This window comes from Bos indicus, chromosome X (genome assembly GCF_029378745.1).
Source record: "Bos indicus isolate NIAB-ARS_2022 breed Sahiwal x Tharparkar chromosome X, NIAB-ARS_B.indTharparkar_mat_pri_1.0, whole genome shotgun sequence".
Lineage (NCBI taxonomy): Eukaryota > Metazoa > Chordata > Mammalia > Artiodactyla > Bovidae > Bos > Bos indicus.
In genome coordinates this window covers 97,618,926-97,691,014 of record NC_091789.1, presented here as the reverse complement: position 1 = coordinate 97,691,014, position 72,089 = coordinate 97,618,926, and the positions used below count along the sequence as shown (strand labels likewise).

At 44.0% G+C, this 72,089-nt stretch overlaps 5 pseudogenes; all 5 read right to left on the bottom strand.

Annotated features, from left to right (window-relative positions):
* Positions 1-1,116, bottom strand: part of LOC139181550 (germ cell-less protein-like 1 pseudogene) — a 1,658-nt pseudogene extending 542 nt beyond the window's left edge.
* Positions 1,117-13,983: 12,867 nt separating this feature from the next.
* On the bottom strand, positions 13,984-17,417 carry LOC139181043 (germ cell-less protein-like 1 pseudogene; annotated as a pseudogene).
* A 14,400-nt stretch (positions 17,418-31,817) lies between these two features.
* Positions 31,818-33,729, bottom strand: LOC139180965 (germ cell-less protein-like 1 pseudogene; annotated as a pseudogene).
* Positions 33,730-46,598: 12,869 nt separating this feature from the next.
* Positions 46,599-50,033, bottom strand: LOC139180985 (germ cell-less protein-like 1 pseudogene; annotated as a pseudogene).
* A 12,882-nt stretch (positions 50,034-62,915) lies between these two features.
* On the bottom strand, positions 62,916-66,349 carry LOC139180956 (germ cell-less protein-like 1 pseudogene; annotated as a pseudogene).
* Positions 66,350-72,089: the final 5,740 nt, after the last annotated feature.

Genomic DNA, 72,089 nt, shown 5'->3' with positions numbered 1-72,089 from the left:
AGATCATGTAGGCAAGCCGCAGCTGCTGGAACGCTGGCACGAAGGCTCTGCCCTGCTCGGTCTCCAGGAAAGGGGTGCCCTCTGACTCCTGCCTGGACCTGGCAAACCACGAGTCGGCGTCAGGCAGTAGGTCTCTGCGGGGGCCTCTCCATGTCGGCTGCAGCTGCAGGAACATCCACTTTTTCAGCGTCGTGTACACATCCATCTCTACCTCCATCACGAAGAGCTCTGAAGAGGCAATGACCTCTTTCATGAGATCCAGGCTAACTTCTCTCAATAACTCCTCACTATGCTGGGTCATCAGGTTGTCCAGCAGCCACTGAAGACACATGGCCCTGATGTTCTGCAGTCCGTAGCTCTCAGCAGAGCAGTAGTAGCGGCACACGGTCTGATCACTGACCGTCTCCTTCATTATCTCTCCGCACTGCTGAATCAGCTTGTCCAGCTGCAGCATGCTGGCTGTGGCCAGCATGGGGACCACTCGACCGGGTGGGATGAGCACAGAGTTTCGGTACAGGGAACCTAAAGCCTCGTGCAGTGCCTCACGATCAATGTTCTCGTCAGGCATCTGCAACTCTACAGTATCCATGGTTGTCTCACGCCACGCACCACTGAACATGCTAGCAAAGTATCCTGACCGGCACAAGTAGACCTTGTGCAAGTTCCACTCCTTCCCCAAGGCACGGATCTGCACGTCACTCCCTTCTCCTCTCAGAAAAAGTGTCTTATAAACGGACTCTAAACGGTCTTTTGCTCGCTTCCTGTGAGGCGCTTTTGTGAGCTGCCCTTCTGGGCCTGTCTTCCGCTTGTGGCGCCCTTGGCTAGTGGTGGGTCTGGCCTCTTCGCTCTCCTCCCCTTCCTCTATCACTGCCACTGCTACCTCCTCGGCCTCCTCCTCCCCCTCAGGGGCACCTGGCTCCTCTGGGGCATGCCCCACTCTGTTCGAGGGCATCTGACTGTTGACTGCTCCCATGGCTTTTACCTCAGGGGTGCAGAGGGCAAGCTTCCTCACCAGACGCAGCCGCCACTGGCACTAGCTCAGCCCACGGTGTCGTTGGATACGGCTGATGTTTGTGACGTCATCTTGGACGCCACGCAAAGCCACACCCACGAGGCTTTCCCCTACCCCTCCCACTCCCCATCACAGGATCAGTGCACTCTGTACCAGGAATTCCACTCTGTGTATCTTTCCCTCCAGGGATGATTTCTCTGGGGCTCCCTTCGTAGGATACTGGTGGAACAGAGGACTTTGTGTATGAATTTTCCCCATGAATCTTAAGAACATCATTTCCTCTTCCCCATTTGACATAATTACTGATCACTCCTTTTTTTGGATAATTACGTCTTGGTTCCAGCTCTGTGCTCTATGCACCTTAATTTCTGTAATTATTTTCTTAGGTTATCCCATCATTTGCGGCTGTCAAAACATTTTCTGTGATAAAAGTGGCAATGTTTTCCCAGTCTTTGCTTTTGTCTCTATTTTAGACACCAGCTAAGCATGTAACAAACTTAAACACTGAAAGAAATGAGGAATGAATGAGATGGATTTTGATTTTTGAGGAAATTAATAATATTAAATACCGACAAGTGTTATATGCTAAACAAAGTATACGGTGTAGAGAGAGTGTGGACCTTTCAATGACAAGGAAAGTACAATGCAAGGGAAAAAACTTTGAAAACGGTAAGTCTCTCAGGTCATTTGACCTTGCCTAAGTAGAATGTTTGGGGCTTCCCAAACATTCCCAGTGGTAAACAATCCACCTGCCAATGCAGGAGACGCATGAGGCATGGGTTGGGAAGACTTCCTCGAGGAGGAAACGACAACCCACTCCAGTATTCATGCCTGAAAAATTCCATGAATAGCAGAGACTTGCAAACTCGTGTCCATGGGGTCGCAAAGATTCTGCCCTATTCAAATCATGTGAGTAGAATGTTTACACACTTTGAATAGGACAGGATAACCTTAAATCACATTTTAAATATTCTCTGTTAGATGGCTATAGAAAGTTGATAAGAAGGTCTATATAATGCTTCAGGTTGAGTGGTGCTTGGCATGAGAGAAACATGAATACTGACTCTAGAGTTGTGACAGCTAATGGTGAATGGTGAACAGTGCCGCCAGATTCATGGTCTCCGAAGGAGAAGATTTAACTCGGGACCAAAGACAGTCTCAGTCACTTGGAGCATTGTGTAGATTTTATCTAAAGTGAAAGTGACAGAAAAAGCTTCAGACATAGACGTCAGAAGGGAGCAGGAGAGAACCCACCTCACTACTTTAAGCAAGGCGTTATACACTTCTCAACTAGCTGCTGAGACTAGATAAAAGATACCTCAAGACTTCGAGAATTTTTCCAGACCCTTTCCTGTAACATACCTCCTGGGATGACATCAGCACGAGATTAGCCAGAAGGAACAGGTTAACCCAGAGCTACAGCTGTGGAAGTTTTTACCCAGACCTTCTCCCATAACATATATCCAAAGCTTAAAAAAAAAAAAAAAAAAGACATGTCCTTGAATAAGAGATACTGCTGCCTACGAGGCCTACATATCTATAGCAAAGAATGTGAAAAAGAAAGAATGTTTATCTCCTCCTTAAAGGGGCCTTAGGCTTTGACTCCTTATCAACCTGCCTAAGTTAACTCTCTCAGTTCCCCCTTTTTATTTTAGGAGAATATTGTTGCTGAGGGGAAAGGGGCAGAGAAATCTGTCAGTAACTGCTTCCTGCAGGTGAGGGGCACTGACCCTAAGCGGTTGAAGCAACATATTCTCCTTACCCTTTTACTTAGGGTTTCTGATCCAAGGGCCCCAAGTAGTAAATACACAGTTATATATGTAAGGAGCAAACAGCAAAAAACAGAATGATTACAATGATTGTAGTCAAGATAGTTTTTCACAAAGGAGAGCTTGTAAACCAAGATTGTATCTGTAACCATGGTGGAACATCAGGGGAGTCCATTTTGAAGAGTGGCCAGAATCTCTGCATCACTGTTACTTTGTCTGGGAAGCCACTGTATCCTTTAGAAAGAACAAACTAGATAAGTGGATTAAAAGGCAGAGACCAAATATCAGTAGATGAATTACTGTAATCAGCAGTCCAAGAATAACCTGCAAGAATCAGCTTACATTTGATAGTAACTTTGATCCTGGTCTGGGTAGAGTCAACACTTGGGCTGCCCTATTTATAAGAATGGAGCCATCTGGCATATTCATATACATTTTGAATGTAGGTATAAAAAACCCAGTTAGAAGTAGCTGAAAGAATGAAAACCTGAAATTTAACAGACAAAATAAATCTTATAATTTCTTTTCAGGTGAATGAGTCTATAACCCAGCGTAGACAGGTGCTTGAGGTAGCCAGTTGTCAAAGTTTGTCCAGGTAGGCCTTGGCTTCTTACTGTGGTATTACTGTAAAAGCCAAAATAGTTGTCCCCATTAACAACTTAGGTGCTTTTCTAGGTATGAGAAGATGCAAGAATTTGGGCTCAAGAAAATCTTTACCTGAAAATCTCTAACTATCCAAAGGCCTGTTTTGTCCATTTTTCCAGAACACAGAGCGAGTGCCTAATTTCTGATTTTCACCCTGAACTCCTTTCAGGGGACGTTGAAGGTCAGCAGCTGTAGTGTCCATGAGTTAATCTTTGTAGAGGCAGATAGCAAGTGCCAGTTGCCAGAGCAGGGCCCTTTTATGGCCATGAGTTTGACCATGGTTCGCAGAGCATTTCATTACCATCTTGTTCCATGGTGCTGGGAGGGTTCATTCGCAGGTCTGTCAAAGATCTCACTGATAGGCCACTCAGTGTGTTATTACTGGACTAGGCCCTGTGAGTAACAAAAGTCTCTGGACCACACCTGTCTTACTAGTCTCTTGGTCCAGGAAAATATTCTGTCTTGTTGCTTCTTATATACAGAGTCACACCATTATACTTATGGATTTCATATGGAGCTGCACACCATCATTATATCAGTGGCTCAGTCACACACTTGATAATGTAAGGAACAACACTTCTTGAAGCAGGCAGTATAGAAAACAATATCGTTAGAAGTAATAGTAGAATCATCAGTAAGAACTTCAATCAAGAACTTCTATTAAGTATAGCCCAGTGACATATCCATGTCATCTGATTTCGTTTGCTAAATGACTTTCAGATCAGATCAGATCAGATCCATCGCTCAGTCGTGTCCAGCTCTTTGCAACCCCATGAATCGCAGCACGCCAGGCCTCCCTGTCCATCACCAACTCCCGGAGTTCACCCAGACTCACGTCCATCGAGTCAGTGACGCCATCCAGCCATCTCATCCTCTGTCGTCCCCTTCTCCTCCTGCCCCCAATCCCTCCCAGCCTCAGAGTCTTTTCCAATGAGTCAACTCTTCGCATGAGGTGGCCAAAGTACTGGAGTTTCAGCTTTAGCATCATTCCTTCCAAAGAAATCCCAGGGCTGATCTCCTTCAGAATGGACTGGTTGGATCTCCTTGCAGTCCAAGGGACTCTCAAGAGGCTTCTCCAACACCACAGTTCAAAAGCATCAAGTCTTCGGCACTCAGCCTTCTTCACAGTCCAACTCTCACATCCATACATGACCACAGGAAAAACTATAGCCTTGACTAGACGAACCTCTGTTGGCAAAGTAGTGTCTCTGCTTTTGAATCTGCTATCTAGGTTGGTCATAGCTTTCCTGTCAAGGAGCAAGCGTCTTTTAGTTTCATGGCTTCAGTCACCATCTGTAGTGATTTTGGAGCCCAAAAAGATAAAGTCTGACACTGTTCCACTGTTTCCCCATCTATTTCCCATGAAGCGATGGGACCGGACGCCATGATCTTCGTTTTCTGAATGTTGAGCTTTAAGCCAACTTTTTCCACTCTCCACTTTCTCTTTCATCAAGAGGCTTTTTAGTTCCTCTTCACTGTCTGCCATAAGGGTGGTGTCATCTACATATCTGAGGTTATTGATATTTCTCCTGGCAATCTTGATTCCAGCTTGTGTTCTTCCAGTCCAGCGTTTCTCATGATGTACTCTGCATAGAAGGTAAATAAGCAGGGTGGCAATATACAGCCTTGACGTACTCCTTTTCATCTTTGGAACCAGTCTGTTGTTCCATGTCCAGTTCGAACTGTTGCTTCCTGACCTGCATACAGATTTCTCCAGAGGCAGGTCAGGTGGTCTGCTATTCCCATCTCTTTCAGAATTTTCCACAGTTTATTGTGATCCACACAGCTAAAGGCTTTGGCATAGTCAATAAAGCAGAAATAGATGTTTTTCTGGAACTCTCTTGCTTTTTCCATGATCCAGCGGATGTTGGCAATTTGATCTCTGGTTCCTCTGCCTTTTCTAAAACCAGCTTGAACATCTGGAAGTTCACGGTTTACGTATTGCTGAAGCCTGGCTTGGAGAGTGTTGAGCATGACTTTACTAGCATGTGAGATGAGTGCACTTGTGTGGTAGTTTGAGCATTCTTTGGCATTGTCTTTCTTTGGGATTGGAATGAAAACTGACCTTTTCCAGTCCTGTGGCCACTGCTGAGTTTTCCAAATCTGCTGGCATATTGAGCCCAGCACTTTCACAGCATCATCTTTCAGGATTTGAAATAGCTCCCCTGGAATTCCATCATCTCCACTAGCTTTGTTCATAGTGATGCTTTCTAAGGCCCACTTGACTTCACATTCCAGGATGTCTGGCTCTAGGTCAGTGATCACACCATCGTGATTATCTGGCTCGTGAAGATCTTTTTTGTACAGTTCTTCCGTGTATACTTGCCACCTCTCCTGAATATCTTCTGCTTCTGTTAGGCCCATACCATTTCTGTCCTTTCTCGAGCCCATCTTTGCATGAAATGTTCCCTTGGTATCTCTTGTTTTCTTGAAGAGATCTCTACTCTTTCCCATTCTGTTGTTTCCCTCTATTTCTTTGCATTGATCGCTGAGGAAGGCTTTCTTATCTCTTCTTGCTATTCTTTGGAACTCTGCATTCAGATGCTTATATCTTTCCTCTTCTCCTTTGCTTTTCCTTCTCTTCTTTTCACAGCTATTTGTAAGGCCTCCCCAGACAGCCATTTTGCTTTTTTGCATTTCTTTTCCATGGGGATGGTTTGATCCCTGTCTCCTGTACAATGTCACGAACCTCATTCCATAGTTCATCAGGCACTCTTATCTATCAGATCTAGGCCCTTAAATCTGTTTCTCACTTCCACTGTATAATCATAAGGGATTTGATTTAGGTCATACCTGAATGGCCTAGAGGTTTTCCCTACTTTCTTCAATTAAAGTCTGATTTTGGCAATAAGGAGTTCATGATCTGAGCCACCGTCAGCTCCTGGTCTTGTTTTTGCTGACTGTGTAGAGCTTCTCCATCTTTGGCTGCAAAGAATATAATCAGTCTGATTTTGGTGTGGACCATCTGTTGATGTCCATGTGTAGAGTCTTCTCTTGTGTTATTGGAAGAGGGTATTTGTTATGACCAGTGCATTTTCTTGGCAAAACTCTATTAGTCTTTGCCCTGCTTCATTCCGTATTCCAAGGCCAAATTTGCCTGTTACTCCAGGTGTTTCTTGATTTCCTACTTTTGCATTCAGTCCCCTATAATTAAAAGGACATCTTTTTTGGGTGTTAGTTCTAAAAGGCCTGGTAGGTCTTCGTAGAACCGTTCAGCTTCTTCAGCCTTACTGGTTGGGCCATAGACTTGGATTACTGTGATGTTGAATGGTTTGCCTTGGAAACGAACAGAGATCATTCTGTCGTTTTTGAGATTGCATCCAAGTACTGCATTTCAGACTCTTTTGTTGACCATGACGGCTACTCCATTTCTTCTGAGGGATTCCTGCCCACAGTAGCAGATATAATGGTCACCTGAGTTAAATTCACCCATTCCAGTCCATTTGAGTTCGCTGATTCCGAGAATGTCGACATTCACTCTTGCCATCTCTTGTTGGACTACGTCCAATTTGCCTTGATTCATGGACCTGACATTCCAGGTTCCTATGCAATATTGCTCTTTACAGCGTCGGACCTTGCTTCTATCACCAGTCACATCCACAGCTGGGTATTGTTTTTGCTTTGGCTCCATTCCTTCATTCTTTCTGGAGTTATTTCTCCACTGATCTCCAGTAGCATATTGGGCACCTACTGACCTGGGGAGTTCCTCTTTCAGTATCCTCTCCTTTTGCCTTTTCATACTGCTCATGGGGTTGTCAAGGCAAGAATACTGAAGTGGTTTGCCATTCCCTTCTCCAGTGGACCACATTCTGTCAGACCTCTCCACCATGACCCACCCGTCTTGGGTTGTCCTATGGGCATGGCTTAGTTTCATTGAGTTAGACAAGGCTGTTGTCCTAGTGTGATTAGATTGACTAGTTTTCTGTGAGTACAGTTTCAGTGTGTCTGCCCTCTGATGCCCTCTTGCACCACCTACCGTCTTACTTGGGCTTCTCTTACCTTGGGCGTGGGTTATCTCTTCACGGCTGCTCCAGCAAAGCCCAGCCGCCGTTCCTTACCTTGGACGAGGGGTATCTCCTCACCGCCGCCCTTCCTGACCTTCAACGTGGGATAGCTCCTCTAGGCCTCCTGCGCCCAGGCAGCCACGGCTCCTTGGATGTGGGGTCGGTCCTCCCGGCCGCCGCCCCTGGCCTCGGGCTTGGGATTGCTCCTCCCGGCCACCGCCCCTTACCTGAGACGCGGGGTAGCTCCTCTCGGCCATTCCTGCGCCCTGTCGGTGAGTCCCACTCAATCAAGAGTAGGCTCCATTATTGGAGCCACCCTGACCCTGAGAGTCAAATTTGCTCAAGATATTCCATTTGTTCATGATAGTCAGCCTGCTTTGTGAAACTGGTTGAAAGTGAAAGTCACTCCGTCGTGTTCGACTGTTTGCGACCCCATGGACTATACAGTCCGTGGAATTCTCCAGGCCACAATACTGGACTGGGTAGCCTTTCCCTTCTCCAGGGGATCTTCCCAACCCAGGGATCGAACCCAGGTCTCCTCCACCGCACGTGGATTCTTTACCAGCTGAGCCACACGAGGGAAGTTCTGCTAAATACATCACTTACCTTGAGGAACACAAAATCGGCTGTCTCTAGTTGTAACAAATGATGCTTATTCTCCTGATAGAGGCCGTGCCACAATGAGGTACTATTTGTTATGTAACATCTTATATAACACCCATATGGCATACGCTAACTTATCTTGTGTGTTCAGGATAATTGTTGAGACTCTGTGATATGTTAAACTAAACATTCCAGCAGATCTTGTTTCCCAGAATCGGGTGGGGGAGGGGGGAGGGGTTAGAGAGAGGGGATTATCCAGTAACAGTCAAACCAATTTCTTTTAAAAACTCACCAGGAAGGGCTTCTCTGGTGGCTCAGATGGTAAAGAATCTGCCTGCAATGCAGGAGACCCGGGTTCGGTCCCTGGGTCGGGAAGATCCCCTGGAGAAGGGAATGGCAACCCACTCCAGTATTCTTGCCTGAAGAATACCATGGACAGAGGAGCCTCCTGGGCTATAGTCCATGGGGTTGCAAAGAGTCAGACATGACTGAGCGACTCTCTCTCTCTCTCTCTTTCTCTCTCTCTCTCTCTCTCTCTCACACACACACACACACACACACACGAAGAATAACTGACTCCCTATTCATATAGGCTTTGTGACTTGCTATTCTCACATTAGGGAAAATCATAACTAGCAAGGGTGGTCCAAAACTTGTCTTTGATTCTAACAAAAGTCATGTGGTGCTCAAAGGTGAACCCAGCTGGATTCATTGCCTGGTTTTTATAATCCAAGCCCTTGACTTCAAGTCCTGTTGCAAGGACTAATAATCATTGTGTTTCGTTTGATTACTTGTTTTGCAGTTGGCCAATGCATCCTGTCTGGAGTCTTAAATGCTATTGCACAGCCCGTGTCACACCAGAGTATTCAATGATGCATTCTACTGCAAAAGGAGCAGGAGAGACCAATCCATGTCCTACTACAGACTACATTCTCTAAACAAATTCCTGATCATCAAACTCAGAGCAATGTTGATAATCTAGATAACATGGGTTAATGGCTTGTGGCCAGAAGGGGGTACTAAAAAATATCTCTTGACATCCAGGCTAGGACATGTTATTCTCCCATTAGACATTGAAAAAAATCTCAGGGAATGCCAACTTCAGGTGAGATCATGAGATCTTGTCACTCTGAGATCATGATAAAGTGAGACAAAACAAAGGCCACTTCATGATTTTTTTGTTCCTTAGCACAGACAAAAGCAAAATCACTGTACAAATCACCGTATATCCCTCTCCTAGCTAGTATGAGTGACTGCTAGTTTGGGGGTTTTGTTTTCCCCTTTGCTTTGTTTCTTTGTTTGTTTTCAGCAATTGTAGCTTTAACCTCACTCTAATCTATTCTCTCTATACAAAAGGTTTATTAAGATACTGTCATAGGAATTCCCTGTCTTCCTGACAGTATCCAATCCAGATCAGAGCTCTGCTTCTTTAAAAATTCACCCAAATCACCTAAAACAAGCCCACCTCTTTTCTTCTTAATTTTTTTTTTGAGGTGGTCCCTTTATTTAGTCTTTATTCAATTTGTTACCATATTGCTTCTGTTTTTTTTTGTTTGTTAGTTTGTTTGTTTTCTTTTATGTTTTGGTTTTTGGCCACAAGACATGTGGGACCTTAGTTTCCCCAACCAGGGAGCGAACCCACACCACCTACTTTGGAAGGCAAAGGCTCATCCACCGGACCAGCAGGGAAGTCCCAAGCCCAAATCTCTTAACATCCCTTTTCTATCACCCACGTACTTGTGTGGCCCACAGTTCCTTCACTGTGTATGTTCTCCTTCACTGCAAAGAATAATAAACTCAGATTGTTCAACTACAAATGTGTTCCTGCTGGTCTTAAGCTGGGAGGCATCGAAATATCATATCACGTTAAACCTGATGGCAAAGCAAAGCAGAAGACTCAAATGTATTTGATTTATGTATTTACGTATTTGTATCTAAATGTATTTACAATAACCCCACATGCTATTATTTCTAATGTAAGTTTCAGTTTACAAAGACATTTATTCTGTATCCTTTCAACCAGCGATTTCAAGGCCTAGCGACTGAGAAGAGGGCTAGTATACTGGTGGAGATACTAACAATATGAACAGTAAAAGACCAACCATCAAATACATTGAAAATAGATATTCATGATCGTGGAATGGGAGAAAGAAAGCAAAGGTTGAGTTTTGGACAATGAGTTTGAGATGATGGCCTGACCACCAGGTCAGATGCTGTATGGGCCACAGAAGATTAGACCCAAATTCTTCACATTCCAAAGCACAGGGTTCCAGAACAAACGGTTCCTTTGGGTGGCTACCAACCTTCCTCAAGCCCTGTCCCCAGCCTCCATAACATCTCGGTAAGCACAGTGAGACAAATAAGACCCTGATGAGACCCTGTAAATCCAAATGTGACCATTCTGTATGTCCGATTTTCTAACTCCTCCCCATCCCCACAAACATCACCCACCCCCACATAGGTTATCCAGGCGACCTATGTATTCAGAAGCAGAAAGAAATGTAAATTTTACTTGGAATGACTGATTATAGAACAGCACTATCTCACAGAATCCTCTGCGCTGATAGAGATGTTCCATATCTGCGCTGCGCACAGTATAGTAGCCACGGGTTTACATGTAGCCATTGAGCACTTCAAATGCTGCGAGTGAGACTGAGAGACTGAATTTTCCATTTTATTTAATTTTAATCCATTTAAATAATCACATACGACTAGGGGCTACCATCTTTAAGAATATACCTCTACAGCAAGTCTCCTCACCTGTGGTGGACCATACTCAGCCACTTGCCTTCACCCAAAACATGCTCTTCGTGACCGCTTGGATGATTTTAATTCACTTAGAGTCACCACTCTTCATAAAATCCCATGTACAGCAAACACGCTAATCAAAACCATCAGCTGCTTGTAAATTCCTATTTTTGCCATCACCATGTACTATTTTTATTTTTATTTTTTAAAATAATTGACAGACATCACCAATGTAATGCAGTGTGTTTATGTGATGAATACTGCTCAGAGAATTAAGGATCTTTTGGGTATTCAAATCTTACCTTGAATCTGCCCAGATAGTTTTTGTTCCTTCCACTGCATCTTATTACCCTGCTGGTCTTTAAACCAAGTTTGATAGTTGAAGTTTGCTACAATGTGGAGTGAAATTTATCCTTTGGTGTCTGATCTCAGAATCTAATCATAGCAACTGACATGGAAAACGTGTTCACAGACTAGACCAAACTTTCATCTGCACTGTTAGAACAAATCATTCCCGAAGACTGTTCATATATCAATTGGCTATTGTCTAAATAAATGAGGTAAATTTCAATTCTCTTACTACTAGAAAAAAAAATTGCCACCTTTCTTTAGAATGTCATGAATAGACAAATTTTACTTCTGAAACACAAGCACTTGAAGAAGTATAAGTTTCAGCTAACATCCTGGTTATTTTCTCCTTACCAGCATCAGTGTCTTTCTATTTATTTACTCAAATGAGGAAGGAATCTACATTTAGATTAAAATTGGTTGCCTGGACTATACGTTCTATTTTGTTCCTTTGTAGATCGCACCACCTTTGAGATTTCCAAGTGGTGGGGCAGACTGCTGGCTATAGGTCTGGATTCAAAGAAGAGGTCTGTGCATGGGCTATGAATTTGAGAGTCTATGACATATAGATGGTGCCTGGAGTCAAGCAAGTAAACCTTAGAACAGGGGGCAGATGACACACCCCTTTCAAGAGATTTATCTTGAATAAAGGGAAGGGCATCAAGGCCCAGGTAGCTGAGTGGACGAGGAAAGGGTGGAACCTCATGAGGGCTCATAAAATATAAATGTGTGTGTGTGTGTGTATGAATGTCTTAGAAGTCATGTTACTAGCTGAACAGGTGATGACATAAAAACCTTGGATTCTGCTTCAATCCACTTATTTCCATGTGTGTGTGTGTCTGTGTGTGTGTGTGTGCGTGTGTGTGTTTGCTGACCCCAATTCAAAAGTTTAAGTTTAATCGCATGATTAAACTGATGTGATGTGCTTATATAAAATAGGTGAATTTTGCTATTTTAACTCTCACCAGGCAGTTTCATGTCCAAATTCTGTGGCTGAGACTTGGCAAGTACCTTCCTGTAGACCTTGTGGCTGGACACTCCCTCTTCTTTTTATTTTCCTCTTAAAAAGTTGGTTTTCTTTTTCCAGCACATGATTTATCTTTCATCGAAATTTCAGTGTCATCTTTGTGCTGTTTATATATAGACCCTTTCCACAGTAGCATAATTTACACTGGTCTGCTGTCTGTGTCCATCCCACTTCCATCCCTGGGGCACTGCTTTCTCCTTCATAAGTCATTGTTTATTTAAGTCTCTTGTGTCTTTGCACACGAATGCTAAGCTTTATCTTCTTCCAGCATCTATCTCTAGGACACCACTGGAAGGGAAGATGACAGAAGAGGGTTTGTCTACCGAATTGTAATAACATTTCATTCCTGTCTCCTTAAGACAGGCAGAAGCAGAGATGGACTATCAAAAGATGCAACAGAACCAGATGTAGAAACAGCCAGAGACAGGACAGCCTGACAGAAAAACAGAGATAGCTGGTCAGGCAGGCTGAGAAAGCCCAACAGATGGACAGACTCAGAAATTGTACCTCCTCCGCAAAAGAGACAGCTAGAAAGGCATACACAGAAAGGGGCAGACAGAGACAGGTAGAAATAGATGGAGACAGAGACAGGGAGGCAGAGGAAGCCAGGCACAGACAGGGACAAACAGACACCCATTCAAACTAAGGCAAAGAATGATGGTTGCAGACAGAGACAGGGAGACAGGCAGAGGCTGATTGACACAGATAGAAAGACAGAGACAGACAGACTGAGAGACAGAGAAAGACAGACGCACACTGAAAGAGAGCCAACAGACATAGAGATAGTGATGGGGAGAGAGAGAGTCAGAGAGAAACAAGGTTGGGGGTGGGGAGAAAGACAGAGACAGATCGGGACAGAAAGGGAAAGACAAAGACAGACGGATGGAGAAAGAGACACAGAGAGATGCAGATACAGACGGATACAGAAGCACTGGAGAAATACAGAGACAGAGACAGAAACATAGAGACCCAGACACAAACAGATTGTCAGAAACAGAGAAACAGAAAGATAACGGACAGTAAGACAGAGACAGAGAGTGACGAAGATAGGCAGTCTGAGACAGAGACTGAGGAAGACAAAGACAGAGGTAGATAGAAATTAGACAGGGATGCAGACAGACATCATGGAGACAGAGATAGGGGATGACAGAGAGAGTGGCAGACATACAGAGAGGGAAAAACAGAGACAGGGATAAATCCTCATCATTGTCAAGGACCACGTGGTATCCCATAGGGGTACCATCTCCTTTAGTGTGGCGTTTACTTTGCTGTTATTTAGCTTGATGTTTTCCTGTAGCATTACCATGACTGTTCGTCGCCCTGCCTCCCCATCTCCCCATGCCTTTACGAAGAGGCTAACAAAATGAGTATCAACATGGGAAAAGGTTTCTTCCTCATCCTGAGCAGTCAAAAAGAAAAGAAAAAAAAAAGAGAGAGAAAAAATAGAGACAGGTATTGGATAAATTGCCCAAACTGGCAAATGGCAACAGTCAGGGTTTGTGAGAGTTTAAATGTTTAAATGAGTGTATTTCAGCTGTCACTGTTTGTACATTATTGAACATCTTTCTATTGTAAGCGGCAACAAGCAATTTAAGGATTTAAAGCTCGTTGGGTAGGAAAACAAAAGCAGATCTTTCAGTCAAGGTACACTTGTAGCTAAGTAGTCTCTGAATTTCCCAACTGAGGATACCTCTGTTTAGATGAAATGGCATCTTGGCATTCAGCTCAAGAACAAGTGATTTCAAATTGCTTAGAGAGTTTACATAAAGAAAGTGAAATTCTTACCGAAAAAAAAATAACAATAATTTTTACGTTTCAACTGAATCATGACTTACTCTTCTCCCCAGTTATTTTTAAACACAAATAAAATGAAGTCTATTGTTTGTAGTTGGTTAGGTATATGGAATATAAGGGAACACAAGAAAGGGTAGGGGGCTGCAAAATTAAGGGCAAACATCGAAGGATGCAACAGCAGCTTCCTGGTTGAACCATTTCATATAAGTAACTGTCACGTAAATATTACTCTAATCCTAGTATGTGGGTTTGGGATAAGGAAGCCTTTCAAATCTCCTTAAAGAGGAAAAGGAATGAATGAATGGATAAAGTCAAAAGTAATTTGTTCACTGATGGACAATGGATAAAATCTAATTGGGAAGAGAAACATAAACCACCAGTAAGGAAAATTCTGATTTCAACTAAGTAAAGCCTTAAATCTGGTGACTGTTTTTTTTTTTTTTTTAATTTAAATGTACATTTATTTATTTTAATTGGAGGCTAATTACTTTACAATATTGTATTGGTTTTGCCATACATCAACATGAATCTGCCAAACACCAATAGAGTATACTAGTTTTTTTTATTTGTTCATCTTGTATTAATTTATCACACTCTTTCCAAGCATGTATTTATTATTTATATGGATTCTTAAATAGAGTTTTCCATTCTTTGACCTCAAAATGACTCAATGGAGGGAATGGGATGGTGACAATTTGTAAGTTAACAGTAATCAGAAACTAACAAATTCAAATCGTGACTAGTGTGCTTCTCCTTTTGTGACAAAAACACTTTTTATCTTACCCTTTTGATTACTAGTGTGGACTTCTCGTGATCCCACTTCCAGATGCCAAATAATTCCCATTATAATTCAAAAGCGTTTCTTTCCAGAGGTTACCAGACCTGTTTTTAAGCGGGAAAGAGTCTTTCCACGTACAATTCCAACGTCAAATGTTTCTGAAGGGCAAAGGCCATCAGCGTGCTTAGAGAGTGCATTCTGGTGCATAAATAATTCGTGGCTGTATGCCACAGAAAAAGTCTGTCTAGTACCGAGATGTCCTCATAGCATCAATCTGCCGCCTTCCACTCCACCCCCAATATAGGGTTGTATAAGATTGGAGGCGTCTTTCTAGGGTTAAAATGCTAGGAAAGTCAAAATAAAGCCAAAGTAACATCAAGATACGATATGAAGTCAACTAACCTAAGAATGTTGAGGAACAACCAATAAAGAGAAGATCATCAGTGTAGCCTGGGTGCGTTCACAGAGTGAGAGATCATGGGAACCAAGTACTACACACTCAGTGGCAGGGAATGGGGAAAGGGAAGCAATCCAAAGGAAGCTAGCGGTAGTGGTGGTAATGAGTGGGGCAGAGTGGCTCTAAACACGCGAACTGAAAGAGAAACCAAACGGTTTCTTTAACATTCCTTTAATCAAGCTAAAGGAAATGCATATTTTAAAAGAGTTTCACCAGCAGTAGTAGAGTAGGTAGGTTCACAGGTTCTCTCTAAAGTCAACTGGTCTTTGACTTTGCAGAAATGATGGGAGGGGGCATTGATGGATGGTAAACCAGGAGGACAGGTTGCCACTTTAACAGCACAAATGAGGTCTAAAGGTGTTGGGGGAGCAGGGCTTTAACATTTCTCCTCTTCATAGGCTCAGGTAAACGATCTCAAGTATTATGAGCTACAGTTCAACAAAGACTCTGACAGAGGTGGGCCACCAGAGGTGGGCAAGTCCGGTTGGTCCCGCAGAAGGAGCTGGCATCTGGACAAAGCTGGTCGTCCCTGACCCCAGGAAAAGAGCTGCTCACCTCTCTGAGATTTTGTTTTCAGGAGTCCTCACTCAGGGAAACGCCCCTCTCTGGGGAGGTACAGGAAATTACAGGTCACATATATGGGGAAAACCACATCTTCGTTCTCCAGATTCACCACCTCTAGCTCTTCATCCTTTCCCAGGGAAAGCACCTGGAGTTCTGTCTCCTTCCGGAAAATGGCTCTTCCAGCCCTGTCCAAGGAGGCCAGGCGCAAGCGGAACGCGACCTTTCTCTGCCAGAGTAAGCTGACCCCGAGACCGCAAGACTTGTTCAGCACGCTGCGCTTGAAAATGATGCGCCGGTTGGCATAGCACACCACCAAGTCCCAGCCGACGTTGAAGCCTGCCCACCGCCAGGTGCACTGCTTATCCCTGAGGAGCTGGCCCCCGCACCGCATGCTGGTCCTCTGGAGGTCGGACTCGAAGACATCCACGGGCCCGAGGTCTCTGGTCTGCTCAGCCCGGAGGAGGGCAAGCCACTGCTCTTTGTACACTGGGGTCAGCCACGTGGCAGGGATCAGTGCATCCTGGTCGATGATGCGTGCTGACGGCAGGTCGCAGATCATGTAGGCAAGCCGCAGCTGCTGGAACGCTGGCACGAAGGCTCTGCCCTGCTCGGTCTCCAGGAAAGGGGTGCCCTCTGACTCCTGCCTGGACCTGGCAAACCACGAGTCGGCGTCAGGCAGTAGGTCTCTGCGGGGGCCTCTCCATGTCGGCTGCAGCTGCAGGAACATCCACTTTTTCAGCGTCGTGTACACATCCATCTCTACCTCCATCACGAAGAGCTCTGAAGAGGCAATGACCTCTTTCATGAGATCCAGGCTAACTTCTCTCAATAACTCCTCACTATGCTGGGTCATCAGGTTGTCCAGCAGCCACTGAAGACACATGGCCCTGATGTTCTGCAGTCCGTAGCTCTCAGCAGAGCAGTAGTAGCTGCACACGGTCTGATCACTGACCGTCTCCTTCATTATCTCTCCGCACTGCTGAATCAGCTTGTCCAGCTGCAGCATGCTGGCTGTGGCCAGCATGGGGACCACTCGACCGGGTGGGATGAGCACAGAGTTTCGGTACAGGGAACCTAAAGCCTCGTGCAGTGCCTCACGATCAATGTTCTCGTCAGGCATCTGCAACTCTACAGTATCCATGGTTGTCTCACGCCACGCACCACTGAACATGCTAGCAAAGTATCCTGACCGGCACAAGTAGACCTTGTGCAAGTTCCACTCCTTCCCCAAGGCACGGATCTGCACGTCACTCCCTTCTCCTCTCAGAAAAAGTGTCTTATAAACGGACTCTAAACGGTCTTTTGCTCGCTTCCTGTGAGGCGCTTTTGTGAGCTGCCCTTCTGGGCCTGTCTTCCGCTTGTGGCGCCCTTGGCTAGTGGTGGGTCTGGCCTCTTCGCTCTCCTCCCCTTCCTCTATCACTGCCACTGCTACCTCCTCGGCCTCCTCCTCCCCCTCAGGGGCACCTGGCTCCTCTGGGGCATGCCCCACTCTGTTCGAGGGCATCTGACTGTTGACTGCTCCCATGGCTTTTACCTCAGGGGTGCAGAGGGCAAGCTTCCTCACCAGACGCAGCCGCCACTGGCACTAGCTCAGCCCACGGTGTCGTTGGATACGGCTGATGTTTGTGACGTCATCTTGGACGCCACGCAAAGCCACACCCACGAGGCTTTCCCCTACCCCTCCCACTCCCCATCACAGGATCAGTGCACTCTGTACCAGGAATTCCACTCTGTGTATCTTTCCCTCCAGGGATGATTTCTCTGGGGCTCCCTTCGTAGGATACTGGTGGAACAGAGGACTTTGTGTATGAATTTTCCCCATGAATCTTAAGAACATCATTTCCTCTTCCCCATTTGACATAATTACTGATCACTCCTTTTTTTGGATAATTACGTCTTGGTTCCAGCTCTGTGCTCTATGCACCTTAATTTCTGTAATTATTTTCTTAGGTTATCCCATCATTTGCGGCTGTCAAAACATTTTCTGTGATAAAAGTGGCAATGTTTGCCCAGTCTTTGCTTTTGTCTCTATTTTAGACACCAGCTAAGCATGTAACAAACTTAAACACTGAAAGAAATGAGGAATGAATGAGATGGATTTTGATTTTTGAGGAAATTAATAATATTAAATACCGACAAGTGTTATATGCTAAACAAAGTATACGGTGTAGAGAGAGTGTGGACCTTTCAATGACAAGGAAAGTACAATGCAAGGGAAAAAACTTTGAAAACGGTAAGTCTCTCAGGTCATTTGACCTTGCCTAAGTAGAATGTTTGGGGCTTCCCAAACATTCCCAGTGGTAAACAATCCACCTGCCAATGCAGGAGACGCATGAGGCATGGGTTGGGAAGACTTCCTCGAGGAGGAAACGACAACCCACTCCAGTATTCATGCCTGAAAAATTCCATGAATAGCAGAGACTTGCAAACTCGTGTCCATGGGGTCGCAAAGATTCTGCCCTATTCAAATCATGTGAGTAGAATGTTTACACACTTTGAATAGGACAGGATAACCTTAAATCACATTTTAAATATTCTCTGTTCGATGGCTATAGAAAGTTGATAAGAAGGTCTATATAATGCTTCAGGTTGAGTGGTGCTTGGCATGAGAGAAACATGAATACTGACTCTAGAGTTGTGACAGCTAATGGTGAATGGTGAACAGTGCCGCCAGATTCATGGTCTCCGAAGGAGAAGATTTAACTCGGGACCAAAGACAGTCTCAGTCACTTGGAGCATTGTGTAGATTTTATCTAAAGTGAAAGTGACAGAAAAAGCTTCAGACATAGACGTCAGAAGGGAGCAGGAGAGAACCCACCTCACTACTTTAAGCAAGGCGTTATACACTTCTCAACTAGCTGCTGAGACTAGATAAAAGATACCTCAAGACTTCGAGAATTTTTCCAGACCCTTTCCTGTAACATACCTCCTGGGATGACATCAGCACGAGATTAGCCAGAAGGAACAGGTTAACCCAGAGCTACAGCTGTGGAAGTTTTTACCCAGACCTTCTCCCATAACATATATCCAAAGCTTAAAAAAAAAAAAAAAAAAAGACATGTCCTTGAATAAGAGATACTGCTGCCTACGAGGCCTACATATCTATAGCAAAGAATGTGAAAAAGAAAGAATGTTTATCTCCTCCTTAAAGGGGCCTTAGGCTTTGACTCCTTATCAACCTGCCTAAGTTAACTCTCTCAGTTCCCCCTTTTTATTTTAGGAGAATATTGTTGCTGAGGGGAAAGGGGCAGAGAAATCTGTCAGTAACTGCTTCCTGCAGGTGAGGGGCACTGACCCTAAGCGGTTGAAGCAACATATTCTCCTTACCCTTTTACTTAGGGTTTCTGATCCAAGGGCCCCAAGTAGTAAATACACAGTTATATATGTAAGGAGCAAACAGCAAAAAACAGAATGATTACAATGATTGTAGTCAAGATAGTTTTTCACAAAGGAGAGCTTGTAAACCAAGATTGTATCTGTAACCATGGTGGAACATCAGGGGAGTCCATTTTGAAGAGTGGCCAGAATCTCTGCATCACTGTTACTTTGTCTGGGAAGCCACTGTATCCTTTAGAAAGAACAAACTAGATAAGTGGATTAAAAGGCAGAGACCAAATATCAGTAGATGAATTACTGTAATCAGCAGTCCAAGAATAACCTGCAAGAATCAGCTTACATTTGATAGTAACTTTGATCCTGGTCTGGGTAGAGTCAACACTTGGGCTGCCCTATTTATAAGAATGGAGCCATCTGGCATATTCATATACATTTTGAATGTAGGTATAAAAAACCCAGTTAGAAGTAGCTGAAAGAATGAAAACCTGAAATTTAACAGACAAAATAAATCTTATAATTTCTTTTCAGGTGAATGAGTCTATAACCCAGCGTAGACAGGTGCTTGAGGTAGCCAGTTGTCAAAGTTTGTCCAGGTAGGCCTTGGCTTCTTACTGTGGTATTACTGTAAAAGCCAAAATAGTTGTCCCCATTAACAACTTAGGTGCTTTTCTAGGTATGAGAAGATGCAAGAATTTGGGCTCAAGAAAATCTTTACCTGAAAATCTCTAACTATCCAAAGGCCTGTTTTGTCCATTTTTCCAGAACACAGAGCGAGTGCCTAATTTCTGATTTTCACCCTGAACTCCTTTCAGGGGACGTTGAAGGTCAGCAGCTGTAGTGTCCATGAGTTAATCTTTGTAGAGGCAGATAGCAAGTGCCAGTTGCCAGAGCAGGGCCCTTTTATGGCCATGAGTTTGACCATGGTTCGCAGAGCATTTCATTACCATCTTGTTCCATGGTGCTGGGAGGGTTCATTCGCAGGTCTGTCAAAGATCTCACTGATAGGCCACTCAGTGTGTTATTACTGGACTAGGCCCTGTGAGTAACAAAAGTCTCTGGACCACACCTGTCTTACTAGTCTCTTGGTCCAGGAAAATATTCTGTCTTGTTGCTTCTTATATACAGAGTCACACCATTATACTTATGGATTTCATATGGAGCTGCACACCATCATTATATCAGTGGCTCAGTCACACACTTGATAATGTAAGGAACAACACTTCTTGAAGCAGGCAGTATAGAAAACAATATCGTTAGAAGTAATAGTAGAATCATCAGTAAGAACTTCAATCAAGAACTTCTATTAAGTATAGCCCAGTGACATATCCATGTCATCTGATTTCGTTTGCTAAATGACTTTCAGATCAGATCAGATCAGATCCATCGCTCAGTCGTGTCCAGCTCTTTGCAACCCCATGAATCGCAGCACGCCAGGCCTCCCTGTCCATCACCAACTCCGGAGTTCACCCAGACTCACGTCCATCGAGTCAGTGACGCCATCCAGCCATCTCATCCTCTGTCGTCCCCTTCTCCTCCTGCCCCCAATCCCTCCCAGCCTCAGAGTCTTTTCCAATGAGTCAACTCTTCGCATGAGGTGGCCAAAGTACTGGAGTTTCAGCTTTAGCATCATTCCTTCCAAAGAAATCCCAGGGCTGATCTCCTTCAGAATGGACTGGTTGGATCTCCTTGCAGTCCAAGGGACTCTCAAGAGGCTTCTCCAACACCACAGTTCAAAAGCATCAAGTCTTCGGCACTCAGCCTTCTTCACAGTCCAACTCTCACATCCATACATGACCACAGGAAAAACTATAGCCTTGACTAGACGAACCTCTGTTGGCAAAGTAGTGTCTCTGCTTTTGAATCTGCTATCTAGGTTGGTCATAGCTTTCCTGTCAAGGAGCAAGCGTCTTTTAGTTTCATGGCTTCAGTCACCATCTGTAGTGATTTTGGAGCCCAAAAAGATAAAGTCTGACACTGTTCCACTGTTTCCCCATCTATTTCCCATGAAGCGATGGGACCGGACGCCATGATCTTCGTTTTCTGAATGTTGAGCTTTAAGCCAACTTTTTCCACTCTCCACTTTCTCTTTCATCAAGAGGCTTTTTAGTTCCTCTTCACTGTCTGCCATAAGGGTGGTGTCATCTACATATCTGAGGTTATTGATATTTCTCCTGGCAATCTTGATTCCAGCTTGTGTTCTTCCAGTCCAGCGTTTCTCATGATGTACTCTGCATAGAAGGTAAATAAGCAGGGTGGCAATATACAGCCTTGACGTACTCCTTTTCATCTTTGGAACCAGTCTGTTGTTCCATGTCCAGTTCGAACTGTTGCTTCCTGACCTGCATACAGATTTCTCCAGAGGCAGGTCAGGTGGTCTGCTATTCCCATCTCTTTCAGAATTTTCCACAGTTTATTGTGATCCACACAGCTAAAGGCTTTGGCATAGTCAATAAAGCAGAAATAGATGTTTTTCTGGAACTCTCTTGCTTTTTCCATGATCCAGCGGATGTTGGCAATTTGATCTCTGGTTCCTCTGCCTTTTCTAAAACCAGCTTGAACATCTGGAAGTTCACGGTTTACGTATTGCTGAAGCCTGGCTTGGAGAGTGTTGAGCATGACTTTACTAGCATGTGAGATGAGTGCACTTGTGTGGTAGTTTGAGCATTCTTTGGCATTGTCTTTCTTTGGGATTGGAATGAAAACTGACCTTTTCCAGTCCTGTGGCCACTGCTGAGTTTTCCAAATCTGCTGGCATATTGAGCCCAGCACTTTCACAGCATCATCTTTCAGGATTTGAAATAGCTCCCCTGGAATTCCATCATCTCCACTAGCTTTGTTCATAGTGATGCTTTCTAAGGCCCACTTGACTTCACATTCCAGGATGTCTGGCTCTAGGTCAGTGATCACACCATCGTGATTATCTGGCTCGTGAAGATCTTTTTTGTACAGTTCTTCCGTGTATACTTGCCACCTCTCCTGAATATCTTCTGCTTCTGTTAGGCCCATACCATTTCTGTCCTTTCTCGAGCCCATCTTTGCATGAAATGTTCCCTTGGTATCTCTTGTTTTCTTGAAGAGATCTCTACTCTTTCCCATTCTGTTGTTTCCCTCTATTTCTTTGCATTGATCGCTGAGGAAGGCTTTCTTATCTCTTCTTGCTATTCTTTGGAACTCTGCATTCAGATGCTTATATCTTTCCTCTTCTCCTTTGCTTTTCCTTCTCTTCTTTTCACAGCTATTTGTAAGGCCTCCCCAGACAGCCATTTTGCTTTTTTGCATTTCTTTTCCATGGGGATGGTTTGATCCCTGTCTCCTGTACAATGTCACGAACCTCATTCCATAGTTCATCAGGCACTCTTATCTATCAGATCTAGGCCCTTAAATCTGTTTCTCACTTCCACTGTATAATCATAAGGGATTTGATTTAGGTCATACCTGAATGGCCTAGAGGTTTTCCCTACTTTCTTCAATTAAAGTCTGATTTTGGCAATAAGGAGTTCATGATCTGAGCCACCGTCAGCTCCTGGTCTTGTTTTTGCTGACTGTGTAGAGCTTCTCCATCTTTGGCTGCAAAGAATATAATCAGTCTGATTTTGGTGTGGACCATCTGTTGATGTCCATGTGTAGAGTCTTCTCTTGTGTTATTGGAAGAGGGTATTTGTTATGACCAGTGCATTTTCTTGGCAAAACTCTATTAGTCTTTGCCCTGCTTCATTCCGTATTCCAAGGCCAAATTTGCCTGTTACTCCAGGTGTTTCTTGATTTCCTACTTTTGCATTCAGTCCCCTATAATTAAAAGGACATCTTTTTTGGGTGTTAGTTCTAAAAGGCCTGGTAGGTCTTCGTAGAACCGTTCAGCTTCTTCAGCCTTACTGGTTGGGCCATAGACTTGGATTACTGTGATGTTGAATGGTTTGCCTTGGAAACGAACAGAGATCATTCTGTCGTTTTTGAGATTGCATCCAAGTACTGCATTTCAGACTCTTTTGTTGACCATGACGGCTACTCCATTTCTTCTGAGGGATTCCTGCCCACAGTAGCAGATATAATGGTCACCTGAGTTAAATTCACCCATTCCAGTCCATTTGAGTTCGCTGATTCCGAGAATGTCGACATTCACTCTTGCCATCTCTTGTTGGACTACGTCCAATTTGCCTTGATTCATGGACCTGACATTCCAGGTTCCTATGCAATATTGCTCTTTACAGCGTCGGACCTTGCTTCTATCACCAGTCACATCCACAGCTGGGTATTGTTTTTGCTTTGGCTCCATTCCTTCATTCTTTCTGGAGTTATTTCTCCACTGATCTCCAGTAGCATATTGGGCACCTACTGACCTGGGGAGTTCCTCTTTCAGTATCCTCTCCTTTTGCCTTTTCATACTGCTCATGGGGTTGTCAAGGCAAGAATACTGAAGTGGTTTGCCATTCCCTTCTCCAGTGGACCACATTCTGTCAGACCTCTCCACCATGACCCACCCGTCTTGGGTTGTCCTATGGGCATGGCTTAGTTTCATTGAGTTAGACAAGGCTGTTGTCCTAGTGTGATTAGATTGACTAGTTTTCTGTGAGTACAGTTTCAGTGTGTCTGCCCTCTGATGCCCTCTTGCACCACCTACCGTCTTACTTGGGCTTCTCTTACCTTGGGCGTGGGTTATCTCTTCACGGCTGCTCCAGCAAAGCCCAGCCGCCGTTCCTTACCTTGGACGAGGGGTATCTCCTCACCGCCGCCCTTCCTGACCTTCAACGTGGGATAGCTCCTCTAGGCCTCCTGCGCCCAGGCAGCCACGGCTCCTTGGATGTGGGGTCGGTCCTCCCGGCCGCCGCCCCTGGCCTCGGGCTTGGGATTGCTCCTCCCGGCCACCGCCCCTTACCTGAGACGCGGGGTAGCTCCTCTCGGCCATTCCTGCGCCCTGTCGGTGAGTCCCACTCAATCAAGAGTAGGCTCCATTATTGGAGCCACCCTGACCCTGAGAGTCAAATTTGCTCAAGATATTCCATTTGTTCATGATAGTCAGCCTGCTTTGTGAAACTGGTTGAAAGTGAAAGTCACTCCGTCGTGTTCGACTGTTTGCGACCCCATGGACTATACAGTCCGTGGAATTCTCCAGGCCACAATACTGGACTGGGTAGCCTTTCCCTTCTCCAGGGGATCTTCCCAACCCAGGGATCGAACCCAGGTCTCCTCCACCGCACGTGGATTCTTTACCAGCTGAGCCACACGAGGGAAGTTCTGCTAAATACATCACTTACCTTGAGGAACACAAAATCGGCTGTCTCTAGTTGTAACAAATGATGCTTATTCTCCTGATAGAGGCCGTGCCACAATGAGGTACTATTTGTTATGTAACATCTTATATAACACCCATATGGCATACGCTAACTTATCTTGTGTGTTCAGGATAATTGTTGAGACTCTGTGATATGTTAAACTAAACATTCCAGCAGATCTTGTTTCCCAGAAACGGGTGGGGGAGGGGGGAGGGGTTAGAGAGAGGGGATTATCCAGTAACAGTCAAACCAATTTCTTTTAAAAACTCACCAGGAAGGGCTTCTCTGGTGGCTCAGATGGTAAAGAATCTGCCTGCAATGCAGGAGACCCGGGTTCGGTCCCTGGGTCGGGAAGATCCCCTGGAGAAGGGAATGGCAACCCACTCCAGTATTCTTGCCTGAAGAATACCATGGACAGAGGAGCCTCCTGGGCTATAGTCCATGGGGTTGCAAAGAGTCAGACATGACTGAGCGACTCTCTCTCTCTCTCTCTTTCTCTCTCTCTCTCTCTCTCTCACACACACACACACACACACACACACGAAGAATAACTGACTCCCTATTCATATAGGCTTTGTGACTTGCTATTCTCACATTAGGGAAAATCATAACTAGCAAGGGTGGTCCAAAACTTGTCTTTGATTCTAACAAAAGTCATGTGGTGCTCAAAGGTGAACCCAGCTGGATTCATTGCCTGGTTTTTATAATCCAAGCCCTTGACTTCAAGTCCTGTTGCAAGGACTAATAATCATTGTGTTTCGTTTGATTACTTGTTTTGCAGTTGGCCAATGCATCCTGTCTGGAGTCTTAAATGCTATTGCACAGCCCGTGTCACACCAGAGTATTCAATGATGCATTCTACTGCAAAAGGAGCAGGAGAGACCAATCCATGTCCTACTACAGACTACATTCTCTAAACAAATTCCTGATCATCAAACTCAGAGCAATGTTGATAATCTAGATAACATGGGTTAATGGCTTGTGGCCAGAAGGGGGTACTAAAAAATATCTCTTGACATCCAGGCTAGGACATGTTATTCTCCCATTAGACATTGAAAAAAATCTCAGGGAATGCCAACTTCAGGTGAGATCATGAGATCTTGTCACTCTGAGATCATGATAAAGTGAGACAAAACAAAGGCCACTTCATGATTTTTTTGTTCCTTAGCACAGACAAAAGCAAAATCACTGTACAAATCACCGTATATCCCTCTCCTAGCTAGTATGAGTGACTGCTAGTTTGGGGGTTTTGTTTTCCCCTTTGCTTTGTTTCTTTGTTTGTTTTCAGCAATTGTAGCTTTAACCTCACTCTAATCTATTCTCTCTATACAAAAGGTTTATTAAGATACTGTCATAGGAATTCCCTGTCTTCCTGACAGTATCCAATCCAGATCAGAGCTCTGCTTCTTTAAAAATTCACCCAAATCACCTAAAACAAGCCCACCTCTTTTCTTCCTTAATTTTTTTTTTGAGGTGGTCCCTTTATTTAGTCTTTATTCAATTTGTTACCATATTGCTTCTGTTTTTTTTTGTTTGTTAGTTTGTTTGTTTTCTTTTATGTTTTGGTTTTTGGCCACAAGACATGTGGGACCTTAGTTTCCCCAACCAGGGAGCGAACCCACACCACCTACTTTGGAAGGCAAAGGCTCATCCACCGGACCAGCAGGGAAGTCCCAAGCCCAAATCTCTTAACATCCCTTTTCTATCACCCACGTACTTGTGTGGCCCACAGTTCCTTCACTGTGTATGTTCTCCTTCACTGCAAAGAATAATAAACTCAGATTGTTCAACTACAAATGTGTTCCTGCTGGTCTTAAGCTGGGAGGCATCGAAATATCATATCACGTTAAACCTGATGGCAAAGCAAAGCAGAAGACTCAAATGTATTTGATTTATGTATTTACGTATTTGTATCTAAATGTATTTACAATAACCCCACATGCTATTATTTCTAATGTAAGTTTCAGTTTACAAAGACATTTATTCTGTATCCTTTCAACCAGCGATTTCAAGGCCTAGCGACTGAGAAGAGGGCTAGTATACTGGTGGAGATACTAACAATATGAACAGTAAAAGACCAACCATCAAATACATTGAAAATAGATATTCATGATCGTGGAATGGGAGAAAGAAAGCAAAGGTTGAGTTTTGGACAATGAGTTTGAGATGATGGCCTGACCACCAGGTCAGATGCTGTATGGGCCACAGAAGATTAGACCCAAATTCTTCACATTCCAAAGCACAGGGTTCCAGAACAAACGGTTCCTTTGGGTGGCTACCAACCTTCCTCAAGCCCTGTCCCCAGCCTCCATAACATCTCGGTAAGCACAGTGAGACAAATAAGACCCTGATGAGACCCTGTAAATCCAAATGTGACCATTCTGTATGTCCGATTTTCTAACTCCTCCCCATCCCCACAAACATCACCCACCCCCACATAGGTTATCCAGGCGACCTATGTATTCAGAAGCAGAAAGAAATGTAAATTTTACTTGGAATGACTGATTATAGAACAGCACTATCTCACAGAATCCTCTGCGCTGATAGAGATGTTCCATATCTGCGCTGCGCACAGTATAGTAGCCACGGGTTTACATGTAGCCATTGAGCACTTCAAATGCTGCGAGTGAGACTGAGAGACTGAATTTTCCATTTTATTTAATTTTAATCCATTTAAATAATCACATACGACTAGGGGCTACCATCTTTAAGAATATACCTCTACAGCAAGTCTCCTCACCTGTGGTGGACCATACTCAGCCACTTGCCTTCACCCAAAACATGCTCTTCGTGACCGCTTGGATGATTTTAATTCACTTAGAGTCACCACTCTTCATAAAATCCCATGTACAGCAAACACGCTAATCAAAACCATCAGCTGCTTGTAAATTCCTATTTTTGCCATCACCATGTACTATTTTTATTTTTATTTTTTAAAATAATTGACAGACATCACCAATGTAATGCAGTGTGTTTATGTGATGAATACTGCTCAGAGAATTAAGGATCTTTTGGGTATTCAAATCTTACCTTGAATCTGCCCAGATAGTTTTTGTTCCTTCCACTGCATCTTATTACCCTGCTGGTCTTTAAACCAAGTTTGATAGTTGAAGTTTGCTACAATGTGGAGTGAAATTTATCCTTTGGTGTCTGATCTCAGAATCTAATCATAGCAACTGACATGGAAAACGTGTTCACAGACTAGACCAAACTTTCATCTGCACTGTTAGAACAAATCATTCCCGAAGACTGTTCATATATCAATTGGCTATTGTCTAAATAAATGAGGTAAATTTCAATTCTCTTACTACTAGAAAAAAAAATTGCCACCTTTCTTTAGAATGTCATGAATAGACAAATTTTACTTCTGAAACACAAGCACTTGAAGAAGTATAAGTTTCAGCTAACATCCTGGTTATTTTCTCCTTACCAGCATCAGTGTCTTTCTATTTATTTACTCAAATGAGGAAGGAATCTACATTTAGATTAAAATTGGTTGCCTGGACTATACGTTCTATTTTGTTCCTTTGTAGATCGCACCACCTTTGAGATTTCCAAGTGGTGGGGCAGACTGCTGGCTATAGGTCTGGATTCAAAGAAGAGGTCTGTGCATGGGCTATGAATTTGAGAGTCTATGACATATAGATGGTGCCTGGAGTCAAGCAAGTAAACCTTAGAACAGGGGGCAGATGACACACCCCTTTCAAGAGATTTATCTTGAATAAAGGGAAGGGCATCAAGGCCCAGGTAGCTGAGTGGACGAGGAAAGGGTGGAACCTCATGAGGGCTCATAAAATATAAATGTGTGTGTGTGTGTGTGTGTGTATGAATGTCTTAGAAGTCATGTTACTAGCTGAACAGGTGATGACATAAAAACCTTGGATTCTGCTTCAATCCACTTATTTCCATGTGTGTGTGTGTGTGTCTGTGTGTGTGTGTGCGTGTGTGTGTTTGCTGACCCCAATTCAAAAGTTTAAGTTTAATCGCATGACTAAACTGATGTGATGTGCTTATATAAAATAGGTGAATTTTGCTATTTTAACTCTCACCAGGCAGTTTCATGTCCAAATTCTGTGGCTGAGACTTGGCAAGTACCTTCCTGTAGACCTTGTGGCTGGACACTCCCTCTTCTTTTTATTTTCCTCTTAAAAAGTTGGTTTTCTTTTTCCAGCACATGATTTATCTTTCATCGAAATTTCAGTGTCATCTTTGTGCCGTTTATATATAGACCCTTTCCACAGTAGCATAATTTACACTGGTCTGCTGTCTGTGTCCATCCCACTTCCATCCCTGGGGCACTGCTTTCTCCTTCATAAGTCATTGTTTATTTAAGTCTCTTGTGTCTTTGCACACGAATGCTAAGCTTTATCTTCTTCCAGCATCTATCTCTAGGACACCACTGGAAGGGAAGATGACAGAAGAGGGTTTGTCTACCGAATTGTAATAACATTTCATTCCTGTCTCCTTAAGACAGGCAGAAGCAGAGATGGACTATCAAAAGATGCAACAGAACCAGATGTAGAAACAGCCAGAGACAGGACAGCCTGACAGAAAAACAGAGATAGCTGGTCAGGCAGGCTGAGAAAGCCCAACAGATGGACAGACTCAGAAATTGTACCTCCTCCCGCAAAAGAGACAGCTAGAAAGGCATACACAGAAAGGGGCAGACAGAGACAGGTAGAAATAGATGGAGACAGAGACAGGGAGGCAGAGGAAGCCAGGCACAGACAGGGACAAACAGACACCCATTCAAACTAAGGCAAAGAATGATGGTTGCAGACAGAGACAGGGAGACAGGCAGAGGCTGATTGACACAGATAGAAAGACAGAGACAGACAGACTGAGAGACAGAGAAAGACAGACGCACACTGAAAGAGAGCCAACAGACATAGAGATAGTGATGGGGAGAGAGAGAGTCAGAGAGAAACAAGGTTGGGGGTGGGGAGAAAGACAGAGACAGATCGGGACAGAAAGGGAAAGACAAAGACAGACGGATGGAGAAAGAGACACAGAGAGATGCAGATACAGACGGATACAGAAGCACTGGAGAAATACAGAGACAGAGACAGAAACATAGAGACCCAGACACAAACAGATTGTCAGAAACAGAGAAACAGAAAGATAACGGACAGTAAGACAGAGACAGAGAGTGACGAAGATAGGCAGTCTGAGACAGAGACTGAGGAAGACAAAGACAGAGGTAGATAGAAATTAGACAGGGATGCAGACAGACATCATGGAGACAGAGATAGGGGATGACAGAGAGAGTGGCAGACATACAGAGAGGGAAAAACAGAGACAGGGATAAATCCTCATCATTGTCAAGGACCACGTGGTATCCCATAGGGGTACCATCTCCTTTAGTGTGGCGTTTACTTTGCTGTTATTTAGCTTGATGTTTTCCTGTAGCATTACCATGACTGTTCGTCGCCCTGCCTCCCCATCTCCCCATGCCTTTACGAAGAGGCTAACAAAATGAGTATCAACATGGGAAAAGGTTTCTTCCTCATCCTGAGCAGTCAAAAAGAAAAGAAAAAAAAAAGAGAGAGAAAAAATAGAGACAGGTATTGGATAAATTGCCCAAACTGGCAAATGGCAACAGTCAGGGTTTGTGAGAGTTTAAATGTTTAAATGAGTGTATTTCAGCTGTCACTGTTTGTACATTATTGAACATCTTTCTATTGTAAGCGGCAACAAGCAATTTAAGGATTTAAAGCTCGTTGGGTAGGAAAACAAAAGCAGATCTTTCAGTCAAGGTACACTTGTAGCTAAGTAGTCTCTGAATTTCCCAACTGAGGATACCTCTGTTTAGATGAAATGGCATCTTGGCATTCAGCTCAAGAACAAGTGATTTCAAATTGCTTAGAGAGTTTACATAAAGAAAGTGAAATTCTTACCGAAAAAAAAAATAACAATAATTTTTACGTTTCAACTGAATCATGACTTACTCTTCTCCCCAGTTATTTTTAAACACAAATAAAATGAAGTCTATTGTTTGTAGTTGGTTAGGTATATGGAATATAAGGGAACACAAGAAAGGGTAGGGGGCTGCAAAATTAAGGGCAAACATCGAAGGATGCAACAGCAGCTTCCTGGTTGAACCATTTCATATAAGTAACTGTCACGTAAATATTACTCTAATCCTAGTATGTGGGTTTGGGATAAGGAAGCCTTTCAAATCTCCTTAAAGAGGAAAAGGAATGAATGAATGGATAAAGTCAAAAGTAATTTGTTCACTGATGGACAATGGATAAAATCTAATTGGGAAGAGAAACATAAACCACCAGTAAGGAAAATTCTGATTTCAACTAAGTAAAGCCTTAAATCTGGTGACTGTTTTTTTTTTTTTTTTTAATTTAAATGTACATTTATTTATTTTAATTGGAGGCTAATTACTTTACAATATTGTATTGGTTTTGCCATACATCAACATGAATCTGCCAAACACCAATAGAGTATACTAGTTTTTTTTATTTGTTCATCTTGTATTAATTTATCACACTCTTTCCAAGCATGTATTTATTATTTATATGGATTCTTAAATAGAGTTTTCCATTCTTTGACCTCAAAATGACTCAATGGAGGGAATGGGATGGTGACAATTTGTAAGTTAACAGTAATCAGAAACTAACAAATTCAAATCGTGACTAGTGTGCTTCTCCTTTTGTGACAAAAACACTTTTTATCTTACCCTTTTGATTACTAGTGTGGACTTCTCGTGATCCCACTTCCAGATGCCAAATAATTCCCATTATAATTCAAAAGCGTTTCTTTCCAGAGGTTACCAGACCTGTTTTTAAGCGGGAAAGAGTCTTTCCACGTACAATTCCAACGTCAAATGTTTCTGAAGGGCAAAGGCCATCAGCGTGCTTAGAGAGTGCATTCTGGTGCATAAATAATTCGTGGCTGTATGCCACAGAAAAAGTCTGTCTAGTACCGAGATGTCCTCATAGCATCAATCTGCCGCCTTCCACTCCACCCCCAATATAGGGTTGTATAAGATTGGAGGCGTCTTTCTAGGGTTAAAATGCTAGGAAAGTCAAAATAAAGCCAAAGTAACATCAAGATACGATATGAAGTCAACTAACCTAAGAATGTTGAGGAACAACCAATAAAGAGAAGATCATCAGTGTAGCCTGGGTGCGTTCACAGAGTGAGAGATCATGGGAACCAAGTACTACACACTCAGTGGCAGGGAATGGGGAAAGGGAAGCAATCCAAAGGAAGCTAGCGGTAGTGGTGGTAATGAGTGGGGCAGAGTGGCTCTAAACACGCGAACTGAAAGAGAAACCAAACGGTTTCTTTAACATTCCTTTAATCAAGCTAAAGGAAATGCATATTTTAAAAGAGTTTCACCAGCAGTAGTAGAGTAGGTAGGTTCACAGGTTCTCTCTAAAGTCAACTGGTCTTTGACTTTGCAGAAATGATGGGAGGGGGCATTGATGGATGGTAACCAGGAGGACAGGTTGCCACTTTAACAGCACAAATGAGGTCTAAAGGTGTTGGGGGAGCAGGGCTTTAACATTTCTCCTCTTCATAGGCTCAGGTAAACGATCTCAAGTATTATGAGCTACAGTTCAACAAAGACTCTGACAGAGGTGGGCCACCAGAGGTGGGCAAGTCCGGTTGGTCCCGCAGAAGGAGCTGGCATCTGGACAAAGCTGGTCGTCCCTGACCCCAGGAAAAGAGCTGCTCACCTCTCTGAGATTTTGTTTTCAGGAGTCCTCACTCAGGGAAACGCCCCTCTCTGGGGAGGTACAGGAAATTACAGGTCACATATATGGGGAAAACCACATCTTCGTTCTCCAGATTCACCACCTCTAGCTCTTCATCCTTTCCCAGGGAAAGCACCTGGAGTTCTGTCTCCTTCCGGAAAATGGCTCTTCCAGCCCTGTCCAAGGAGGCCAGGCGCAAGCGGAACGCGACCTTTCTCTGCCAGAGTAAGCTGACCCCGAGACCGCAAGACTTGTTCAGCACGCTGCGCTTGAAAATGATGCGCCGGTTGGCATAGCACACCACCAAGTCCCAGCCGACGTTGAAGCCTGCCCACCGCCAGGTGCACTGCTTATCCCTGAGGAGCTGGCCCCCGCACCGCATGCTGGTCCTCTGGAGGTCGGACTCGAAGACATCCACGGGCCCGAGGTCTCTGGTCTGCTCAGCCCGGAGGAGGGCAAGCCACTGCTCTTTGTACACTGGGGTCAGCCACGTGGCAGGGATCAGTGCATCCTGGTCGATGATGCGTGCTGACGGCAGGTCGCAGATCATGTAGGCAAGCCGCAGCTGCTGGAACGCTGGCACGAAGGCTCTGCCCTGCTCGGTCTCCAGGAAAGGGGTGCCCTCTGACTCCTGCCTGGACCTGGCAAACCACGAGTCGGCGTCAGGCAGTAGGTCTCTGCGGGGGCCTCTCCATGTCGGCTGCAGCTGCAGGAACATCCACTTTTTCAGCGTCGTGTACACATCCATCTCTACCTCCATCACGAAGAGCTCTGAAGAGGCAATGACCTCTTTCATGAGATCCAGGCTAACTTCTCTCAATAACTCCTCACTATGCTGGGTCATCAGGTTGTCCAGCAGCCACTGAAGACACATGGCCCTGATGTTCTGCAGTCCGTAGCTCTCAGCAGAGCAGTAGTAGCTGCACACGGTCTGATCACTGACCGTCTCCTTCATTATCTCTCCGCACTGCTGAATCAGCTTGTCCAGCTGCAGCATGCTGGCTGTGGCCAGCATGGGGACCACTCGACCGGGTGGGATGAGCACAGAGTTTCGGTACAGGGAACCTAAAGCCTCGTGCAGTGCCTCACGATCAATGTTCTCGTCAGGCATCTGCAACTCTACAGTATCCATGGTTGTCTCACGCCACGCACCACTGAACATGCTAGCAAAGTATCCTGACCGGCACAAGTAGACCTTGTGCAAGTTCCACTCCTTCCCCAAGGCACGGATCTGCACGTCACTCCCTTCTCCTCTCAGAAAAAGTGTCTTATAAACGGACTCTAAACGGTCTTTTGCTCGCTTCCTGTGAGGCGCTTTTGTGAGCTGCCCTTCTGGGCCTGTCTTCCGCTTGTGGCGCCCTTGGCTAGTGGTGGGTCTGGCCTCTTCGCTCTCCTCCCCTTCCTCTATCACTGCCACTGCTACCTCCTCGGCCTCCTCCTCCCCCTCAGGGGCACCTGGCTCCTCTGGGGCATGCCCCACTCTGTTCGAGGGCATCTGACTGTTGACTGCTCCCATGGCTTTTACCTCAGGGGTGCAGAGGGCAAGCTTCCTCACCAGACGCAGCCGCCACTGGCACTAGCTCAGCCCACGGTGTCGTTGGATACGGCTGATGTTTGTGACGTCATCTTGGACGCCACGCAAAGCCACACCCACGAGGCTTTCCCCTACCCCTCCCACTCCCCATCACAGGATCAGTGCACTCTGTACCAGGAATTCCACTCTGTGTATCTTTCCCTCCAGGGATGATTTCTCTGGGGCTCCCTTCGTAGGATACTGGTGGAACAGAGGACTTTGTGTATGAATTTTCCCCATGAATCTTAAGAACATCATTTCCTCTTCCCCATTTGACATAATTACTGATCACTCCTTTTTTTGGATAATTACGTCTTGGTTCCAGCTCTGTGCTCTATGCACCTTAATTTCTGTAATTATTTTCTTAGGTTATCCCATCATTTGCGGCTGTCAAAACATTTTCTGTGATAAAAGTGGCAATGTTTGCCCAGTCTTTGCTTTTGTCTCTATTTTAGACACCAGCTAAGCATGTAACAAACTTAAACACTGAAAGAAATGAGGAATGAATGAGATGGATTTTGATTTTTGAGGAAATTAATAATATTAAATACCGACAAGTGTTATATGCTAAACAAAGTATACGGTGTAGAGAGAGTGTGGACCTTTCAATGACAAGGAAAGTACAATGCAAGGGAAAAAACTTTGAAAACGGTAAGTCTCTCAGGTCATTTGACCTTGCCTAAGTAGAATGTTTGGGGCTTCCCAAACATTCCCAGTGGTAAACAATCCACCTGCCAATGCAGGAGACGCATGAGGCATGGGTTGGGAAGACTTCCTCGAGGAGGAAACGACAACCCACTCCAGTATTCATGCCTGAAAAATTCCATGAATAGCAGAGACTTGCAAACTCGTGTCCATGGGGTCGCAAAGATTCTGCCCTATTCAAATCATGTGAGTAGAATGTTTACACACTTTGAATAGGACAGGATAACCTTAAATCACATTTTAAATATTCTCTGTTAGATGGCTATAGAAAGTTGATAAGAAGGTCTATATAATGCTTCAGGTTGAGTGGTGCTTGGCATGAGAGAAACATGAATACTGACTCTAGAGTTGTGACAGCTAATGGTGAATGGTGAACAGTGCCGCCAGATTCATGGTCTCCGAAGGAGAAGATTTAACTCGGGACCAAAGACAGTCTCAGTCACTTGGAGCATTGTGTAGATTTTATCTAAAGTGAAAGTGACAGAAAAAGCTTCAGACATAGACGTCAGAAGGGAGCAGGAGAGAACCCACCTCACTACTTTAAGCAAGGCGTTATACACTTCTCAACTAGCTGCTGAGACTAGATAAAAGATACCTCAAGACTTCGAGAATTTTTCCAGACCCTTTCCTGTAACATACCTCCTGGGATGACATCAGCACGAGATTAGCCAGAAGGAACAGGTTAACCCAGAGCTACAGCTGTGGAAGTTTTTACCCAGACCTTCTCCCATAACATATATCCAAAGCTTAAAAAAAAAAAAAAAAAGACATGTCCTTGAATAAGAGATACTGCGGCCTACGAGGCCTACATATCTATAGCAAAGAATGTGAAAAAGAAAGAATGTTTATCTCCTCCTTAAAGGGGCCTTAGGCTTTGACTCCTTATCAACCTGCCTAAGTTAACTCTCTCAGTTCCCCCTTTTTATTTTAGGAGAATATTGTTGCTGAGGGGAAAGGGGCAGAGAAATCTGTCAGTAACTGCTTCCTGCAGGTGAGGGGCACTGACCCTAAGCGGTTGAAGCAACATATTCTCCTTACCCTTTTACTTAGGGTTTCTGATCCAAGGGCCCCAAGTAGTAAATACACAGTTATATATGTAAGGAGCAAACAGCAAAAAACAGAATGATTACAATGATTGTAGTCAAGATAGTTTTTCACAAAGGAGAGCTTGTAAACCAAGATTGTATCTGTAACCATGGTGGAACATCAGGGGAGTCCATTTTGAAGAGTGGCCAGAATCTCTGCATCACTGTTACTTTGTCTGGGAAGCCACTGTATCCTTTAGAAAGAACAAACTAGATAAGTAGATTAAAAGGCAGAGACCAAATATCAGTAGATGAATTACTGTAATCAGCAGTCCAAGAATAACCTGCAAGAATCAGCTTACATTTGATAGTAACTTTGATCCTGGTCTGGGTAGAGTCAACACTTGGGCTGCCCTATTTATAAGAATGGAGCCATCTGGCATATTCATATACATTTTGAATGTAGGTATAAAAAACCCAGTTAGAAGTAGCTGAAAGAATGAAAACCTGAAATTTAACAGACAAAATAAATCTTATAATTTCTTTTCAGGTGAATGAGTCTATAACCCAGCGTAGACAGGTGCTTGAGGTAGCCAGTTGTCAAAGTTTGTCCAGGTAGGCCTTGGCTTCTTACTGTGGTATTACTGTAAAAGCCAAAATAGTTGTCCCCATTAACAACTTAGGTGCTTTTCTAGGTATGAGAAGATGCAAGAATTTGGGCTCAAGAAAATCTTTACCTGAAAATCTCTAACTATCCAAAGGCCTGTTTTGTCCATTTTTCCAGAACACAGAGCGAGTGCCTAATTTCTGATTTTCACCCTGAACTCCTTTCAGGGGACGTTGAAGGTCAGCAGCTGTAGTGTCCATGAGTTAATCTTTGTAGAGGCAGATAGCAAGTGCCAGTTGCCAGAGCAGGGCCCTTTTATGGCCATGAGTTTGACCATGGTTCGCAGAGCATTTCATTACCATCTTGTTCCATGGTGCTGGGAGGGTTCATTCGCAGGTCTGTCAAAGATCTCACTGATAGGCCACTCAGTGTGTTATTACTGGACTAGGCCCTGTGAGTAACAAAAGTCTCTGGACCACACCTGTCTTACTAGTCTCTTGGTCCAGGAAAATATTCTGTCTTGTTGCTTCTTATATACAGAGTCACACCATTATACTTATGGATTTCATATGGAGCTGCACACCATCATTATATCAGTGGCTCAGTCACACACTTGATAATGTAAGGAACAACACTTCTTGAAGCAGGCAGTATAGAAAACAATATCGTTAGAAGTAATAGTAGAATCATCAGTAAGAACTTCAATCAAGAACTTCTATTAAGTATAGCCCAGTGACATATCCATGTCATCTGATTTCGTTTGCTAAATGACTTTCAGATCAGATCAGATCAGATCCATCGCTCAGTCGTGTCCAGCTCTTTGCAACCCCATGAATCGCAGCACGCCAGGCCTCCCTGTCCATCACCAACTCCCGGAGTTCACCCAGACTCACGTCCATCGAGTCAGTGACGCCATCCAGCCATCTCATCCTCTGTCGTCCCCTTCTCCTCCTGCCCCCAATCCCTCCCAGCCTCAGAGTCTTTTCCAATGAGTCAACTCTTCGCATGAGGTGGCCAAAGTACTGGAGTTTCAGCTTTAGCATCATTCCTTCCAAAGAAATCCCAGGGCTGATCTCCTTCAGAATGGACTGGTTGGATCTCCTTGCAGTCCAAGGGACTCTCAAGAGGCTTCTCCAACACCACAGTTCAAAAGCATCAAGTCTTCGGCACTCAGCCTTCTTCACAGTCCAACTCTCACATCCATACATGACCACAGGAAAAACTATAGCCTTGACTAGACGAACCTCTGTTGGCAAAGTAGTGTCTCTGCTTTTGAATCTGCTATCTAGGTTGGTCATAGCTTTCCTGTCAAGGAGCAAGCGTCTTTTAGTTTCATGGCTTCAGTCACCATCTGTAGTGATTTTGGAGCCCAAAAAGATAAAGTCTGACACTGTTCCACTGTTTCCCCATCTATTTCCCATGAAGCGATGGGACCGGACGCCATGATCTTCGTTTTCTGAATGTTGAGCTTTAAGCCAACTTTTTCCACTCTCCACTTTCTCTTTCATCAAGAGGCTTTTTAGTTCCTCTTCACTGTCTGCCATAAGGGTGGTGTCATCTACATATCTGAGGTTATTGATATTTCTCCTGGCAATCTTGATTCCAGCTTGTGTTCTTCCAGTCCAGCGTTTCTCATGATGTACTCTGCATAGAAGGTAAATAAGCAGGGTGGCAATATACAGCCTTGACGTACTCCTTTTCATCTTTGGAACCAGTCTGTTGTTCCATGTCCAGTTCGAACTGTTGCTTCCTGACCTGCATACAGATTTCTCCAGAGGCAGGTCAGGTGGTCTGCTATTCCCATCTCTTTCAGAATTTTCCACAGTTTATTGTGATCCACACAGCTAAAGGCTTTGGCATAGTCAATAAAGCAGAAATAGATGTTTTTCTGGAACTCTCTTGCTTTTTCCATGATCCAGCGGATGTTGGCAATTTGATCTCTGGTTCCTCTGCCTTTTCTAAAACCAGCTTGAACATCTGGAAGTTCACGGTTTACGTATTGCTGAAGCCTGGCTTGGAGAGTGTTGAGCATGACTTTACTAGCATGTGAGATGAGTGCACTTGTGTGGTAGTTTGAGCATTCTTTGGCATTGTCTTTCTTTGGGATTGGAATGAAAACTGACCTTTTCCAGTCCTGTGGCCACTGCTGAGTTTTCCAAATCTGCTGGCATATTGAGCCCAGCACTTTCACAGCATCATCTTTCAGGATTTGAAATAGCTCCCCTGGAATTCCATCATCTCCACTAGCTTTGTTCATAGTGATGCTTTCTAAGGCCCACTTGACTTCACATTCCAGGATGTCTGGCTCTAGGTCAGTGATCACACCATCGTGATTATCTGGCTCGTGAAGATCTTTTTTGTACAGTTCTTCCGTGTATACTTGCCACCTCTCCTGAATATCTTCTGCTTCTGTTAGGCCCATACCATTTCTGTCCTTTCTCGAGCCCATCTTTGCATGAAATGTTCCCTTGGTATCTCTTGTTTTCTTGAAGAGATCTCTACTCTTTCCCATTCTGTTGTTTCCCTCTATTTCTTTGCATTGATCGCTGAGGAAGGCTTTCTTATCTCTTCTTGCTATTCTTTGGAACTCTGCATTCAGATGCTTATATCTTTCCTCTTCTCCTTTGCTTTTCCCTTCTCTTCTTTTCACAGCTATTTGTAAGGCCTCCCCAGACAGCCATTTTGCTTTTTTGCATTTCTTTTCCATGGGGATGGTTTGATCCCTGTCTCCTGTACAATGTCACGAACCTCATTCCATAGTTCATCAGGCACTCTTATCTATCAGATCTAGGCCCTTAAATCTGTTTCTCACTTCCACTGTATAATCATAAGGGATTTGATTTAGGTCATACCTGAATGGCCTAGAGGTTTTCCCTACTTTCTTCAATTAAAGTCTGATTTTGGCAATAAGGAGTTCATGATCTGAGCCACCGTCAGCTCCTGGTCTTGTTTTTGCTGACTGTGTAGAGCTTCTCCATCTTTGGCTGCAAAGAATATAATCAGTCTGATTTTGGTGTGGACCATCTGTTGATGTCCATGTGTAGAGTCTTCTCTTGTGTTATTGGAAGAGGGTATTTGTTATGACCAGTGCATTTTCTTGGCAAAACTCTATTAGTCTTTGCCCTGCTTCATTCCGTATTCCAAGGCCAAATTTGCCTGTTACTCCAGGTGTTTCTTGATTTCCTACTTTTGCATTCAGTCCCCTATAATTAAAAGGACATCTTTTTTGGGTGTTAGTTCTAAAAGGCCTGGTAGGTCTTCGTAGAACCGTTCAGCTTCTTCAGCCTTACTGGTTGGGCCATAGACTTGGATTACTGTGATGTTGAATGGTTTGCCTTGGAAACGAACAGAGATCATTCTGTCGTTTTTGAGATTGCATCCAAGTACTGCATTTCAGACTCTTTTGTTGACCATGACGGCTACTCCATTTCTTCTGAGGGATTCCTGCCCACAGTAGCAGATATAATGGTCACCTGAGTTAAATTCACCCATTCCAGTCCATTTGAGTTCGCTGATTCCGAGAATGTCGACATTCACTCTTGCCATCTCTTGTTGGACTACGTCCAATTTGCCTTGATTCATGGACCTGACATTCCAGGTTCCTATGCAATATTGCTCTTTACAGCGTCGGACCTTGCTTCTATCACCAGTCACATCCACAGCTGGGTATTGTTTTTGCTTTGGCTCCATTCCTTCATTCTTTCTGGAGTTATTTCTCCACTGATCTCCAGTAGCATATTGGGCACCTACTGACCTGGGGAGTTCCTCTTTCAGTATCCTCTCCTTTTGCCTTTTCATACTGCTCATGGGGTTGTCAAGGCAAGAATACTGAAGTGGTTTGCCATTCCCTTCTCCAGTGGACCACATTCTGTCAGACCTCTCCACCATGACCCACCCGTCTTGGGTTGTCCTATGGGCATGGCTTAGTTTCATTGAGTTAGACAAGGCTGTTGTCCTAGTGTGATTAGATTGACTAGTTTTCTGTGAGTACAGTTTCAGTGTGTCTGCCCTCTGATGCCCTCTTGCACCACCTACCGTCTTACTTGGGCTTCTCTTACCTTGGGCGTGGGTTATCTCTTCACGGCTGCTCCAGCAAAGCCCAGCCGCCGTTCTTACCTTGGACGAGGGGTATCTCCTCACCGCCGCCCTTCCTGACCTTCAACGTGGGATAGCTCCTCTAGGCCTCCTGCGCCCAGGCAGCCACGGCTCCTTGGATGTGGGGTCGGTCCTCCCGGCCGCCGCCCCTGGCCTCGGGCTTGGGATTGCTCCTCCCGGCCACCGCCCCTTACCTGAGACGCGGGGTAGCTCCTCTCGGCCATTCCTGCGCCCTGTCGGTGAGTCCCACTCAATCAAGAGTAGGCTCCATTATTGGAGCCACCCTGACCCTGAGAGTCAAATTTGCTCAAGATATTCCATTTGTTCATGATAGTCAGCCTGCTTTGTGAAACTGGTTGAAAGTGAAAGTCACTCAGTCGTGTTCGACTGTTTGCGACCCCATGGACTATACAGTCCGTGGAATTCTCCAGGCCACAATACTGGACTGGGTAGCCTTTCCCTTCTCCAGGGGATCTTCCCAACCCAGGGATCGAACCCAGGTCTCCTCCACCGCACGTGGATTCTTTACCAGCTGAGCCACACGAGGGAAGTTCTGCTAAATACATCACTTACCTTGAGGAACACAAAATCGGCTGTCTCTAGTTGTAACAAATGATGCTTATTCTCCTGATAGAGGCCGTGCCACAATGAGGTACTATTTGTTATGTAACATCTTATATAACACCCATATGGCATACGCTAACTTATCTTGTGTGTTCAGGATAATTGTTGAGACTCTGTGATATGTTAAACTAAACATTCCAGCAGATCTTGTTTCCCAGAATCGGGTGGGGGAGGGGGGAGGGGTTAGAGAGAGGGGATTATCCAGTAACAGTCAAACCAATTTCTTTTAAAAACTCACCAGGAAGGGCTTCTCTGGTGGCTCAGATGGTAAAGAATCTGCCTGCAATGCAGGAGACCCGGGTTCGGTCCCTGGGTCGGGAAGATCCCCTGGAGAAGGGAATGGCAACCCACTCCAGTATTCTTGCCTGAAGAATACCATGGACAGAGGAGCCTCCTGGGCTATAGTCCATGGGGTTGCAAAGAGTCAGACATGACTGAGCGACTCTCTCTCTCTCTCTCTCTCTCTCTCTCTCTCTCTCACACACACACACACACACACACACGAAGAATAACTGACTCCCTATTCATATAGGCTTTGTGACTTGCTATTCTCACATTAGGGAAAATCATAACTAGCAAGGGTGGTCCAAAACTTGTCTTTGATTCTAACAAAAGTCATGTGGTGCTCAAAGGTGAACCCAGCTGGATTCATTGCCTGGTTTTTATAATCCAAGCCCTTGACTTCAAGTCCTGTTGCAAGGACTAATAATCATTGTGTTTCGTTTGATTACTTGTTTTGCAGTTGGCCAATGCATCCTGTCTGGAGTCTTAAATGCTATTGCACAGCCCGTGTCACACCAGAGTATTCAATGATGCATTCTACTGCAAAAGGAGCAGGAGAGACCAATCCATGTCCTACTACAGACTACATTCTCTAAACAAATTCCTGATCATCAAACTCAGAGCAATGTTGATAATCTAGATAACATGGGTTAATGGCTTGTGGCCAGAAGGGGGTACTAAAAAATATCTCTTGACATCCAGGCTAGGACATGTTATTCTCCCATTAGACATTGAAAAAAATCTCAGGGAATGCCAACTTCAGGTGAGATCATGAGATCTTGTCACTCTGAGATCATGATAAAGTGAGACAAAACAAAGGCCACTTCATGATTTTTTTGTTCCTTAGCACAGACAAAAGCAAAATCACTGTACAAATCACCGTATATCCCTCTCCTAGCTAGTATGAGTGACTGCTAGTTTGGGGGTTTTGTTTTCCCCTTTGCTTTGTTTCTTTGTTTGTTTTCAGCAATTGTAGCTTTAACCTCACTCTAATCTATTCTCTCTATACAAAAGGTTTATTAAGATACTGTCATAGGAATTCCCTGTCTTCCTGACAGTATCCAATCCAGATCAGAGCTCTGCTTCTTTAAAAATTCACCCAAATCACCTAAAACAAGCCCACCTCTTTTCTTCTTTAATTTTTTTTTTTGAGGTGGTCCCTTTATTTAGTCTTTATTCAATTTGTTACCATATTGCTTCTGTTTTTTTTTTGTTTGTTTGTTAGTTTGTTTGTTTTCTTTTATGTTTTGGTTTTTGGCCACAAGACATGTGGGACCTTAGTTTCCCCAACCAGGGAGCGAACCCACACCACCTACTTTGGAAGGCAAAGGCTCATCCACCGGACCAGCAGGGAAGTCCCAAGCCCAAATCTCTTAACATCCCTTTTCTATCACCCACGTACTTGTGTGGCCCACAGTTCCTTCACTGTGTATGTTCTCCTTCACTGCAAAGAATAATAAACTCAGATTGTTCAACTACAAATGTGTTCCTGCTGGTCTTAAGCTGGGAGGCATCGAAATATCATATCACGTTAAACCTGAGGGCAAAGCAAAGCAGAAGACTCAAATGTATTTGATTTATGTATTTACGTATTTGTATCTAAATGTATTTACAATAACCCCACATGCTATTATTTCTAATGTAAGTTTCAGTTTACAAAGACATTTATTTTGTATCCTTTCAACCAGCGATTTCAAGGCCTAGCGACTGAGAAGAGGGCTAGTATACTGGTGGAGATACTAACAATATGAACAGTAAAAGACCAACCATCAAATATATTGAAAATAGATATTCATGATCGTGGAATGGGAGAAAGAAAGCAAAGGTTGAGTTTTGGACAATGAGTTTGAGATGATGGCCTGACCACCAGGTCAGATGCTGTATGGGCCACAGAAGATTAGACCCAAATTCTTCACATTCCAAAGCACAGGGTTCCAGAACAAACGGTTCCTTTGGGTGGCTACCAACCTTCCTCAAGCCCTGTCCCCAGCCTCCATAACATCTCGGTAAGCACAGTGAGACAAATAAGACCCTGATGAGACCCTGTAAATCCAAATGTGACCATTCTGTATGTCCGATTTTCTAACTCCTCCCCATCCCCACAAACATCACCCACCCCCACATAGGTTATCCAGGCGACCTATGTATTCAGAAGCAGAAAGAAATGTAAATTTTACTTGGAATGACTGATTATAGAACAGCACTATCTCACAGAATCCTCTGCGCTGATAGAGATGTTCCATATCTGCGCTGCGCACAGTATAGTAGCCACGGGTTTACATGTAGCCATTGAGCACTTCAAATGCTGCGAGTGAGACTGAGAGACTGAATTTTCCATTTTATTTAATTTTAATCCATTTAAATAATCACATACGACTAGGGGCTACCATCTTTAAGAATATACCTCTACAGCAAGTCTCCTCACCTGTGGTGGACCATACTCAGCCACTTGCCTTCACCCAAAACATGCTCTTCGTGACCGCTTGGATGATTTTAATTCACTTAGAGTCACCACTCTTCATAAAATCCCATGTACAGCAAACACGCTAATCAAAACCATCAGCTGCTTGTAAATTCCTATTTTTGCCATCACCATGTACTATTTTTATTTTTATTTTTTAAAATAATTGACAGACATCACCAATGTAATGCAGTGTGTTTATGTGATGAATACTGCTCAGAGAATTAAGGATCTTTTGGGTATTCAAATCTTACCTTGAATCTGCCCAGATAGTTTTTGTTCCTTCCACTGCATCTTATTACCCTGCTGGTCTTTAAACCAAGTTTGATAGTTGAAGTTTGCTACAATGTGGAGTGAAATTTATCCTTTGGTGTCTGATCTCAGAATCTAATCATAGCAACTGACATGGAAAACGTGTTCACAGACTAGACCAAACTTTCATCTGCACTGTTAGAACAAATCATTCCCGAAGACTGTTCATATATCAATTGGCTATTGTCTAAATAAATGAGGTAAATTTCAATTCTCTTACTACTAGAAAAAAAAATTGCCACCTTTCTTTAGAATGTCATGAATAGACAAATTTTACTTCTGAAACACAAGCACTTGAAGAAGTATAAGTTTCAGCTAACATCCTGGTTATTTTCTCCTTACCAGCATCAGTGTCTTTCTATTTATTTACTCAAATGAGGAAGGAATCTACATTTAGATTAAAATTGGTTGCCTGGACTATACGTTCTATTTTGTTCCTTTGTAGATCGCACCACCTTTGAGATTTCCAAGTGGTGGGGCAGACTGCTGGCTATAGGTCTGGATTCAAAGAAGAGGTCTGTGCATGGGCTATGAATTTGAGAGTCTATGACATATAGATGGTGCCTGGAGTCAAGCAAGTAAACCTTAGAACAGGGGGCAGATGACACACCCCTTTCAAGAGATTTATCTTGAATAAAGGGAAGGGCATCAAGGCCCAGGTAGCTGAGTGGACGAGGAAAGGGTGGAACCTCATGAGGGCTCATAAAATATAAATGTGTGTGTGTGTGTGTGTATGAATGTCTTAGAAGTCATGTTACTAGCTGAACAGGTGATGACATAAAAACCTTGGATTCTGCTTCAATCCACTTATTTCCATGTGTGTGTGTGTCTGTGTGTGTGTGTGTGCGTGTGTGTGTTTGCTGACCCCAATTCAAAAGTTTAAGTTTAATCGCATGACTAAACTGATGTGATGTGCTTATATAAAATAGGTGAATTTTGCTATTTTAACTCTCACCAGGCAGTTTCATGTCCAAATTCTGTGGCTGAGACTTGGCAAGTACCTTCCTGTAGACCTTGTGGCTGGACACTCCCTCTTCTTTTTATTTTCCTCTTAAAAAGTTGGTTTTCTTTTTCCAGCACATGATTTATCTTTCATCGAAATTTCAGTGTCATCTTTGTGCTGTTTATATATAGACCCTTTCCACAGTAGCATAATTTACACTGGTCTGCTGTCTGTGTCCATCCCACTTCCATCCCTGGGGCACTGCTTTCTCCTTCATAAGTCATTGTTTATTTAAGTCTCTTGTGTCTTTGCACACGAATGCTAAGCTTTATCTTCTTCCAGCATCTATCTCTAGGACACCACTGGAAGGGAAGATGACAGAAGAGGGTTTGTCTACCGAATTGTAATAACATTTCATTCCTGTCTCCTTAAGACAGGCAGAAGCAGAGATGGACTATCAAAAGATGCAACAGAACCAGATGTAGAAACAGCCAGAGACAGGACAGCCTGACAGAAAAACAGAGATAGCTGGTCAGGCAGGCTGAGAAAGCCCAACAGATGGACAGACTCAGAAATTGTACCTCCTCCCGCAAAAGAGACAGCTAGAAAGGCATACACAGAAAGGGGCAGACAGAGACAGGTAGAAATAGATGGAGACAGAGACAGGGAGGCAGAGGAAGCCAGGCACAGACAGGGACAAACAGACACCCATTCAAACTAAGGCAAAGAATGATGGTTGCAGACAGAGACAGGGAGACAGGCAGAGGCTGATTGACACAGATAGAAAGACAGAGACAGACAGACTGAGAGACAGAGAAAGACAGACGCACACTGAAAGAGAGCCAACAGACATAGAGATAGTGATGGGGAGAGAGAGAGTCAGAGAGAAACAAGGTTGGGGGTGGGGAGAAAGACAGAGACAGATCGGGACAGAAAGGGAAAGACAAAGACAGACGGATGGAGAAAGAGACACAGAGAGATGCAGATACAGACGGATACAGAAGCACTGGAGAAATACAGAGACAGAGACAGAAACATAGAGACCCAGACACAAACAGATTGTCAGAAACAGAGAGAAACAGAAAGATACGGACAGTAAGACAGAGACAGAGAGTGACGAAGATAGGCAGTCTGAGACAGAGACTGAGGAAGACAAAGACAGAGGTAGATAGAAATTAGACAGGGATGCAGACAGACATCATGGAGACAGAGATAGGGGATGACAGAGAGAGTGGCAGACATACAGAGAGGGAAAAACAGAGACAGGGATAAATCCTCATCATTGTCAAGGACCACGTGGTATCCCATAGGGGTACATCTCCTTTAGTGTGGCGTTTACTTTGCTGTTATTTAGCTTGATGGTTTCCTGTAGCATTACCATGACTGTTCGTCGCCCTGCCTCCCCATCTCCCCTTGCCTTTACGAAGAGGCTAACAAAATGAGTATCAACATGGGAAAAGATTTCTTCCTCATCCTGAGCAGTCAAAAAGAAAAGAAAAAAAAAAAGAGAGAAAAAATAGAGACAGGTATTGGATAAATTGCCCAAACTGGCAAATGGCAACAGTCAGGGTTTGTGAGAGTTTAAATGTTTAAATGAGTGTATTTCAGCTGTCACTGTTTGTACATTATTGAACATCTTTCTATTGTGAGCGGCAACAAGCAATTTAAGGATTTAAAGCTCGTTGGGTAGGAAAACAAAAGCAGATCTTTCAGTCAAGGTACACTTGTAGCTAAGTAGTCTCTGAATTTCCCAACTGAGGATACCTCTGTTTAGATGAAATGGCATCTTGGCATTCAGCTCAAGAACAAGTGATTTCAAATTGCTTAGAGAGTTTACATAAAGAAAGTGAAATTCTTACCGAAAAAAAAAATAACAATAATTTTTACGTTTCAACTGAATCATGACTTACTCTTCTCCCCAGTTATTTTTAAACACAAATAAAATGAAGTCTATTGTTTGTAGTTGGTTAGGTATATGGAATATAAGGGAACACAAGAAAGGGTAGGGGGCTGCAAAATTAAGGGCAAACATCGAAGGATGCAACAGCAGCTTCCTGGTTGAACCATTTCATATAAGTAACTGTCACGTAAATATTACTCTAATCCTAGTATGTGGGTTTGGGATAAGGAAGCCTTTCAAATCTCCTTAAAGAGGAAAAGGAATGAATGAATGGATAAAGTCAAAAGTAATTTGTTCACTGATGGACAATGGATAAAATCTAATTGGGAAGAGAAACATAAACCACCAGTAAGGAAAATTCTGATTTCAACTAAGTAAAGCCTTAAATCTGGTGACTGTTTTTTTTTTTTTTTTAATTTAAATGTACATTTATTTATTTTAATTGGAGGCTAATTACTTTACAATATTGTATTGGTTTTGCCATACATCAACATGAATCTGCCAAACACCAATAGAGTATACTAGTTTTTTTTATTTGTTCATCTTGTATTAATTTATCACACTCTTTCCAAGCATGTATTTATTATTTATATGGATTCTTAAATAGAGTTTTCCATTCTTTGACCTCAAAATGACTCAATGGAGGGAATGGGATGGTGACAATTTGTAAGTTAACAGTAATCAGAAACTAACAAATTCAAATCGTGACTAGTGTGCTTCTCCTTTTGTGACAAAAACACTTTTTATCTTACCCTTTTGATTACTAGTGTGGACTTCTCGTGATCCCACTTCCAGATGCCAAATAATTCCCATTATAATTCAAAAGCGTTTCTTTCCAGAGGTTACCAGACCTGTTTTTAAGCGGGAAAGAGTCTTTCCACGTACAATTCCAACGTCAAATGTTTCTGAAGGGCAAAGGCCATCAGCGTGCTTAGAGAGTGCATTCTGGTGCATAAATAATTCGTGGCTGTATGCCACAGAAAAAGTCTGTCTAGTACCGAGATGTCCTCATAGCATCAATCTGCCGCCTTCCACTCCACCCCCAATATAGGGTTGTATAAGATTGGAGGCGTCTTTCTAGGGTTAAAATGCTAGGAAAGTCAAAATAAAGCCAAAGTAACATCAAGATACGATATGAAGTCAACTAACCTAAGAATGTTGAGGAACAACCAATAAAGAGAAGATCATCAGTGTAGCCTGGGTGCGTTCACAGAGTGAGAGATCATGGGAACCAAGTACTACACACTCAGTGGCAGGGAATGGGGAAAGGGAAGCAATCCAAAGGAAGCTAGCGGTAGTGGTGGTAATGAGTGGGGCAGAGTGGCTCTAAACACGCGAACTGAAAGAGAAACCAAACGGTTTCTTTAACATTCCTTTAATCAAGCTAAAGGAAATGCATATTTTAAAAGAGTTTCACCAGCAGTAGTAGAGTAGGTAGGTTCACAGGTTCTCTCTAAAGTCAACTGGTCTTTGACTTTGCAGAAATGATGGGAGGGGGCATTGATGGATGGTAAACCAGGAGGACAGGTTGCCACTTTAACAGCACAAATGAGGTCTAAAGGTGTTGGGGGAGCAGGGCTTTAACATTTCTCCTCTTCATAGGCTCAGGTAAACGATCTCAAGTATTATGAGCTACAGTTCAACAAAGACTCTGACAGAGGTGGGCCACCAGAGGTGGGCAAGTCCGGTTGGTCCCGCAGAAGGAGCTGGCATCTGGACAAAGCTGGTCGTCCCTGACCCCAGGAAAAGAGCTGCTCACCTCTCTGAGATTTTGTTTTCAGGAGTCCTCACTCAGGGAAACGCCCCTCTCTGGGGAGGTACAGGAAATTACAGGTCACATATATGGGGAAAACCACATCTTCGTTCTCCAGATTCACCACCTCTAGCTCTTCATCCTTTCCCAGGGAAAGCACCTGGAGTTCTGTCTCCTTCCGGAAAATGGCTCTTCCAGCCCTGTCCAAGGAGGCCAGGCGCAAGCGGAACGCGACCTTTCTCTGCCAGAGTAAGCTGACCCCGAGACCGCAAGACTTGTTCAGCACGCTGCGCTTGAAAATGATGCGCCGGTTGGCATAGCACACCACCAAGTCCCAGCCGACGTTGAAGCCTGCCCACCGCCAGGTGCACTGCTTATCCCTGAGGAGCTGGCCCCCGCACCGCATGCTGGTCCTCTGGAGGTCGGACTCGAAGACATCCACGGGCCCGAGGTCTCTGGTCTGCTCAGCCCGGAGGAGGGCAAGCCACTGCTCTTTGTACACTGGGGTCAGCCACGTGGCAGGGATCAGTGCATCCTGGTCGATGATGCGTGCTGACGGCAGGTCGCAGATCATGTAGGCAAGCCGCAGCTGCTGGAACGCTGGCACGAAGGCTCTGCCCTGCTCGGTCTCCAGGAAAGGGGTGCCCTCTGACTCCTGCCTGGACCTGGCAAACCACGAGTCGGCGTCAGGCAGTAGGTCTCTGCGGGGGCCTCTCCATGTCGGCTGCAGCTGCAGGAACATCCACTTTTTCAGCGTCGTGTACACATCCATCTCTACCTCCATCACGAAGAGCTCTGAAGAGGCAATGACCTCTTTCATGAGATCCAGGCTAACTTCTCTCAATAACTCCTCACTATGCTGGGTCATCAGGTTGTCCAGCAGCCACTGAAGACACATGGCCCTGATGTTCTGCAGTCCGTAGCTCTCAGCAGAGCAGTAGTAGCTGCACACGGTCTGATCACTGACCGTCTCCTTCATTATCTCTCCGCACTGCTGAATCAGCTTGTCCAGCTGCAGCATGCTGGCTGTGGCCAGCATGGGGACCACTCGACCGGGTGGGATGAGCACAGAGTTTCGGTACAGGGAACCTAAAGCCTCGTGCAGTGCCTCACGATCAATGTTCTCGTCAGGCATCTGCAACTCTACAGTATCCATGGTTGTCTCACGCCACGCACCACTGAACATGCTAGCAAAGTATCCTGACCGGCACAAGTAGACCTTGTGCAAGTTCCACTCCTTCCCCAAGGCACGGATCTGCACGTCACTCCCTTCTCCTCTCAGAAAAAGTGTCTTATAAACGGACTCTAAACGGTCTTTTGCTCGCTTCCTGTGAGGCGCTTTTGTGAGCTGCCCTTCTGGGCCTGTCTTCCGCTTGTGGCGCCCTTGGCTAGTGGTGGGTCTGGCCTCTTCGCTCTCCTCCCCTTCCTCTATCACTGCCACTGCTACCTCCTCGGCCTCCTCCTCCCCCTCAGGGGCACCTGGCTCCTCTGGGGCATGCCCCACTCTGTTCGAGGGCATCTGACTGTTGACTGCTCCCATGGCTTTTACCTCAGGGGTGCAGAGGGCAAGCTTCCTCACCAGACGCAGCCGCCACTGGCACTAGCTCAGCCCACGGTGTCGTTGGATACGGCTGATGTTTGTGACGTCATCTTGGACGCCACGCAAAGCCACACCCACGAGGCTTTCCCCTACCCCTCCCACTCCCCATCACAGGATCAGTGCACTCTGTACCAGGAATTCCACTCTGTGTATCTTTCCCTCCAGGGATGATTTCTCTGGGGCTCCCTTCGTAGGATACTGGTGGAACAGAGGACTTTGTGTATGAATTTTCCCCATGAATCTTAAGAACATCATTTCCTCTTCCCCATTTGACATAATTACTGATCACTCCTTTTTTTGGATAATTACGTCTTGGTTCCAGCTCTGTGCTCTATGCACCTTAATTTCTGTAATTATTTTCTTAGGTTATCCCATCATTTGCGGCTGTCAAAACATTTTCTGTGATAAAAGTGGCAATGTTTGCCCAGTCTTTGCTTTTGTCTCTATTTTAGACACCAGCTAAGCATGTAACAAACTTAAACACTGAAAGAAATGAGGAATGAATGAGATGGATTTTGATTTTTGAGGAAATTAATAATATTAAATACCGACAAGTGTTATATGCTAAACAAAGTATACGGTGTAGAGAGAGTGTGGACCTTTCAATGACAAGGAAAGTACAATGCAAGGGAAAAAACTTTGAAAACGGTAAGTCTCTCAGGTCATTTGACCTTGCCTAAGTAGAATGTTTGGGGCTTCCCAAACATTCCCAGTGGTAAACAATCCACCTGCCAATGCAGGAGACGCATGAGGCATGGGTTGGGAAGACTTCCTCGAGGAGGAAACGACAACCCACTCCAGTATTCATGCCTGAAAAATTCCATGAATAGCAGAGACTTGCAAACTCGTGTCCATGGGGTCGCAAAGATTCTGCCCTATTCAAATCATGTGAGTAGAATGTTTACACACTTTGAATAGGACAGGATAACCTTAAATCACATTTTAAATATTCTCTGTTAGATGGCTATAGAAAGTTGATAAGAAGGTCTATATAATGCTTCAGGTTGAGTGGTGCTTGGCATGAGAGAAACATGAATACTGACTCTAGAGTTGTGACAGCTAATGGTGAATGGTGAACAGTGCCGCCAGATTCATGGTCTCCGAAGGAGAAGATTTAACTCGGGACCAAAGACAGTCTCAGTCACTTGGAGCATTGTGTAGATTTTATCTAAAGTGAAAGTGACAGAAAAAGCTTCAGACATAGACGTCAGAAGGGAGCAGGAGAGAACCCACCTCACTACTTTAAGCAAGGCGTTATACACTTCTCAACTAGCTGCTGAGACTAGATAAAAGATACCTCAAGACTTCGAGAATTTTTCCAGACCCTTTCCTGTAACATACCTCCTGGGATGACATCAGCACGAGATTAGCCAGAAGGAACAGGTTAACCCAGAGCTACAGCTGTGGAAGTTTTTACCCAGACCTTCTCCCATAACATATATCCAAAGCTTAAAAAAAAAAAAAAAAAGACATGTCCTTGAATAAGAGATACTGCGGCCTACGAGGCCTACATATCTATAGCAAAGAATGTGAAAAAGAAAGAATGTTTATCTCCTCCTTAAAGGGGCCTTAGGCTTTGACTCCTTATCAACCTGCCTAAGTTAACTCTCTCAGTTCCCCCTTTTTATTTTAGGAGAATATTGTTGCTGAGGGGAAAGGGGCAGAGAAATCTGTCAGTAACTGCTTCCTGCAGGTGAGGGGCACTGACCCTAAGCGGTTGAAGCAACATATTCTCCTTACCCTTTTACTTAGGGTTTCTGATCCAAGGGCCCCAAGTAGTAAATACACAGTTATATATGTAAGGAGCAAACAGCAAAAAACAGAATGATTACAATGATTGTAGTCAAGATAGTTTTTCACAAAGGAGAGCTTGTAAACCAAGATTGTATCTGTAACCATGGTGGAACATCAGGGGAGTCCATTTTGAAGAGTGGCCAGAATCTCTGCATCACTGTTACTTTGTCTGGGAAGCCACTGTATCCTTTAGAAAGAACAAACTAGATAAGTAGATTAAAAGGCAGAGACCAAATATCAGTAGATGAATTACTGTAATCAGCAGTCCAAGAATAACCTGCAAGAATCAGCTTACATTTGATAGTAACTTTGATCCTGGTCTGGGTAGAGTCAACACTTGGGCTGCCCTATTTATAAGAATGGAGCCATCTGGCATATTCATATACATTTTGAATGTAGGTATAAAAAACCCAGTTAGAAGTAGCTGAAAGAATGAAAACCTGAAATTTAACAGACAAAATAAATCTTATAATTTCTTTTCAGGTGAATGAGTCTATAACCCAGCGTAGACAGGTGCTTGAGGTAGCCAGTTGTCAAAGTTTGTCCAGGTAGGCCTTGGCTTCTTACTGTGGTATTACTGTAAAAGCCAAAATAGTTGTCCCCATTAACAACTTAGGTGCTTTTCTAGGTATGAGAAGATGCAAGAATTTGGGCTCAAGAAAATCTTTACCTGAAAATCTCTAACTATCCAAAGGCCTGTTTTGTCCATTTTTCCAGAACACAGAGCGAGTGCCTAATTTCTGATTTTCACCCTGAACTCCTTTCAGGGGACGTTGAAGGTCAGCAGCTGTAGTGTCCATGAGTTAATCTTTGTAGAGGCAGATAGCAAGTGCCAGTTGCCAGAGCAGGGCCCTTTTATGGCCATGAGTTTGACCATGGTTCGCAGAGCATTTCATTACCATCTTGTTCCATGGTGCTGGGAGGGTTCATTCGCAGGTCTGTCAAAGATCTCACTGATAGGCCACTCAGTGTGTTATTACTGGACTAGGCCCTGTGAGTAACAAAAGTCTCTGGACCACACCTGTCTTACTAGTCTCTTGGTCCAGGAAAATATTCTGTCTTGTTGCTTCTTATATACAGAGTCACACCATTATACTTATGGATTTCATATGGAGCTGCACACCATCATTATATCAGTGGCTCAGTCACACACTTGATAATGTAAGGAACAACACTTCTTGAAGCAGGCAGTATAGAAAACAATATCGTTAGAAGTAATAGTAGAATCATCAGTAAGAACTTCAATCAAGAACTTCTATTAAGTATAGCCCAGTGACATATCCATGTCATCTGATTTCGTTTGCTAAATGACTTTCAGATCAGATCAGATCAGATCCATCGCTCAGTCGTGTCCAGCTCTTTGCAACCCCATGAATCGCAGCACGCCAGGCCTCCCTGTCCATCACCAACTCCCGGAGTTCACCCAGACTCACGTCCATCGAGTCAGTGACGCCATCCAGCCATCTCATCCTCTGTCGTCCCCTTCTCCTCCTGCCCCCAATCCCTCCCAGCCTCAGAGTCTTTTCCAATGAGTCAACTCTTCGCATGAGGTGGCCAAAGTACTGGAGTTTCAGCTTTAGCATCATTCCTTCCAAAGAAATCCCAGGGCTGATCTCCTTCAGAATGGACTGGTTGGATCTCCTTGCAGTCCAAGGGACTCTCAAGAGGCTTCTCCAACACCACAGTTCAAAAGCATCAAGTCTTCGGCACTCAGCCTTCTTCACAGTCCAACTCTCACATCCATACATGACCACAGGAAAAACTATAGCCTTGACTAGACGAACCTCTGTTGGCAAAGTAGTGTCTCTGCTTTTGAATCTGCTATCTAGGTTGGTCATAGCTTTCCTGTCAAGGAGCAAGCGTCTTTTAGTTTCATGGCTTCAGTCACCATCTGTAGTGATTTTGGAGCCCAAAAAGATAAAGTCTGACACTGTTCCACTGTTTCCCCATCTATTTCCCATGAAGCGATGGGACCGGACGCCATGATCTTCGTTTTCTGAATGTTGAGCTTTAAGCCAACTTTTTCCACTCTCCACTTTCTCTTTCATCAAGAGGCTTTTTAGTTCCTCTTCACTGTCTGCCATAAGGGTGGTGTCATCTACATATCTGAGGTTATTGATATTTCTCCTGGCAATCTTGATTCCAGCTTGTGTTCTTCCAGTCCAGCGTTTCTCATGATGTACTCTGCATAGAAGGTAAATAAGCAGGGTGGCAATATACAGCCTTGACGTACTCCTTTTCATCTTTGGAACCAGTCTGTTGTTCCATGTCCAGTTCGAACTGTTGCTTCCTGACCTGCATACAGATTTCTCCAGAGGCAGGTCAGGTGGTCTGCTATTCCCATCTCTTTCAGAATTTTCCACAGTTTATTGTGATCCACACAGCTAAAGGCTTTGGCATAGTCAATAAAGCAGAAATAGATGTTTTTCTGGAACTCTCTTGCTTTTTCCATGATCCAGCGGATGTTGGCAATTTGATCTCTGGTTCCTCTGCCTTTTCTAAAACCAGCTTGAACATCTGGAAGTTCACGGTTTACGTATTGCTGAAGCCTGGCTTGGAGAGTGTTGAGCATGACTTTACTAGCACGTGAGATGAGTGCACTTGTGTGGTAGTTTGAGCATTCTTTGGCATTGTCTTTCTTTGGGATTGGAATGAAAACTGACCTTTTCCAGTCCTGTGGCCACTGCTGAGTTTTCCAAATCTGCTGGCATATTGAGCCCAGCACTTTCACAGCATCATCTTTCAGGATTTGAAATAGCTCCCCTGGAATTCCATCATCTCCACTAGCTTTGTTCATAGTGATGCTTTCTAAGGCCCACTTGACTTCACATTCCAGGATGTCTGGCTCTAGGTCAGTGATCACACCATCGTGATTATCTGGCTCGTGAAGATCTTTTTTGTACAGTTCTTCCGTGTATACTTGCCACCTCTCCTGAATATCTTCTGCTTCTGTTAGGCCCATACCATTTCTGTCCTTTCTCGAGCCCATCTTTGCATGAAATGTTCCCTTGGTATCTCTTGTTTTCTTGAAGAGATCTCTACTCTTTCCCATTCTGTTGTTTCCCTCTATTTCTTTGCATTGATCGCTGAGGAAGGCTTTCTTATCTCTTCTTGCTATTCTTTGGAACTCTGCATTCAGATGCTTATATCTTTCCTCTTCTCCTTTGCTTTTCCCTTCTCTTCTTTTCACAGCTATTTGTAAGGCCTCCCCAGACAGCCATTTTGCTTTTTTGCATTTCTTTTCCATGGGGATGGTTTGATCCCTGTCTCCTGTACAATGTCACGAACCTCATTCCATAGTTCATCAGGCACTCTTATCTATCAGATCTAGGCCCTTAAATCTGTTTCTCACTTCCACTGTATAATCATAAGGGATTTGATTTAGGTCATACCTGAATGGCCTAGAGGTTTTCCCTACTTTCTTCAATTAAAGTCTGATTTTGGCAATAAGGAGTTCATGATCTGAGCCACCGTCAGCTCCTGGTCTTGTTTTTGCTGACTGTGTAGAGCTTCTCCATCTTTGGCTGCAAAGAATATAATCAGTCTGATTTTGGTGTGGACCATCTGTTGATGTCCATGTGTAGAGTCTTCTCTTGTGTTATTGGAAGAGGGTATTTGTTATGACCAGTGCATTTTCTTGGCAAAACTCTATTAGTCTTTGCCCTGCTTCATTCCGTATTCCAAGGCCAAATTTGCCTGTTACTCCAGGTGTTTCTTGATTTCCTACTTTTGCATTCAGTCCCCTATAATTAAAAGGACATCTTTTTTGGGTGTTAGTTCTAAAAGGCCTGGTAGGTCTTCGTAGAACCGTTCAGCTTCTTCAGCCTTACTGGTTGGGCCATAGACTTGGATTACTGTGATGTTGAATGGTTTGCCTTGGAAACGAACAGAGATCATTCTGTCGTTTTTGAGATTGCATCCAAGTACTGCATTTCAGACTCTTTTGTTGACCATGACGGCTACTCCATTTCTTCTGAGGGATTCCTGCCCACAGTAGCAGATATAATGGTCACCTGAGTTAAATTCACCCATTCCAGTCCATTTGAGTTCGCTGATTCCGAGAATGTCGACATTCACTCTTGCCATCTCTTGTTGGACTACGTCCAATTTGCCTTGATTCATGGACCTGACATTCCAGGTTCCTATGCAATATTGCTCTTTACAGCGTCGGACCTTGCTTCTATCACCAGTCACATCCACAGCTGGGTATTGTTTTTGCTTTGGCTCCATTCCTTCATTCTTTCTGGAGTTATTTCTCCACTGATCTCCAGTAGCATATTGGGCACCTACTGACCTGGGGAGTTCCTCTTTCAGTATCCTCTCCTTTTGCCTTTTCATACTGCTCATGGGGTTGTCAAGGCAAGAATACTGAAGTGGTTTGCCATTCCCTTCTCCAGTGGACCACATTCTGTCAGACCTCTCCACCATGACCCACCCGTCTTGGGTTGTCCTATGGGCATGGCTTAGTTTCATTGAGTTAGACAAGGCTGTTGTCCTAGTGTGATTAGATTGACTAGTTTTCTGTGAGTACAGTTTCAGTGTGTCTGCCCTCTGATGCCCTCTTGCACCACCTACCGTCTTACTTGGGCTTCTCTTACCTTGGGCGTGGGTTATCTCTTCACGGCTGCTCCAGCAAAGCCCAGCCGCCGTTCTTTACCTTGGACGAGGGGTATCTCCTCACCGCCGCCCTTCCTGACCTTCAACGTGGGATAGCTCCTCTAGGCCTCCTGCGCCCAGGCAGCCACGGCTCCTTGGATGTGGGGTCGGTCCTCCCGGCCGCCGCCCCTGGCCTCGGGCTTGGGATTGCTCCTCCCGGCCACCGCCCCTTACCTGAGACGCGGGGTAGCTCCTCTCGGCCATTCCTGCGCCCTGTCGGTGAGTCCCACTCAATCAAGAGTAGGCTCCATTATTGGAGCCACCCTGACCCTGAGAGTCAAATTTGCTCAAGATATTCCATTTGTTCATGATAGTCAGCCTGCTTTGTGAAACTGGTTGAAAGTGAAAGTCACTCCGTCGTGTTCGACTGTTTGCGACCCCATGGACTATACAGTCCGTGGAATTCTCCAGGCCACAATACTGGACTGGGTAGCCTTTCCCTTCTCCAGGGGATCTTCCCAACCCAGGGATCGAACCCAGGTCTCCTCCACCGCACGTGGATTCTTTACCAGCTGAGCCACACGAGGGAAGTTCTGCTAAATACATCACTTACCTTGAGGAACACAAAATCGGCTGTCTCTAGTTGTAACAAATGATGCTTATTCTCCTGATAGAGGCCGTGCCACAATGAGGTACTATTTGTTATGTAACATCTTATATAACACCCATATGGCATACGCTAACTTATCTTGTGTGTTCAGGATAATTGTTGAGACTCTGTGATATGTTAAACTAAACATTCCAGCAGATCTTGTTTCCCAGAAACGGGTGGGGGAGGGGGGAGGGGTTAGAGAGAGGGGATTATCCAGTAACAGTCAAACCAATTTCTTTTAAAAACTCACCAGGAAGGGCTTCTCTGGTGGCTCAGATGGTAAAGAATCTGCCTGCAATGCAGGAGACCCGGGTTCGGTCCCTGGGTCGGGAAGATCCCCTGGAGAAGGGAATGGCAACCCACTCCAGTATTCTTGCCTGAAGAATACCATGGACAGAGGAGCCTCCTGGGCTATAGTCCATGGGGTTGCAAAGAGTCAGACATGACTGAGCGACTCTCTCTCTCTCTCTCTTTCTCTCTCTCTCTCTCTCACACACACACACACACACACACACGAAGAATAACTGACTCCCTATTCATATAGGCTTTGTGACTTGCTATTCTCACATTAGGGAAAATCATAACTAGCAAGGGTGGTCCAAAACTTGTCTTTGATTCTAACAAAAGTCATGTGGTGCTCAAAGGTGAACCCAGCTGGATTCATTGCCTGGTTTTTATAATCCAAGCCCTTGACTTCAAGTCCTGTTGCAAGGACTAATAATCATTGTGTTTCGTTTGATTACTTGTTTTGCAGTTGGCCAATGCATCCTGTCTGGAGTCTTAAATGCTATTGCACAGCCCGTGTCACACCAGAGTATTCAATGATGCATTCTACTGCAAAAGGAGCAGGAGAGACCAATCCATGTCCTACTACAGACTACATTCTCTAAACAAATTCCTGATCATCAAACTCAGAGCAATGTTGATAATCTAGATAACATGGGTTAATGGCTTGTGGCCAGAAGGGGGTACTAAAAAATATCTCTTGACATCCAGGCTAGGACATGTTATTCTCCCATTAGACATTGAAAAAAATCTCAGGGAATGCCAACTTCAGGTGAGATCATGAGATCTTGTCACTCTGAGATCATGATAAAGTGAGACAAAACAAAGGCCACTTCATGATTTTTTTGTTCCTTAGCACAGACAAAAGCAAAATCACTGTACAAATCACCGTATATCCCTCTCCTAGCTAGTATGAGTGACTGCTAGTTTGGGGGTTTTGTTTTCCCCTTTGCTTTGTTTCTTTGTTTGTTTTCAGCAATTGTAGCTTTAACCTCACTCTAATCTATTCTCTCTATACAAAAGGTTTATTAAGATACTGTCATAGGAATTCCCTGTCTTCCTGACAGTATCCAATCCAGATCAGAGCTCTGCTTCTTTAAAAATTCACCCAAATCACCTAAAACAAGCCCACCTCTTTTCTTCTTTAATTTTTTTTTTTTGAGGTGGTCCCTTTATTTAGTCTTTATTCAATTTGTTACCATATTGCTTCTGTTTTTTTTTTTGTTTGTTTGTTTGTTAGCTTGTTTGTTTTCTTTTATGTTTTGGTTTTTGGCCACAAGACATGTGGGACCTTAGTTTCCCCAACCAGGGAGCGAACCCACACCACCTACTTTGGAAGGCAAAGGCTCATCCACCGGACCAGCAGGGAAGTCCCAAGCCCAAATCTCTTAACATCCCTTTTCTATCACCCACGTACTTGTGTGGCCCACAGTTCCTTCACTGTGTATGTTCTCCTTCACTGCAAAGAATAATAAACTCAGATTGTTCAACTACAAATGTGTTCCTGCTGGTCTTAAGCTGGGAGGCATCGAAATATCATATCACGTTAAGCCTGATGGCAAAGCAAAGCAGAAGACTCAAATGTATTTGATTTATGTATTTACGTATTTGTATCTAAATGTATTTACAATAACCCCACATGCTATTATTTCTAATGTAAGTTTCAGTTTACAAAGACATTTATTCTGTATCCTTTCAACCAGCGATTTCAAGGCCTAGCGACTGAGAAGAGGGCTAGTATACTGGTGGAGATACTAACAATATGAACAGTAAAAGACCAACCATCAAATACATTGAAAATAGATATTCATGATCGTGGAATGGGAGAAAGAAAGCAAAGGTTGAGTTTTGGACAATGAGTTTGAGATGATGGCCTGACCACCAGGTCAGATGCTGTATGGGCCACAGAAGATTAGACCCAAATTCTTCACATTCCAAAGCACAGGGTTCCAGAACAAACGGTTCCTTTGGGTGGCTACCAACCTTCCTCAAGCCCTGTCCCCAGCCTCCATAACATCTCGGTAAGCACAGTGAGACAAATAAGACCCTGATGAGACCCTGTAAATCCAAATGTGACCATTCTGTATGTCCGATTTTCTAACTCCTCCCCATCCCCACAAACATCACCCACCCCCACATAGGTTATCCAGGCGACCTATGTATTCAGAAGCAGAAAGAAATGTAAATTTTACTTGGAATGACTGATTATAGAACAGCACTATCTCACAGAATCCTCTGCGCTGATAGAGATGTTCCATATCTGCGCTGCGCACAGTATAGTAGCCACGGGTTTACATGTAGCCATTGAGCACTTCAAATGCTGCGAGTGAGACTGAGAGACTGAATTTTCCATTTTATTTAATTTTAATCCATTTAAATAATCACATACGACTAGGGGCTACCATCTTTAAGAATATACCTCTACAGCAAGTCTCCTCACCTGTGGTGGACCATACTCAGCCACTTGCCTTCACCCAAAACATGCTCTTCGTGACCGCTTGGATGATTTTAATTCACTTAGAGTCACCACTCTTCATAAAATCCCATGTACAGCAAACACGCTAATCAAAACCATCAGCTGCTTGTAAATTCCTATTTTTGCCATCACCATGTACTATTTTTATTTTTATTTTTTAAAATAATTGACAGACATCACCAATGTAATGCAGTGTGTTTATGTGATGAATACTGCTCAGAGAATTAAGGATCTTTTGGGTATTCAAATCTTACCTTGAATCTGCCCAGATAGTTTTTGTTCCTTCCACTGCATCTTATTACCCTGCTGGTCTTTAAACCAAGTTTGATAGTTGAAGTTTGCTACAATGTGGAGTGAAATTTATCCTTTGGTGTCTGATCTCAGAATCTAATCATAGCAACTGACATGGAAAACGTGTTCACAGACTAAACCAAACTTTCATCTGCACTGTTAGAACAAATCATTCCCGAAGACTGTTCATATATCAATTGGCTATTGTCTAAATAAATGAGGTAAATTTCAATTCTCTTACTACTAGAAAAAAAAATTGCCACCTTTCTTTAGAATGTCATGAATAGACAAATTTTACTTCTGAAACACAAGCACTTGAAGAAGTATAAGTTTCAGCTAACATCCTGGTTATTTTCTCCTTACCAGCATCAGTGTCTTTCTATTTATTTACTCAAATGAGGAAGGAATCTACATTTAGATTAAAATTGGTTGCCTGGACTATACGTTCTATTTTGTTCCTTTGTAGATCACACCACCTTTGAGATTTCCAAGTGGTGGGGCAGACTGCTGGCTATAGGTCTGGATTCAAAGAAGAGGTCTGTGCATGGGCTATGAATTTGAGAGTCTATGACATATAGATGGTGCCTGGAGTCAAGCAAGTAAACCTTAGAACAGGGGGCAGATGACACACCCCTTTCAAGAGATTTATCTTGAATAAAGGGAAGGGCATCAAGGCCCAGGTAGCTGAGTGGACGAGGAAAGGGTGGAACCTCATGAGGGCTCATAAAATATAAATGTGTGTGTGTGTGTGTGTGTGTATGAATGTCTTAGAAGTCATGTTACTAGCTGAACAGGTGATGACATAAAAACCTTGGATTCTGCTTCAATCCACTTATTTCCATGTGTGTGTGTGTGTCTGTGTGTGTGTGTGTGCGTGTGTGTGTTTGCTGAGCCCAATTCAAAAGTTTAAGTTTAATCGCATGACTAAACTGATGTGATGTGCTTATATAAAATAGGTGAATTTTGCTATTTTAACTCTCACCAGGCAGTTTCATGTCCAAATTCTGTGGCTGAGACTTGGCAAGTACCTTCCTGTAGACCTTGTGGCTGGACACTCCCTCTTCTTTTTATTTTCCTCTTAAAAAGTTGGTTTTCTTTTTCCAGCACATGATTTATCTTTCATCGAAATTTCAGTGTCATCTTTGTGCTGTTTATATATAGACCCTTTCCACAGTAGCATAATTTACACTGGTCTGCTGTCTGTGTCCATCCCACTTCCATCCCTGGGGCACTGCTTTCTCCTTCATAAGTCATTGTTTATTTAAGTCTCTTGTGTCTTTGCACACGAATGCTAAGCTTTATCTTCTTCCAGCATCTATCTCTAGGACACCACTGGAAGGGAAGATGACAGAAGAGGGTTTGTCTACCGAATTGTAATAACATTTCATTCCTGTCTCCTTAAGACAGGCAGAAGCAGAGATGGACTATCAAAAGATGCAACAGAACCAGATGTAGAAACAGCCAGAGACAGGACAGCCTGACAGAAAAACAGAGATAGCTGGTCAGGCAGGCTGAGAAAGCCCAACAGATGGACAGACTCAGAAATTGTACCTCCTCCCGCAAAAGAGACAGCTAGAAAGGCATACACAGAAAGGGGCAGACAGAGACAGGTAGAAATAGATGGAGACAGAGACAGGGAGGCAGAGGAAGCCAGGCACAGACAGGGACAAACAGACACCCATTCAAACTAAGGCAAAGAATGATGGTTGCAGACAGAGACAGGGAGACAGGCAGAGGCTGATTGACACAGATAGAAAGACAGAGACAGACAGACTGAGAGACAGAGAAAGACAGACGCACACTGAAAGAGAGCCAACAGACATAGAGATAGTGATGGGGAGAGAGAGAGTCAGAGAGAAACAAGGTTGGGGGTGGGGAGAAAGACAGAGACAGATCGGGACAGAAAGGGAAAGACAAAGACAGACGGATGGAGAAAGAGACACAGAGAGATGCAGATACAGACGGATACAGAAGCACTGGAGAAATACAGAGACAGAGACAGAAACATAGAGACCCAGACACAAACAGATTGTCAGAAACAGAGAAACAGAAAGATAACGGACAGTAAGACAGAGACAGAGAGTGACGAAGATAGGCAGTCTGAGACAGAGACTGAGGAAGACAAAGACAGAGGTAGATAGAAATTAGACAGGGATGCAGACAGACATCATGGAGACAGAGATAGGGGATGACAGAGAGAGTGGCAGACATACAGAGAGGGAAAAACAGAGACAGGGATAAATCCTCATCATTGTCAAGGACCACGTGGTATCCCATAGGGGTACCATCTCCTTTAGTGTGGCGTTTACTTTGCTGTTATTTAGCTTGATGTTTTCCTGTAGCATTACCATGACTGTTCGTCGCCCTGCCTCCCCATCTCCCCATGCCTTTACGAAGAGGCTAACAAAATGAGTATCAACATGGGAAAAGGTTTCTTCCTCATCCTGAGCAGTCAAAAAGAAAAGAAAAAAAAAGAGAGAGAAAAAATAGAGACAGGTATTGGATAAATTGCCCAAACTGGCAAATGGCAACAGTCAGGGTTTGTGAGAGTTTAAATGTTTAAATGAGTGTATTTCAGCTGTCACTGTTTGTACATTATTGAACATCTTTCTATTGTAAGCGGCAACAAGCAATTTAAGGATTTAAAGCTCGTTGGGTAGGAAAACAAAAGCAGATCTTTCAGTCAAGGTACACTTGTAGCTAAGTAGTCTCTGAATTTCCCAACTGAGGATACCTCTGTTTAGATGAAATGGCATCTTGGCATTCAGCTCAAGAACAAGTGATTTCAAATTGCTTAGAGAGTTTACATAAAGAAAGTGAAATTCTTACCGAAAAAAAAAATAACAATAATTTTTACGTTTCAACTGAATCATGACTTACTCTTCTCCCCAGTTATTTTTAAACACAAATAAAATGAAGTCTATTGTTTGTAGTTGGTTAGGTATATGGAATATAAGGGAACACAAGAAAGGGTAGGGGGCTGCAAAATTAAGGGCAAACATCGAAGGATGCAACAGCAGCTTCCTGGTTGAACCATTTCATATAAGTAACTGTCACGTAAATATTACTCTAATCCTAGTATGTGGGTTTGGGATAAGGAAGCCTTTCAAATCTCCTTAAAGAGGAAAAGGAATGAATGAATGGATAAAGTCAAAAGTAATTTGTTCACTGATGGACAATGGATAAAATCTAATTGGGAAGAGAAACATAAACCACCAGTAAGGAAAATTCTGATTTCAACTAAGTAAAGCCTTAAATCTGGTGACTGTTTTTTTTTTTTTTTAATTTAAATGTACATTTATTTATTTTAATTGGAGGCTAATTACTTTACAATATTGTATTGGTTTTGCCATACATCAACATGAATCTGCCAAACACCAATAGAGTATACTAGTTTTTTTTATTTGTTCATCTTGTATTAATTTATCACACTCTTTCCAAGCATGTATTTATTATTTATATGGATTCTTAAATAGAGTTTTCCATTCTTTGACCTCAAAATGACTCAATGGAGGGAATGGGATGGTGACAATTTGTAAGTTAACAGTAATCAGAAACTAACAAATTCAAATCGTGACTAGTGTGCTTCTCCTTTTGTGACAAAAACACTTTTTATCTTACCCTTTTGATTACTAGTGTGGACTTCTCGTGATCCCACTTCCAGATGCCAAATAATTCCCATTATAATTCAAAAGCGTTTCTTTCCAGAGGTTACCAGACCTGTTTTTAAGCGGGAAAGAGTCTTTCCACGTACAATTCCAACGTCAAATGTTTCTGAAGGGCAAAGGCCATCAGCGTGCTTAGAGAGTGCATTCTGGTGCATAAATAATTCGTGGCTGTATGCCACAGAAAAAGTCTGTCTAGTACCGAGATGTCCTCATAGCATCAATCTGCCGCCTTCCACTCCACCCCCAATATAGGGTTGTATAAGATTGGAGGCGTCTTTCTAGGGTTAAAATGCTAGGAAAGTCAAAATAAAGCCAAAGTAACATCAAGATACGATATGAAGTCAACTAACCTAAGAATGTTGAGGAACAACCAATAAAGAGAAGATCATCAGTGTAGCCTGGGTGCGTTCACAGAGTGAGAGATCATGGGAACCAAGTACTACACACTCAGTGGCAGGGAATGGGGAAAGGGAAGCAATCCAAAGGAAGCTAGCGGTAGTGGTGGTAATGAGTGGGGCAGAGTGGCTCTAAACACGCGAACTGAAAGAGAAACCAAACGGTTTCTTTAACATTCCTTTAATCAAGCTAAAGGAAATGCATATTTTAAAAGAGTTTCACCAGCAGTAGTAGAGTAGGTAGGTTCACAGGTTCTCTCTAAAGTCAACTGGTCTTTGACTTTGCAGAAATGATGGGAGGGGGCATTGATGGATGGTAAACCAGGAGGACAGGTTGCCACTTTAACAGCACAAATGAGGTCTAAAGGTGTTGGGGGAGCAGGGCTTTAACATTTCTCCTCTTCATAGGCTCAGGTAAACGATCTCAAGTATTATGAGCTACAGTTCAACAAAGACTCTGACAGAGGTGGGCCACCAGAGGTGGGCAAGTCCGGTTGGTCCCGCAGAAGGAGCTGGCATCTGGACAAAGCTGGTCGTCCCTGACCCCAGGAAAAGAGCTGCTCACCTCTCTGAGATTTTGTTTTCAGGAGTCCTCACTCAGGGAAACGCCCCTCTCTGGGGAGGTACAGGAAATTACAGGTCACATATATGGGGAAAACCACATCTTCGTTCTCCAGATTCACCACCTCTAGCTCTTCATCCTTTCCCAGGGAAAGCACCTGGAGTTCTGTCTCCTTCCGGAAAATGGCTCTTCCAGCCCTGTCCAAGGAGGCCAGGCGCAAGCGGAACGCGACCTTTCTCTGCCAGAGTAAGCTGACCCCGAGACCGCAAGACTTGTTCAGCACGCTGCGCTTGAAAATGATGCGCCGGTTGGCATAGCACACCACCAAGTCCCAGCCGACGTTGAAGCCTGCCCACCGCCAGGTGCACTGCTTATCCCTGAGGAGCTGGCCCCCGCACCGCATGCTGGTCCTCTGGAGGTCGGACTCGAAGACATCCACGGGCCCGAGGTCTCTGGTCTGCTCAGCCCGGAGGAGGGCAAGCCACTGCTCTTTGTACACTGGGGTCAGCCACGTGGCAGGGATCAGTGCATCCTGGTCGATGATGCGTGCTGACGGCAGGTCGCAGATCATGTAGGCAAGCCGCAGCTGCTGGAACGCTGGCACGAAGGCTCTGCCCTGCTCGGTCTCCAGGAAAGGGGTGCCCTCTGACTCCTGCCTGGACCTGGCAAACCACGAGTCGGCGTCAGGCAGTAGGTCTCTGCGGGGGCCTCTCCATGTCGGCTGCAGCTGCAGGAACATCCACTTTTTCAGCGTCGTGTACACATCCATCTCTACCTCCATCACGAAGAGCTCTGAAGAGGCAATGACCTCTTTCATGAGATCCAGGCTAACTTCTCTCAATAACTCCTCACTATGCTGGGTCATCAGGTTGTCCAGCAGCCACTGAAGACACATGGCCCTGATGTTCTGCAGTCCGTAGCTCTCAGCAGAGCAGTAGTAGCTGCACACGGTCTGATCACTGACCGTCTCCTTCATTATCTCTCCGCACTGCTGAATCAGCTTGTCCAGCTGCAGCATGCTGGCTGTGGCCAGCATGGGGACCACTCGACCGGGTGGGATGAGCACAGAGTTTCGGTACAGGGAACCTAAAGCCTCGTGCAGTGCCTCACGATCAATGTTCTCGTCAGGCATCTGCAACTCTACAGTATCCATGGTTGTCTCACGCCACGCACCACTGAACATGCTAGCAAAGTATCCTGACCGGCACAAGTAGACCTTGTGCAAGTTCCACTCCTTCCCCAAGGCACGGATCTGCACGTCACTCCCTTCTCCTCTCAGAAAAAGTGTCTTATAAACGGACTCTAAACGGTCTTTTGCTCGCTTCCTGTGAGGCGCTTTTGTGAGCTGCCCTTCTGGGCCTGTCTTCCGCTTGTGGCGCCCTTGGCTAGTGGTGGGTCTGGCCTCTTCGCTCTCCTCCCCTTCCTCTATCACTGCCACTGCTACCTCCTCGGCCTCCTCCTCCCCCTCAGGGGCACCTGGCTCCTCTGGGGCATGCCCCACTCTGTTCGAGGGCATCTGACTGTTGACTGCTCCCATGGCTTTTACCTCAGGGGTGCAGAGGGCAAGCTTCCTCACCAGACGCAGCCGCCACTGGCACTAGCTCAGCCCACGGTGTCGTTGGATACGGCTGATGTTTGTGACGTCATCTTGGACGCCACGCAAAGCCACACCCACGAGGCTTTCCCCTACCCCTCCCACTCCCCATCACAGGATCAGTGCACTCTGTACCAGGAATTCCACTCTGTGTATCTTTCCCTCCAGGGATGATTTCTCTGGGGCTCCCTTCGTAGGATACTGGTGGAACAGAGGACTTTGTGTATGAATTTTCCCCATGAATCTTAAGAACATCATTTCCTCTTCCCCATTTGACATAATTACTGATCACTCCTTTTTTTGGATAATTACGTCTTGGTTCCAGCTCTGTGCTCTATGCACCTTAATTTCTGTAATTATTTTCTTAGGTTATCCCATCATTTGCGGCTGTCAAAACATTTTCTGTGATAAAAGTGGCAATGTTTTCCCAGTCTTTGCTTTTGTCTCTATTTTAGACACCAGCTAAGCATGTAACAAACTTAAACACTGAAAGAAATGAGGAATGAATGAGATGGATTTTGATTTTTGAGGAAATTAATAATATTAAATACCGACAAGTGTTATATGCTAAACAAAGTATACGGTGTAGAGAGAGTGTGGACCTTTCAATGACAAGGAAAGTACAATGCAAGGGAAAAAACTTTGAAAACGGTAAGTCTCTCAGGTCATTTGACCTTGCCTAAGTAGAATGTTTGGGGCTTCCCAAACATTCCCAGTGGTAAACAATCCACCTGCCAATGCAGGAGACGCATGAGGCATGGGTTGGGAAGACTTCCTCGAGGAGGAAACGACAACCCACTCCAGTATTCATGCCTGAAAAATTCCATGAATAGCAGAGACTTGCAAACTCGTGTCCATGGGGTCGCAAAGATTCTGCCCTATTCAAATCATGTGAGTAGAATGTTTACACACTTTGAATAGGACAGGATAACCTTAAATCACATTTTAAATATTCTCTGTTAGATGGCTATAGAAAGTTGATAAGAAGGTCTATATAATGCTTCAGGTTGAGTGGTGCTTGGCATGAGAGAAACATGAATACTGACTCTAGAGTTGTGACAGCTAATGGTGAATGGTGAACAGTGCCGCCAGATTCATGGTCTCCGAAGGAGAAGATTTAACTCGGGACCAAAGACAGTCTCAGTCACTTGGAGCATTGTGTAGATTTTATCTAAAGTGAAAGTGACAGAAAAAGCTTCAGACATAGACGTCAGAAGGGAGCAGGAGAGAACCCACCTCACTACTTTAAGCAAGGCGTTATACACTTCTCAACTAGCTGCTGAGACTAGATAAAAGATACCTCAAGACTTCGAGAATTTTTCCAGACCCTTTCCTGTAACATACCTCCTGGGATGACATCAGCACGAGATTAGCCAGAAGGAACAGGTTAACCCAGAGCTACAGCTGTGGAAGTTTTTACCCAGACCTTCTCCCATAACATATATCCAAAGCTTAAAAAAAAAAAAAAAAAGACATGTCCTTGAATAAGAGATACTGCGGCCTACGAGGCCTACATATCTATAGCAAAGAATGTGAAAAAGAAAGAATGTTTATCTCCTCCTTAAAGGGGCCTTAGGCTTTGACTCCTTATCAACCTGCCTAAGTTAACTCTCTCAGTTCCCCCTTTTTATTTTAGGAGAATATTGTTGCTGAGGGGAAAGGGGCAGAGAAATCTGTCAGTAACTGCTTCCTGCAGGTGAGGGGCACTGACCCTAAGCGGTTGAAGCAACATATTCTCCTTACCCTTTTACTTAGGGTTTCTGATCCAAGGGCCCCAAGTAGTAAATACACAGTTATATATGTAAGGAGCAAACAGCAAAAAACAGAATGATTACAATGATTGTAGTCAAGATAGTTTTTCACAAAGGAGAGCTTGTAAACCAAGATTGTATCTGTAACCATGGTGGAACATCAGGGGAGTCCATTTTGAAGAGTGGCCAGAATCTCTGCATCACTGTTACTTTGTCTGGGAAGCCACTGTATCCTTTAGAAAGAACAAACTAGATAAGTAGATTAAAAGGCAGAGACCAAATATCAGTAGATGAATTACTGTAATCAGCAGTCCAAGAATAACCTGCAAGAATCAGCTTACATTTGATAGTAACTTTGATCCTGGTCTGGGTAGAGTCAACACTTGGGCTGCCCTATTTATAAGAATGGAGCCATCTGGCATATTCATATACATTTTGAATGTAGGTATAAAAAACCCAGTTAGAAGTAGCTGAAAGAATGAAAACCTGAAATTTAACAGACAAAATAAATCTTATAATTTCTTTTCAGGTGAATGAGTCTATAACCCAGCGTAGACAGGTGCTTGAGGTAGCCAGTTGTCAAAGTTTGTCCAGGTAGGCCTTGGCTTCTTACTGTGGTATTACTGTAAAAGCCAAAATAGTTGTCCCCATTAACAACTTAGGTGCTTTTCTAGGTATGAGAAGATGCAAGAATTTGGGCTCAAGAAAATCTTTACCTGAAAATCTCTAACTATCCAAAGGCCTGTTTTGTCCATTTTTCCAGAACACAGAGCGAGTGCCTAATTTCTGATTTTCACCCTGAACTCCTTTCAGGGGACGTTGAAGGTCAGCAGCTGTAGTGTCCATGAGTTAATCTTTGTAGAGGCAGATAGCAAGTGCCAGTTGCCAGAGCAGGGCCCTTTTATGGCCATGAGTTTGACCATGGTTCGCAGAGCATTTCATTACCATCTTGTTCCATGGTGCTGGGAGGGTTCATTCGCAGGTCTGTCAAAGATCTCACTGATAGGCCACTCAGTGTGTTATTACTGGACTAGGCCCTGTGAGTAACAAAAGTCTCTGGACCACACCTGTCTTACTAGTCTCTTGGTCCAGGAAAATATTCTGTCTTGTTGCTTCTTATATACAGAGTCACACCATTATACTTATGGATTTCATATGGAGCTGCACACCATCATTATATCAGTGGCTCAGTCACACACTTGATAATGTAAGGAACAACACTTCTTGAAGCAGGCAGTATAGAAAACAATATCGTTAGAAGTAATAGTAGAATCATCAGTAAGAACTTCAATCAAGAACTTCTATTAAGTATAGCCCAGTGACATATCCATGTCATCTGATTTCGTTTGCTAAATGACTTTCAGATCAGATCAGATCAGATCCATCGCTCAGTCGTGTCCAGCTCTTTGCAACCCCATGAATCGCAGCACGCCAGGCCTCCCTGTCCATCACCAACTCCCGGAGTTCACCCAGACTCACGTCCATCGAGTCAGTGACGCCATCCAGCCATCTCATCCTCTGTCGTCCCCTTCTCCTCCTGCCCCCAATCCCTCCCAGCCTCAGAGTCTTTTCCAATGAGTCAACTCTTCGCATGAGGTGGCCAAAGTACTGGAGTTTCAGCTTTAGCATCATTCCTTCCAAAGAAATCCCAGGGCTGATCTCCTTCAGAATGGACTGGTTGGATCTCCTTGCAGTCCAAGGGACTCTCAAGAGGCTTCTCCAACACCACAGTTCAAAAGCATCAAGTCTTCGGCACTCAGCCTTCTTCACAGTCCAACTCTCACATCCATACATGACCACAGGAAAAACTATAGCCTTGACTAGACGAACCTCTGTTGGCAAAGTAGTGTCTCTGCTTTTGAATCTGCTATCTAGGTTGGTCATAGCTTTCCTGTCAAGGAGCAAGCGTCTTTTAGTTTCATGGCTTCAGTCACCATCTGTAGTGATTTTGGAGCCCAAAAAGATAAAGTCTGACACTGTTCCACTGTTTCCCCATCTATTTCCCATGAAGCGATGGGACCGGACGCCATGATCTTCGTTTTCTGAATGTTGAGCTTTAAGCCAACTTTTTCCACTCTCCACTTTCTCTTTCATCAAGAGGCTTTTTAGTTCCTCTTCACTGTCTGCCATAAGGGTGGTGTCATCTACATATCTGAGGTTATTGATATTTCTCCTGGCAATCTTGATTCCAGCTTGTGTTCTTCCAGTCCAGCGTTTCTCATGATGTACTCTGCATAGAAGGTAAATAAGCAGGGTGGCAATATACAGCCTTGACGTACTCCTTTTCATCTTTGGAACCAGTCTGTTGTTCCATGTCCAGTTCGAACTGTTGCTTCCTGACCTGCATACAGATTTCTCCAGAGGCAGGTCAGGTGGTCTGCTATTCCCATCTCTTTCAGAATTTTCCACAGTTTATTGTGATCCACACAGCTAAAGGCTTTGGCATAGTCAATAAAGCAGAAATAGATGTTTTTCTGGAACTCTCTTGCTTTTTCCATGATCCAGCGGATGTTGGCAATTTGATCTCTGGTTCCTCTGCCTTTTCTAAAACCAGCTTGAACATCTGGAAGTTCACGGTTTACGTATTGCTGAAGCCTGGCTTGGAGAGTGTTGAGCATGACTTTACTAGCATGTGAGATGAGTGCACTTGTGTGGTAGTTTGAGCATTCTTTGGCATTGTCTTTCTTTGGGATTGGAATGAAAACTGACCTTTTCCAGTCCTGTGGCCACTGCTGAGTTTTCCAAATCTGCTGGCATATTGAGCCCAGCACTTTCACAGCATCATCTTTCAGGATTTGAAATAGCTCCCCTGGAATTCCATCATCTCCACTAGCTTTGTTCATAGTGATGCTTTCTAAGGCCCACTTGACTTCACATTCCAGGATGTCTGGCTCTAGGTCAGTGATCACACCATCGTGATTATCTGGCTCGTGAAGATCTTTTTTGTACAGTTCTTCCGTGTATACTTGCCACCTCTCCTGAATATCTTCTGCTTCTGTTAGGCCCATACCATTTCTGTCCTTTCTCGAGCCCATCTTTGCATGAAATGTTCCCTTGGTATCTCTTGTTTTCTTGAAGAGATCTCTACTCTTTCCCATTCTGTTGTTTCCCTCTATTTCTTTGCATTGATCGCTGAGGAAGGCTTTCTTATCTCTTCTTGCTATTCTTTGGAACTCTGCATTCAGATGCTTATATCTTTCCTCTTCTCCTTTGCTTTTCCCTTCTCTTCTTTTCACAGCTATTTGTAAGGCCTCCCCAGACAGCCATTTTGCTTTTTTGCATTTCTTTTCCATGGGGATGGTTTGATCCCTGTCTCCTGTACAATGTCACGAACCTCATTCCATAGTTCATCAGGCACTCTTATCTATCAGATCTAGGCCCTTAAATCTGTTTCTCACTTCCACTGTATAATCATAAGGGATTTGATTTAGGTCATACCTGAATGGCCTAGAGGTTTTCCCTACTTTCTTCAATTAAAGTCTGATTTTGGCAATAAGGAGTTCATGATCTGAGCCACCGTCAGCTCCTGGTCTTGTTTTTGCTGACTGTGTAGAGCTTCTCCATCTTTGGCTGCAAAGAATATAATCAGTCTGATTTTGGTGTGGACCATCTGTTGATGTCCATGTGTAGAGTCTTCTCTTGTGTTATTGGAAGAGGGTATTTGTTATGACCAGTGCATTTTCTTGGCAAAACTCTATTAGTCTTTGCCCTGCTTCATTCCGTATTCCAAGGCCAAATTTGCCTGTTACTCCAGGTGTTTCTTGATTTCCTACTTTTGCATTCAGTCCCCTATAATTAAAAGGACATCTTTTTTGGGTGTTAGTTCTAAAAGGCCTGGTAGGTCTTCGTAGAACCGTTCAGCTTCTTCAGCCTTACTGGTTGGGCCATAGACTTGGATTACTGTGATGTTGAATGGTTTGCCTTGGAAACGAACAGAGATCATTCTGTCGTTTTTGAGATTGCATCCAAGTACTGCATTTCAGACTCTTTTGTTGACCATGACGGCTACTCCATTTCTTCTGAGGGATTCCTGCCCACAGTAGCAGATATAATGGTCACCTGAGTTAAATTCACC